The 72,089-nt window shown below is 33.9% G+C and overlaps 3 protein-coding genes across 3 annotated transcripts; 2 read left to right on the forward strand and 1 right to left on the reverse strand.

The window, feature by feature from the left end:
- Window positions 1-20,068: 20,068 nt before the first annotated feature.
- On the forward strand, window positions 20,069-24,351 carry LOC120085057 (peptidyl-prolyl cis-trans isomerase FKBP15-1-like). Its single transcript, XM_039040899.2, has 6 exons — window positions 20,069-20,248; window positions 20,364-20,413; window positions 21,501-21,563; window positions 21,959-22,049; window positions 23,212-23,316; window positions 24,090-24,351. Exons 1-6 carry the CDS (start codon window positions 20,203-20,205, stop codon window positions 24,179-24,181), a joined length of 447 nt encoding a protein of 148 aa, XP_038896827.1. The 5' UTR covers window positions 20,069-20,202; the 3' UTR covers window positions 24,182-24,351.
- Window positions 24,352-27,823: 3,472 nt separating this feature from the next.
- Window positions 27,824-32,197, forward strand: LOC120086919 (peptidyl-prolyl cis-trans isomerase FKBP62-like). Its single transcript, XM_039043728.2, has 12 exons — window positions 27,824-28,319; window positions 28,421-28,507; window positions 29,411-29,671; window positions 29,765-29,839; window positions 29,956-30,036; window positions 30,113-30,307; window positions 30,392-30,484; window positions 30,611-30,786; window positions 30,873-30,995; window positions 31,287-31,433; window positions 31,535-31,662; window positions 31,752-32,197. The coding sequence occupies exons 1-12, from the start codon at window positions 28,139-28,141 to the stop codon at window positions 31,864-31,866; spliced, it is 1,662 nt and encodes a 553-aa protein (XP_038899656.2). The 5' UTR covers window positions 27,824-28,138; the 3' UTR covers window positions 31,867-32,197.
- Window positions 32,198-47,169: 14,972 nt separating this feature from the next.
- Window positions 47,170-55,373, reverse strand: CSLC6 (Cellulose-synthase-like C6). Its single transcript, XM_039042264.2, has 5 exons — window positions 54,154-55,373; window positions 52,009-52,317; window positions 50,548-50,838; window positions 50,355-50,468; window positions 47,170-48,341 (listed from the first exon to the last, which is right to left on the reverse strand). Exons 1-5 carry the CDS (start codon window positions 54,886-54,888, stop codon window positions 47,706-47,708), a joined length of 2,085 nt encoding a protein of 694 aa, XP_038898192.1. The 5' UTR covers window positions 54,889-55,373; the 3' UTR covers window positions 47,170-47,705.
- Window positions 55,374-72,089: the final 16,716 nt, after the last annotated feature.

The following is a 72,089-nucleotide window of genomic DNA, read 5'->3' on the forward strand; positions in this document are numbered from 1 at the left end:
TAAGTACCACTAATTCCTCTAATGAACAATTAATTATTTTGAATGTAATGAAGTATTTTTTTATTCAAGAGGTGTTCATATTTGTCCTGCAAGACTTGAAAATAACTTGTACATATTGAAACCATCTGAAGCGAGAGCCATTTTAAATATAAAGATGTTTAAAACGGATGAGACTCATAATAAGAAGCGAAATATTTCTCCTAACGCCTATCTTTGGCACCTCAGACTTGGTCACATTAATCTCAATAGGATTAAGAGATTGATAAAAAAAACGGTCATCTAAATCAGTTAGAAGATAGTTCCTTACCTTCATGTGAATCATATCTTGAGGAAAAAATGAGTAAAAAAACTTTTTTCTGACAAAGGTCTTCGTGCCAAAGAGCCTCTCAAACTTATACATTCAGACCTATATTGTTTGATGAATGTTAAAGCCCGAGGAGGTTATCAGTACTTCATCAGTTTTATTGATGATTACTCTAGATATGGCTACATTTACTTAATCAGTCATAAGTTTGAAACTCTTGAAAAGTTCAAAGAATTTAAGGCTGAGACTGAAAATCTGTTAAGTATAAGAATCAAAACACTTCAATCTGATCGAGGTGGTGAGTATATGGATTTGCAATTCCATAACTATCTAGTAGGGAAGGAAATTGGATTCGAGATTTCCATGAGCAGCGGAAATAAGATAATTCCAAATCACAATCATGAATGAATAATACATTTACAGTCATCTACAGAAACATGTGGTTATACAAATCTTACAGAAAATTACAGCATGAAAAACTACAAATACACAAAGGGAAAACTCTACGAACATTTGAAGATGCGTCTCCACACTCCTTTACGCACGACCGCTCGAATAACAGCAAAATCAAACGCTCGATCTACACGACCGCAACATAGCACAAACACTTCGCGCTTGTCCTCAACGATCGCCTCCGCCACGAACTCCTCAGCAACAGCACGAATGGCCTCCATAACACATTGACGGTGTCGAGTTGAGTATGACACCACCAACAAGGCTACCTTGGTATTCTCGTGTGAGAATCCAGAGGGTGGGCTCTGTTAGGACTTGGAATGAGGCAGACGAAGGAGGAAACACCAATCGTGTACATGACTGGGCAAGTGGGAGATGGCAGAGACCTATTATATAGGTCGATGCCCAATCGTTTAGCTAAAGCTAAGTGATCGTCTAGCAAAAGTTATGCGATCGTTTAACTCATCGTTTAGCTCGATCTGTCGCCTTAGACATTACACGATCGTTTACTTTGGGCAAGCGATCGTCTAGCAAAAGCTATGCAATCGTTTGGTAAATATTGTACGATCGTTTAGCTCGCCACTGCACAATTGTTTAGCTCGCCCTAGCCGTGGTTTAGTAAATCTATATTTACTTGATGACTACCGTGAGATCCTTTTTTTTCCGAGAAAAATCTCAAAAACTTTTTAAGAAAACTTTTCAACAATTTGTAAAACTTACTAAAATTAGGAAAACCATTTCCTTTTATCTCATGGTTACCATGAAAATCCAATAACCACCCACTTAATTGGTTATTAAAGAAAAAGAATTAATATCCAATAATTAATATCATTATAAATATAAATGATAATCAACTTATCATACTATATTTATAACCTATAGTTTTAATATTTCATCTCATGAAACATATAAACCACAGTTCTTTTTCTATTTCACGGTACTTAATGTAAATCTCTTTTGCATCAATCCTCCACTAGATATATCTCAAACATCATACCGATTATATCATATATAATCAAAATACCTCTTGTCAATTTGAAAATTTCAAATCAACACCAAGAACAGATGCTCAACTGAATCCATTAGCTACCAAGGGGACCTCATGGACCTGTAGCTCGAAGCTCCAACAATACATGAATAACTGACTAAACTCTTTAGTCACGGGATCCACCATCCATTAACTGTCAGGCACTCAACTAAATACCGTCAGCTGAACTCTCCTTACCACAGATATATTATGTGTCCATCTTAACCAATCAGTAGTACGATAACCCTTCACAAATCGCTCGTAAGTACAGCTGGGCCAATAACTATTATGCCCCTATAGTTACATCTGTCTCCTTAAGTACCACTGATCCCTCTAATGAACATAAGTCATAGTCCTACTATGACTGAGTCTTCTCTTCCAAAGAAAAGTTGTGGCCACTATGTCCAAGCGCCGGAATCAGCCCTTAAATGAGAAATCTCTCTACTTATCCTTGCTTTGGGAAAAGAGTGAATTCCATCTTGTGAATTGAGTTCCCAGCTGCCAGATTAGACAAGTCCCCAAAAAGATAGACATGTTGAGTTGGCAATTTGGCCACTCTCACCCATACTAATCAAAGGACCGCCCTCAAAGGTAGGAGTTCCCAAAACACTTAGGATTGAGGTCGTGCCACCTATGGTCGTTTATGTGAGATGCAAGTCTCTAGTATCAACGACATTATATACAGAGTCTAGTCATCTCGTGGTCCAGGTCTTATACAAACTCTTTGTATAGGACACCCCTGCTCACACGTCTCTACATGAATGGTCAAGATCTACCATTTGTAGTAGTTTACAACTCTTACAAACCTCTACAAGGCGGGTCGTATCCATAGTGTCACAAGGATCAGGTATCCCACCTTAATCCTTATACTATAGACCTATTTGGGTTATCATTTAAGGCATGATCCACTTGTATATCACATATACATGCTTAAGTTCACATAAGATAACTAAGGAGCTTTGTTTATTGGATATAATTAAATGCCAGAATTAAATAACACTTATTTTATTCATTAAACAATATGCATCTTTACAAAACAACGAAACTCAGGGAGAATTAGGACACTAATCCCAACAATCTCCCACTTGTCCTAATGACTCGGGAGACTAATGTACAATACTATATAAAAATGTACAATATACAATAAACTAGGGCATACCGCAGTACCATCTCCCACTTGCCCTAGACAAGATGTCGTATGTCTCGCAGACTTAGACTCTTCAGGTGACTCTGGAACACTTTAGCCGTGAGGGCCTTTGTAAAGGGATCAACAACATTGTGCTCCAATGCGATCTTCGTGACTATCACATCACTGTGATGCATAATCTCCCTAGTCAGGTGATATTTCCATTTTATGTGCATACCCCGACGATGAGAGGTTCCTTCGAATTTGCCACAGCCCCGTTGTTATCACAATAAAGAGTGATAGGCAAATCCGTATTTGGAACAACTTCCAAATATGAAAGGATCTTCCTCAGCTAAACAGCCTTCTTAACTTCTTCACAAGCCGCTACGTATTCGGCTTCCATAGTGGAGTCTGCGATGCATCCTTGCTTGATGCTTCGCCATACTACAACCCTTCCGTTCAGAGTAAACACTGACCCCGATGTCGATTTGCGAGGATCTCGATCGGTCTGAAATTCATTGTCCGTGTATCCTGTAAGGATCATATCCTTATCTCCATACATAAGCATGTAGTCCCTCGGTCTCCAAAGATATTTGAGGATCGTCTTGACCACCATCTAGTGATCAAATCCTGGATTGGACTAATACCGACTGACAATCCCTACTGCATAGCAAATGTCAGATCTAGTACACAACATTGCATACATCAAGCTTCCTACAGCAGAAACATAAAGAATCTGTCTCATCTTCTCAACTTCTTGAGGTGTCTTAGGACATTGATCCTTAGACAGAATGATTCCATGCCTGAAGGGTAACAAACCTCTCTTGGAATCCTACATCATGTACATATCAACATTTGATCAATGTATGATGCTTGAGACAGGGCTAACCATTTGTTCTTGCGATCCCGAATAATCTGGATCCCAAGAACATACTGTGCCTCACCCAAATCTTTCATTTGAAACTAGGCATCTAGACAACCTTTAATGTCAGTCAAATACCCTACATCATTCCCAATGAGTAGGATATCATCCACATACAGTACCAGGAAAGCTACTAAGCTGTTGATGATCTTTTTGTAAATACAAGGCTCATCAACATTCTGGTCAAAGCTAAACGATTTGATAGTAGTGTCAAATCTGATGTTCCAAGATCTAGATGCTTGTTTCAGCCCATAAATGGACCTATTAAGCTTGCAAACTCTTTGCTCTTGATCTGAAACTATGAACCTTGTTGGTTTAGTCATATAGATGGTCTCCTCAAGATTACCATTAAGAAAGGTAGTCTTGACGTCCATTTGCCATATTTCATAATCATAAAATGTGATTATGAACAGGAGAATCCTGATAAACTTCAGTATGATAACAAGTGAGAAAGTTTCCTCATAGTCAACTCCCTCAACCTGGGTATAACCCTTTGTCACGAGCCTAGCCTTAAAGGTTTGTACCTTTCCATCTACACCTCTCTTTCGCTTAAAGATCAACTTACATCCAATAGGTCTTACCCCATCAAGTGGATCAACAAGCTCCCAAACGTTATCGAAGTACATAGACTCCATTTCCTGGTTCATGGCCTTAACCCATTCATCTTTGTCAACATCCTCCATTGCTTTCTTAAAAGACAATGGATCCTCGACCCCATCATTTGTAATGATGTTTTGGGCTTCAGTCAAACCCACGTAGCGATCTGGTGGGTTCATAACCCTCCCACTACGTCGAGGCAGTCTCAATTCTTGAGCTGGTTGACTAAACGTTCCGACCTCAATAACTCTTGTTGATCTGTCGGTTTGTTCAACAACTCTTGTTAAACCCTCAGCAGTCTCAGTCTCACTAGAGATCTCATGTAAAACGAGCTTACTTCGTGGCTTATGATCCCTTATGTGATCTTCTTCTAAGAAGATAGCATTTGTGGAAATAAATAATTTGTTCTCACTTGGATCATAGAAGTATCCACCTCTCGTTTCCTTGGGTCAGCCTACAAAGAGGCAAACCTTCGAACACGGTTTCAACTTCTTTGGGTTAGTCGCTAGCACATGTGTCAGACAGCCCCAAATCCTGAAGTGGCGTAAACTACCTTTACAGCCTCTCCATAACTCAAAAGGTGTTTTAGAAACGCTTTTCGAGGGAATTTTATCCAAGATATAACATGCAGTCTGCACTGCATAACCCCAAAACGAGTCTGAAAGATAAGCATAACTCATCATAAACCGAACCATGTCAACAAGGTCCTGTTTCTCCTTTCTGATACACCATTCTGCTGAGGTGTACCAGGGGCCGAGAGTTGGGATGCAATCCCATGTTTTATCATATAGTTCTAGAACTGGAGGTCCATATACTCTACACCACGATCAGATCGTAGTGTTTTTATCTTCTTACCTAACAAGTTTTCAACTTCAGCCTTATACTCCTTGAACTTGTCAAGGGCTTTAGACTTACGTTGCACTAGGAAGAGAAACCCAAACCTTGAATAATCATCTATGAAAGAGATGAAATATTCATAGCCACCTCGAGCTCTAACATTTATTGGACCACATAGGTCTGAATGTACAAGCTCCAAGGCTTCCTTGGCTTTGTAATCTTTTCCAGTAAAAGGTCATTTGGTCATCTTGCCTTCGAGGCATGATTCACATACCAGCAAGGAGTTTTCTTCTAAACTCTTTAGAAGTCCACTTTGCACCAACTTCTCAATCCTATTGAGGTTGATGTGTCCTAACATTAGATGCCAAAGAAGGCCGTTTTCCTTTGGAGAAACCTTTGGTCTTTTAGCTGTTGTTTCTGTACTGAACATTTCATTGTTAAATAAGGCCTTTATAACTAACGGCCTTAGTACATATAAGTTATTTTTCATTGAACCATAACCAATCTCCATTCCATTCTTGAAAATAAAAACTTGTGTTCCTCTTAATATGAGGAACTACAAAAACATTATCCAGTAACAGATAATATTTCTTGTCAATAAATAACTTCAGCCTGCCTACAACAACAGCTGAAACAACCTCACCAGTACCGTATCGAAGAGCCATCTCTCCATGTGGCAATGTTTGCCAGGAACTGAATCCTTGGTAAGAGGAACTGACATGATTGGTAGCACCTGAATCAAAGATCCAGGCAGAATCATCATTCTCTACCAAACACGTCTTCAAAACCAATAAATCATATTTACTATCTTGTCTCCTCTTTTGGAGAGTAGTGGGATTGAGGTCGTTTGCCACGAAATTTGTTTCACACGATTCTTTCCACTATAAGTAATCGGTCATTTTAAAAACTTTAGACGGAAATACTAACTAGTTGATGAAAAGAAAAACACATTGACCTACATTAGGTTTTAAGCAAATACCCGTTGTAAAACAAAACAACATCCAATAAGGTTTTAGCAAAACTAACATGAACCCTGTGTGACATCTAGTTTCGCAATTATGCTTCAAAGGTTTAGGACAAAAGCCGCCGAAGGGAGGTCAGTTATCCCTCCTCTGAATTAAGAAGTTCTCAACCAGTCATTAATACCAAAATAACTCTTGCTCCTATAACGACTAGCCATCATTGATTTGGCCAAGAGATCATTAACTTACCTAACAATCTCTTGTAAGTGTGACCCGCCATTTTAAGCCCTAAAGGTCTGTCCCAAAAGGTCAATCTGAAGGGAAAAATTCCGATTGGGGCAAAACTTAAAGCAACCCTATCCATTTCTGGAGTTCACCTTGATATTGACCAACTGCACAAAATCCATCCGAAGGGGGATGCACCAAAGGTGACACGAGGGAGTACAAAATGATCTCACGGTGTGAACCAATGATAGAGACCATAGGACGTGTTAACACACACCCTTCACCCACTTACTATAAACACTCTCTCCATTCACCTTGATATAGACTCATGCAAACACCATCTGAAGGGGGATGCATCCTGGGCACCACGAGGCCAAGTATGAATCTCACGGTGTGAACATACAGGGAGAAACATGAGTAAAATCATAGACATATCCGATACGCCTCTTCCTCCCACTAAGTATTTTATAACCTAGGGTTTAGCTTACTTAGAAAAAACACGGCTAACAATTTTAACTAAGTGGCTTTTAGGTTTTCTCGAGAGTAACTTTTACCATGGATAGTAAAACAACTTTTAATCATCATCCATTAAACTCTTTAATGGAATCTTTGATCAAATCGTCGCATGCTTGTTGAAAATCTATCTAATTCACCTTTCTAGGTAGGTTCTCAGGTAAGGGTGTTACGTTTTCGTCAACTTAAGAACCCTAGCCTAGCCAGACCCCGCCTTAGATAAAAGGTCCCTTATAGATAGGTTTACAACAAATTTAATCTTTTATTTAATCAATTTAATCCTATTAAACCGATTTGAAAAGATTAATCTAGATTACTAAACTCTTTAGAACCACTTGAACTTGGGTCTATCTCAATCCAATTTTAAAACCCTTTTAGAAAAAAACTTGAGTTCACCCTAAGTCTGCATGCAACTCTGATTTATTGATTTTAGGTCTAATTTCCTTTATAACACTTATAAACGGAAACCACCACAATGCTAAGCTAACACATGCAAGGTATTCATAACGCTTATAAACAGCCTAAGTATCATGCTCTATGCATTGTCCATTCATTGCTACTTCTTTTATATAACACTTATACAAAATAGCAATGAAACAAGTAAAACATGCTTCCATTCACCCTTAGACTACAACATTTATAATAAAAGGATGATGCATGAGAATGCTCACTGCATGCAAAATATAACTCTTATATTTCATGATGCATGTGCATGCTTTCAAGTAATTTCTTCATGCTTGATTATAACATTTATAATACATGATGTATGAATAATTACACAACCTAGGGTGGGTTTTGACTATATGACAAACAATTTGGCATATACACCATACATTGCATGTATAAGAAAACCAATGTTGATGAATCGGGTGAAATTGCCTTAAAAACACAAAAGGAAAGCTAACTATTACAAAGACAAGGAGTCTCCGGTTCAAACAGGCGAATCGAGTCTTGAACCGCTCGGAAAAAGCATCGCTTCTCCAACCATCATGTACTAAGCACCCCTCGATCGTTCGCACGATAAAATAAACGCTTTGCTCTATCGCTTACCAGCGCTCCCAGAGCTAAACGATTGTTTAGCATTTACTATACAATCGTCTAGAAAAATCTAAATGATCGTTTAGCTGTTACTACATGATCGTGTACCTTTACTAAGCGATGAAGCTTGAACTACATGATCGCTTAGCGCGCTCCACACAATGCCGCCTTCCGCGATAGTCTAAACGACTACAATGCCGCGAAGCACCATCGCCTAAACAATCGCTTAGCTAGTGCCTCCATATTGCATGCTCTCTCTACGATCGTCTACCTCCAGCACTTACGCGATCGGGCAATCAACGCTACGTGATATGGTAAATGATTTACCCCATCGCTTAGCATTAGCCAAACGATCATTTAGAAAATACTACACGATCGTCTAAAAAATCTAAGCGCTCGCTTAGTTAAATCCCAATGATCATTTACCTGAGGCTACATGATCCGACCAACGCTTGGTCTTCTTCTTCGTTGAGAACTGCATCACCATGCATCGAAGCTTCATCATGAACGACTCGACGAACTCAAACCTTTTGAATTACAGACTCGATTGCGATGTGAATTTCGCCCAAAAACACAGGGGCCCTTACAATTAACACTTGTTAATACCAAAATCTTTAACAAAACAGGCAATTAAATCCAAAACATTCATCAACGTAACCACAGAAGCAGAAAACGGTTAACTATAAATGTAGAAACCCACCGCGACTGTAAAATGAGTTCAATTCAGAGTTGTAATTTGGAATATCAGAGAACCTATCTCTGATACCAATTGAAAGAAATCGGATTCGAGATTTCCATGAGCAGGGGAAATAAGATAATTCCAAATTACAATCATGAATGAATAATACATTTACAGTCGTCTACAGGAACATGCAGTTATACAAATCTTACAGAAAATTACAGCATGAAAAACTAGAAATGCACAAAGGGAAAACTCTACGAACATTTGAAGATGCGTCTCCACGCTCCTTTGCGCACGACCACTCGAACAACAGCAACCTCGAATGCTCGATCTAAATGACCACAACACAGCACAAACACTTCGTGCTCGTTCGCAACAATCGCCTCGGCCACGAAATCCTCAACAATAGCACGAACGGCTTCAACAGCACCTCGATAGTGTCGAATTGAGTATGACACCACCAACAAGGCTACCTTTGTATTCTCGGTGTGAGAATCCAGAGGGTGGGCTCTGTTCGAATTTGGAATGAGGCAGACGAAGGAGGAAACATCGATCGTGTACACGACTGGGAAAATGGGAGATGGCGGAGACCTATCGTATAGGTCGATGCCCAATCGTTTAGCTAAAGCTATGCGATCGTTTAGCTCGGTCTGTCACCTACAGACACTACACGATCATTTACTTTAGGCAAGCGATCGCATAGCAAAAGCTATGCGATCGTTTGGTAAATACTGTATGATCGTTTAGCTCGCCCTAGCCGTCGTTAGTAAATCTATATTTACTTGACGACTACCATAAGATCCTTTTTTTGCCGAGAGAAATCTCAAAAACTTTTTAAGAAAACTTTTCAACAGTTTGTAAAACTTACTAAAATTAGGAAAACCATTTTCCTTTTATCTCATGGTTACCATGAAAATCCAATAACCACCCACTCAATTGGTTATTAAAGAAAAAGAATTAATATCCAATAATTAATTTTATTATAAATATAAATGATAACCAACTTATCATACTATATTTATAACCTATAGTTTTAATATTTCATCTCATGAAACATATAAACCATAGTTCTTTTTCTATTCCATGGTACTTAATGTGTACTTAATGTAAATCTCTTTTAATTCAATCCTCCACTAGATGTATCTCATATATCATACCGATTATATCATATATAATCAAAATACCTTTGTCAATTTGAACATTTCAAATCAACACCAAGAACGGATCCTCAACTGAATCCATTGAGCTACTAAGGGGACCTCATGGACTTGTAGCTCGAAGCTCCAACGACACGTGAATAACTGACTAAACTCTTTAGTCACGATATCCACCATCCGTTAACTGCAAGACACTCCACTAAAGACCGACAACTGAACTCTCCTTATCACAGTTATATTATGTGTCCATCTTAACCAATCAGCAGTGCGACAACCTTTCACAAATCGCTCGTAAGTATAGCTGGGCCAATAATCGTTATGTCGCTGTAGTTACATCTGTCTCCTTAAGTACCACTGATTCCTCTAATGAACATAAGTCATAGTTCAACTATGACTGAGTCTTCTCTTCCAAAGAAAAGTTGTGGCCACTATGTTCAAGCCCCGGAATCAGCCCTTAAGGGAGCAATCTCTCTATTTATCCCTGCTTCGGGAAATAAGTGAATTCCATCTTGTGGATTGAATTCACAGCTGCCAGATCAGACAAGTCCCCAAAAAGGTAGGCATGTTGAGTTGACAATCTAGCCACTCTCACCCATACTAATCAAAGGACAACCCTCAAAGGCAGGAGTTCCCAAAACACTCAGGATTTAGGTCGTGTCACCTATGGTCGTTTAGGTAAGATGCAAGTCTCTAGTATCAACGACGTTATATACAGAGTCTAGTCATCTCGTGGTCTAGATTTTATACAAACTCTTTGTATAGAACACCCCCGCTCACACGTCTTCACATGATTGGTTAGGATCTACCATCTGTAGTAGTTTACAACGCTTGCAAACCTCTACAAAGCGGGCCGTATCCGTAGTGTCACTAGGATCAGGTATCCCACCTTAATCCTTATACTATAGACCTATTTAGGTTATCACTTAAGGCATGATCCACTTGTATATCACATATACATGCTTAAGTTCACATAAGATTACCAAGGAGCTTTGTTTATTGGATATGAGTAAATGCCAGAATTAAATAACACTTATTTTATTCATTAAACAATGTGCATCTTTATAAAACAACGAGACTCCGGGAGAATTAAGAGACCAATCCTAACAAGTAGATCATGGAATTCAATCCCAACTCACAGCACCTGGAACACCACAACAAAACGGTGTTGTAGAAAGGAGAAATCGAACCTTGTTAGACATGGTTTGGTCTATGATGAGTTATGCTTAGTTACCTCAATCCTTTTGGGGGTATGCAGTACAGACTGCAGTACACATTCTGAAGGCTATTCCTTCAAAAATTGTTTCAGAAACACTGTATGAATTATGGAAAGGACGCAAAACCAGTTTACGTCATTTCCGTATCTGGGGTTGCCCAACTACGTGTTGGTACAAAATCCTAAACAATTGGAAACACGTTTGAAATTATGCTTATTTATAGGATATCCCAACGAAAAAAAGGAGAATTGTTTTATGATCCCAAAAAGATAAAGTATTTGTATCGACAAATGCTATGTTCTTGGAAGAGGATCAAAAAATCATCTACCTCGTAGTAAACTAATATTGCAAGAACTGACTAAAAATACTACAGAAAGATCAACAAGAGTTTTTGATCAAGCTGGTCCATCAACAACGGTTGTTGTTCCGTCACATCCATCCCAAGAGTTGAGGATGCCTCGACGTAGAGAACGAGTTGATTATGGCAAGGTGCAGACCTATAAAGCCAGACTCATGGCAAAAGGTTTTACCCAAAGAGAACGAGTTGATTATGAAGAAACTTTTTCGCCTGTTGCCATGATAAAGTCAATAAGAATACTTCTTTCCATTGCCACATATTATGACTATGAGATATGAAAAATCGATATCAAGACAACTTTTTTTGAATGACTATCTTGATGAAAGTATTTTTATGTCTCAACCAGACGGGTTTATCGAAAAAGGATATGAACAGAAAGTCTGTAAGCTTAATTGATCCATTTATGGATTAAAACAAGCGTCTAGGTCTTGGAATATAAGATTTGACACTGCAATCAAATCTTATGGCTTTGGACAGAATGTTGATGAACCTTGTGTGTACAAGAAGATAGTCAACAAGACTGTAGCATTCTTAGTTTTTTGTGTTGATGATATATTGCTCATTAGGAATGAGACAAGTTTTCTTGCTGACGTAAAGAGATGGTTAGCAACACAATTCCAAATGAAAGATTTGGGTGATGCTCAGTATGTTCTAGGAATACAGATCTTTCGGAATCGAAAGAATAGAACATTAGCACTATCTCAGACATCTTATATTGACAAGATGTTGTCAAGATATAATATGAAAAATTCCAAGAAAGGTATGATACCTTTTAGGCATGGAATTCATTTGTCGAAGGAACAGTGTCCTAAGATACCTTAAGATGTTGAGGAGATGACAAGAATTCCATACGCATCTGCAGTTGGGATTTAATGTATGTCATGTTGTGTACATGCCCTGACATATGCTTTGCAATTGGAATCATTAGCAAGTTCCAATCCAATCCAAGACACAATCATTTGACTGCTGTCAAAAACATCTTTAAGTATCTAAGGAGAACGAGGGACTATATGCTTGTGTATGGACTTAAGGATTTGATCCTTACAGGATACACTGATTCTAATTTTCAAACTGATGTAGATTCTAGGAAATCTATTTCAGGATCAGTTTTCACTCTTAACGGAGGAGCTATAGTTTGGAGAAACATTAAGCAAAGTTGTATAGCTGGCTCCACAATGGAAGCGGAATACGTGGCTACATGTGAAGCTGCTAAATAAGCAGTATGGCTATGTAAATTCTTGGCTGATTTGGAAGTAGTTCCAAATATGCACCTGCCTATCACATTGTATTGTGACAATAGTGGTGTTGTTGCCAACTTGAAAGAACCCATAAGTGACAAACGTGAAAAACACATTGAAAGAAAGTATCATCTCATCCGGAAGATAGTACACAGAGGAGATGTGATAGTCATAAAGATTGCCTCTGAAGATAAACTTGTTGATCCATTCACAAAGGCCCTCTCGACTAAAGTGTTCAAGGACCATCTAGTTGGACTAGGACTCCGAGTAGTGTAATCTAGGGTAAGTGAGAGAATATATATGGTATTAGAGAAGCCCTAGTTTATTTTATTTTCCCTTTTATGATTCTCAACATTATATTGTATATATTTATTCTCACTGGAGTTTTAGTCCAAGTGGAAGATTGTTGGGAATTTCCTAAAACTCGCAGTTCGTGTTAAGCATTCTATTTATCAATAATAATAAATTGTTGATTTTGCATTCTATTATGAAAATCCAATAAAAATATCCATGACTATAGTCTGAATATTGTAACTTTATGTAGTGACATAAACAAGATCAAGTTAACAGTATATAGTCTAAATAGTCTAATAAGTATATGGATGAAATTGAGTATCTCATCCTGGTAACACTATTGGGTGCGACCCACTTTGTAGGTTTTATAAGAAGTTGTAAAGTGCTACAAACGATGTGATCCACAGATCGTTCATGTTGAGACATGTGAGTGGGGGCATCCTATGCAATGAGTTTGCATATAGACTAGACCACGAAAATAGTCACTTTTCTTTATAAGACCATTTACTGTTAAAACTGACTATTTCATTTATTAAGTAACCTAGGTTAACTTAATCCTGAGCTAGCTATAAACTCCTGTTTGTTTGGGATTATCCTTTGATCTATAAACGGTGAGAGTAGTCCAATAGCACTGCTCAATAAGCCTCCCATTTTGAGGATAAGACCGGATAAATAGCTGGGGATATAGTCCTGCAAGATGGAATTCACTCCTACCCGATTTAGGGTTAGCAGATAGGTTGTTCTCTTAAGTACTGATTCCAGGTTTTGAACAATTGGGGCCCCGCCTTCTCATGTAGACAAAGGATTTGATTCATAGGTGTTATGAATCAGAATTGTTCATTAGAGGGTTAGCGGGAACTTAAGGAACAAGATGTATTCACAAGGGTAAAACGGTTATCTTGAACCAGCTGTGATTATGAACAACCTGTGAAGGATCGACTTACTGATTATGGTTATATAAAGTGGACATAATATATCTACAGTGAGGAGAGTTCAACTATGGGCTATAGTGGAATGACCCATTAGTTAACGAATGGGAGTTAGATAGGTCTAGTGAGTTTAGAATATCGGATCGTTGGAGCCCATGATCTGTAGGTCTGCGAGGTCCCCCTACTAGCTCGTAAGATAAGCTTTAGAGTAGCTTGAGAAGTTGAAATGTTCAAATTAAAATTAAACAAAATAGGAGAATATATATTTAAATATATGAAGATGGATTTGTGCAAAAATTAATTTCATATTTGATATTAAATTAATTAGTATTATTATTTAAAAATTAATTTTATAGAATTAAATTTTCAGTTTTAAAATCAAAATAGATTTTGAAATTAGTTTTGATTTTGAGAAAAATTGGAAATTTGAAAAATATGCACAAATGGAAAAATGAGATTTTCTATTACCCATCTTCTACATGCTCACACAAACCCAATTTCCTCATCTTCATTTACTCCAAGCATAAGCTGCAACTCATGCAACATTCTTCTTTGCATGTTCATCTGCAACAAATAAAGAAGATTGGAGTGAATTTGAGGCATGCATTCAATAAGAAATTTTAGAGAAAATTTCAGGCTGAAGAAGAGTTCTTCGAGCGTGCTGGTGCAGTGAGCTTCTCTCTGGTTTTCTGTTGCTTCAAGTTGTTCTTGAGTCCCACAACTCATTCTAAAGCTCCATGAAGATAGTGGGGAAGATCTTGAGGTGGTTCACGGTGTTCTTTGGAGAGGACTGCTGCTATTGATTGAGATCTTGAAGAGTTCTTCAAAGGTATGACTACAAACCCTCTTATTTTAGATGAACATACTTTAGTTTCTGCCAAAATTAGTAAATTTGAATGCTTATTGATCCTTGTTACTTCCGCTGCATGTTAATTTATCTTACAGTTGGATCTTAGTTTATTGGTTTTGGATTAATGCAAACTAAATGTCAAATAAAATAACACTTTATTTTATTAAATAAATAATTTGTTTACAAATAATTTACAAACTATGAAACCCATGAGATTTAGGGTATCAACTGACATACAAAGTGGATCGTATCCATAGTGTCACAAGGATAAGACACTTAACCTTATCCATCTATTATAAACCGTTTAAGTTGCTACTTGAACATAATCCACTGTATGTTAACTACATATTGTTCAAGTCTCATGCAAATAACCTTGGATTTTGCTTTATTGGATATAGTTATACAAATTTAAGATATTAAATAACATAAAAAAAATATTTTATTAATAATAATCAGTAATTTTTTTTTTTAATTTACAAAATATGAGTTTAGGGTATAAAACCCAACAGTAGCTGTATTAGAATGGACAAAAATTTATTTTAAAGTACCAAGGATGGATTTTGAAGGAGGGTTAAGACTTTTATGGAATGATAAAGATATCCAAGAGATGTTAAGGGCTTTTAAACATGTGAATTTGATTCATGTCTACGTAGAGCACTTGGAAACAACATTAAATAAGGTAACACCCATTTTGGAGGTTTTAATGCATGAGAATATACAAGGTAAAGAGGTTGAAGAGAGTGATATTAGTGATAGAAATGTAATCTTAGTGAATTTTGTGGACAATGACTATGGTGGGTTGTAGGATGATGCCTTGTTTAAAGCAAGAATTGTTTATGTTGAAGGTGAGGAAGAGTGTGATAACAATAATGAGGATACTAACATTAATGAGGAGGATTGTAAGTCTCAAAATGTGGAGGAGTTCATTAATGAGTTAAACCTTATTAGTGGAGCCTTGGGTGAGTATGGTAATAGGTCTTTTAGTCACTTAAGCTCATCAGTTCAATCTGATGAAGATGGTATACAATAAAAAATAATATCTTGAATTTAATACTTCGGTGTAAAGTAAGAGATCAATTTATCTTTAGGGATGACGTTCAATGCACTGGGTGAGTTGAGAGATGTTTTTATAGAATACTCGATAAAGAATGACCATAATTTGATATATGTTAAAAATGAGTCAGTAAAAGTGACGGTATGATGCCAAAAGGGTTGTGTTTGGCGATTACATGCCTCTAAAAGGCATATGAGAATGCTTACCAAATAAAGACACTACAAAATACTCACTCATGCTTTTGAAAAACTAGTAACAAGCATGTAACTACTAAATGGATTGCTAATCATTATATCAATATGTTTAAATTACATTCGAAAGTGGGACTCGAATTTCGTTGTTGACATTGTGAGGAAAGAATTCAATATTAACATTTCAAGGCATCAAGCTTATAGAGCAAGGAAGATGACTTTACAAATTATTGAACGAAGTAGCAAGATGCAATATGTCATGCTTTGGGACTATTGTGAGAAGTTAGAAAGATCTAATTAAGGATCCATTTGCTTGATAAATGTTCTTAGACCTCAGTTATACATGCAGCCTGATGGAGTTAACAATTAAAAATGGAAGCAATTAAGGATCCTAAGTACTCTAATTAGGTTAATTAATTAAAGAATAAGCGTGCATGTTCATGAAATCAAGTAAGGGTTAAAGATACAACCTTTGTACTCTAAATTCCTCCTTGAATATGACCAAATCTTTCTCACGATTAGTTCGTAGACCACCACGAGAGTCTTTCCAACTAATCTTCATCCTTAGAATGGAATTGTGGGATCCGATAAGTGATATAAATGGAGAGAAAATGTAAAAGAGATTGAGAGAGAATTAGGGTTAGAGTTCTACTAAAATTCTCAAGAAATCCACTTTTGCCAAGAAGATTAAACTTGATAAAACTATTCTATTTATAGGCAAAATCATGCAAATTTGAGTTAACGAAAAATTGACTCAAAATTTCATTAATTTTTAAGTGGGATTAATGTCTTCAAGTGAGGTTAATACCCAACAATAATTTTTAAATTTGAAAAACAAATATTGGATTTTCCCATTAATATGAAACTTGGATCTTTCCACAAACTTGGTCAAAGGTCAAATTTTGACTCTCAAAGTCCATAGTAAACAATTTGACTTGACTCTCAAAGTCTAAAGTCAACATTTTGATTTTATCTCAATTTTGACCTATTCAACAATTTTGACATTTATTGCAATTTTGACCTAGTCAACAATTTTGACTTTCAATCCAATTTTGACCTCTTTAATTTAGAATCAATTTAAACTTAAATAATTAATTAAACAATTTAATTAATTAAAATCGCACTAATCCCGATCAATCCTAATTTACCGTTATTGAAACCATATTTAGAAAATTCTGATATTCAAATCTTATTTAAATATCTTTTTTTCTCTATATATGTTTAATTCATAATTAAACATTAGGTTAAACATATTAGATATATTCAACACTTTACTCCAAAAAATCGAATTCGTCACACTATTTTAAGGTTTAGTCTGATATGAGCTAGTAGGGGGACCTAATGGACTTACAGATCATGGGCTCCAACGATCCGAGATTAATTGGCTAAATACTTTAACCTAATTAACCAACATTCGTTAACTACTAGGTCACTCCACTAAAGTCCAGTAGTTACACTCCTCTCACTGTAGATATATTCATGTCCACTTGATATAACCATAATCAGTAAGTGAAACCTTCACAGGTTTGTTCGTAATAATTGTTGTATTAAAAGTTGTTTTACCCCCGAGATTTCATCTTGCTCCTTAAGTCCCAGTGATCCTCTAATGAACAACTAGTTTGTGATCCAATTACCATACCAAGTCCCTTTCGAGCTAATGAGAGGTGGGGCCCCTTGTTCATGACCCAGAGTCAGCATTTGGGAACAACCTTTCTACTATCCCTAAAAGTAGGTAGGAGTGAATTCCACCTTACACTCTGACAATTTGTAGAAATACAAGTTATTTTACCTCTTTTATCTAAAAAAAAATTAGGAAAAAAAGCTCTAAAAATGTAACAACTTGATAAGGAATTCATAAAAATAATTATATCATGCGATCACACATGCACAAAGTCTCTCTATCTACGAAAGTTATAAAAATCGTGTTTTTTGGGTGTGGGAAATGTACTTATGTGATCACAAGGAATTGCGCCAATATTGGAATCAAATAGTTGAACAAGTTGGTAGCCTTATGCGATAAAGGACGACATGATGCATGGGTGGTGGAAGTCCAATCAAAGACCAAGTTGGTAGCTGACAAGAAAGCTTCACGGCAGAGCCAATGAACTTCTGATGTGAAGCAGGCAGCGCATCAGGATATGGAATTTAATACACCTTATCAGCATAATCATTAGTAAGAGAAGAAAAAGTTGCTCCTTGATGCCTATAAATATCCAATGAGATTTCCATGCATCAGAACAACGAAGACTGATAGCTTGTACAAGCTATTGTAGCATTTTACTTAGAATTATGCGGGTTGATGAGCGAATATGCATTCATGTGAAAAAATGAGCTTGCATTGATCAGTAGTGAAAATCCCTGCTAACCCTATATCATGCGTTATTCTGCGTCAAAATGTCTATTTTTGTAGCTATCGCAAGAATCGATTGCATGTGTTGATCTTTATGAAGACCAGTTCGTCGCATGGAATGCTGCAACTATAGAGTGATAACCGTGATAGAAGGTCGATCGCAAAGTGGGTAGAATGCGCTGATACTTTAGAAGAAACAATCATGAACGCATACCTTAGGATTATCAAAGAGATAAGATGATGCTGACATTTCACCTACCGCATCAGAAGTGGCAGTGATTTAGAGCGGGACTACTAATGTTGTCAGCGTTTAAGCTCTATAAATTCAAGGATCCAAGTCTCTACCTTGGGCAGATTTTGTGATCATAGATGAGAGCGTGAACAAGACATTCTTTGAGAGTTCTTCACTTCCACAACCCTTTTCGAGTGACGACTGGAGCTTCGCCGGAAATAGAGCTCGAGAGAGACTACTCCACCACCCATCCATGGTATCACCGACAGCCTTGACGTATATCTGATGGAAGCAAGAGATTGCCCACTTCTAGCCCTCCACTTCTCTTCTTATCTCTGTATTATATTACATCTTGGCTTAAGACATTAATACATTTTGTAATAAATGCATCTCTTTAGTTCCTTCAACACTATCTTCATCATTATCTTATTCTTTATCATCTTTTACTTTCATTGCAATGAGTTAAATGTAGATTGCAAGAGTTATCGCATACTCAATTATGCTGCCTAGAGATATGATATATGTAGCAAACCACCGAGAGGTGTGCGTTGCACGAGTATAGTGAGTCAATCCCCTTTGCTTGGAGCTAGGCTATCACAAAACTTGTCTATGAGTTGAGTAGCTATAACCAACTATCTGAGAGGTTAAGTAGTGGAACTCACTAAGCAAAGTAAGCAGTATAGTGGAACTCACTAAGCAAAGTAAGCAGTGTTCCTAGAGATAGGAATAATCTTATGCTTAACGCAACCATGCGTTATAGAGATATAAGCATGTGGCTGACCACCGAGAGGTGTACAATGCGTTAGTGTGGCCAACTGGGATTATGATTGCGACCAAGCTTAATGATGCAGTGAATTTATTCCCTCCACGATTCTACTTCTCCATGCATCTTATTACGCGTTAATAGTTGCCGCATCTTTACCGATTTGTTACATTTTATTATTATCGTTATCATTGTCATTACTGATTGACCCTAACAGTATTTGTAACAATAATGGTAAAGGTAAATATAACAATGAATGTGTCATATTCATAATTTTCATACTGTTATGGTAACAATATTTGTAAGGATAACAATAATGGTAAAAATAAAGATAGTAGATCTCATGTAATTTTCAACCACAATTAAATTTGATTATAGATTTAAAGGCAGACCCCACAATTCATTACGATTATGAAACACGAATAAATTACCATAAATGTAATTTATTGCACAATAACTAGTATAATGTCATATAAATTTGTCAGCAACAAATTTTAACATTCACCAAAGTTAAATTGAAAATGCTTAACTTGAAAAAAAAATAATGGCTCACTTGAAATGCTTATTTGAATAAATTATCCTCATTTTTTGTTTTTTTAATCACAATTTTAAAAATTCCCTCCAAATAATACAATTTGCCATCTATTAAAAGATCTTCAAATATGATTGGTTGATATAACGAAAATGTCTGACTTATCGCCCAATCACGCCTTCTTTTGACGCGTCTCTCTAGATTTATGACAAATCAGCCAATCTCTTGGATCAGAAAAAACCAAAAAAAAAAAAAAATAAAATAATTTTAATTTTAATTTGCAAAAGATTATTACATGGGTTTTACCAATCGATCAACACAATCCCATTCTTAGAACAATTTCAAGACGAACAAATGAAGGCTTCTCTAGTTTTTCTCTTCTTGCTTGCGTCCAATTTAGGTATGTTCTTCTGTTGAATTTCCCATTTCTTTTCTGGGTATTTAGATCTCATCGTAATTCATCATAAATGGGGTTTCGTTCATTCAATTTTTTTGGGGTTTCAATTGATTTTCAGTTTACGCGAAGACGGCCAAGGATGTAACTGAGTTACAGATTGGTGTTACGGTAATGTACTTATTTGTGCTACGGTTTCAGAAATGGGTTTTCGTTTTTTCGTACATTTTAGCCTCCATTCTGTCTGGAACTCCTTTTGCTGTGAATTTGGATGTCTCCCCCATTTTCATATCTGATAGGAAGTTAAAGATCTTTGATACTATGAAAGGATTTTATGTTTTACAAGTTGTTCTAGTCTCGTAAAAGCTTTGTGGTCATTGACATGGTATAATGAGACTTTGATTTTGAAAAATCATTGTGGTTAAAATGAGATCTATATATGTAATGAAAAGTGTACATTGGGTTAGATCTGGATGGTGTTTTGATCAATTTATGAGATGGGGTTTTCCCCATGTCTTCATATGAATTTAATTTGATATGAATGTGATATCTTCTCCACAAAAAATTCACTCTTAGACTGTCATTGCGACTGTGGGGTAGAAAATGAAATATAAAACTTTTCTTTGAAATGATCTATAGTCTGGCTCTAAAAATCAATTGCCACTAGTGATCTCATAAATTCACTAGCTTGACATTATTTGAGGAAGTAGGTTAACTTAAATTGATTATTAGCCTTGAAGCATATGGTAGTATAACACAATTGATTTCTACATGTAAACATTTTGGTCATAATCCCTGGTGGGAGTTTTGGCCCTGAGAAGCAGTAGCTACTGTAATGGCCTTATAAATTTGTAATTTCTGAAAACTTGACGAGGAAGTGTTGAATGAATAGATCTTTTAGTTACACCTTTATTGGTAGTGGTGCATTGCAAAATTTATGTTAGCTGGTAATGATGTAAATGTAATGACGTTGCTTGATGAAGAGACAGTTGCTCATTTCCTTTATTTCTCAGACAAACTAGTTTCTATTTTTATCTTAATGGGGCTTAGAGGGAAAACAACAATGTTTTTTATAAGAGCATTCGTCTCAAAAATGGAAACACTTGGGAGGCAATATTTTGGAGAATGAATTAAGCTTGAGAGTGATCTCAAGATTGGGAGGGTCCAAATACCTCTAACACTTGGATCACTGTCCCAAGTTGTTTCTTGCTAGTTCTTTGTTTTGAAGTTCCTTTTTTTTTTTTTTTTTTTTTTGCAGGGTAGGCCAACCTCCTGTGACATTCAAGCTCATAAAGGTGATAGAATCAAAGTTCACTACCGTGTAAGTTGCATCAATAACTTAGTTTGGCTCTAGCTTTTATGTTTGTTTGTGTTTGTATATACTAATACATAGCATTCAATTTGTTAATGCCTGTCAATGGCATAAAGGAAGAGTTTGGGAGATGTCAGAGCAAGGAAGATAAGGCATTGCCCCAGTAAGATAATGGGGGCTCTTAATTTGAACTTTATTTGAAGGAATGATATATTACTTAATTGAAATGAATAAGAAACCAGTTGCAGCCTAAACAAACATGATTAATTTATGATTTCACTAATATAATTATGTGCATTTTTCCATTCGAAGACTTAACACAGTTGATTCATTTTATAATGAGGCATCCTCTTTCAGGTTCCACCATCTTCTTGACTGATCTTTGTTGTCATATGATTTAATAGGGGAAGCTCACAGATGGGACTGTTTTTGACTCTAGTTTTGAAAGGGGTGACCCCATTGAGTTTGAGCTAGGCGCTGGTCAAGTAATTAAAGGTATTTTTGCACAAAATACATACATCTAGTCACTGGTAGCAACTTTCGCTGCCAAGATAATTTCTTTGTTGTTTTTACTGTTTTTACTTTCTATTTTGAATGTTTCTGTTTTTGCTCATCATTATCTTGGACTCCTCGTTGATCCAAATGGGTTTGAGTTCAGCTGCGGTCAAGAAATAATTCGTCTATTATTATAGATCTCAAGTAGTTTATGCATTACTCAAAAGTTATCAGTACGACAGAAGAACTCGAGAGCTCATCATCATAATTCACCTGAAACAGCCTGCCTGTTCACTCCTTACCCCCATGCTTAAAGCCTTACACCAAGTAGTTACCAGGAATTCCACTTAATACATCTTTCTTACCAAATATTTTTCCACCTAAACTATCTCAAATTTCCCTTCCTAGCTATTCTTGCTTAAGCTTACCTAATTGGTGGCCTATCAGTACTCCAACGTTACATCCTCTGACATTTGTCATGAGATTTAACCATTTAGAAACTCAACAAATGTCATTTTTAAGTTCAGCCATTGGCATCTTGGCTTCTTAAAATTCTCAGTCGTATATCACAGACAATTTATTTATATTTTTTGAGAAACAACTTACGGAAATTATAATAAAAAGAGGGAAGATCACACAACTTTTTGTTGTTTGAGGCTCAGTAAAGATGTTGAATTTTTGTCCCTCTTAAACATCCTCAAAATCCCATTCACGTTATAAAAAAAATGACCCTATTTCTTAACATTTCCGGACTTCCCAAAAGAAAAAGAAAGGGCATGAATATCATTGCATCATATTAATTAGTTTCTTGACGATTCTCGTGATCTAAAATGAGAACATATCTTGGAACTGATGTTGGTCTAAACTCAGCTTATCTACCCCTGTTCACATTGCTTGAACATAGGGTACAGATTGCTGTATGCTCCCTCGTTTTACCGGAATTTGTTCCTTAACTTGTTCAACTTGTCCTGATCCGTGATCTGTGAACTCAAATCTACAAATGTTATGATTAAGCTCAGAAGATTCAATATAGTGAATATGAATACAGTCATTACCTAAAGATCTGTGCGGAAAAAATTTGCTAGTTTCTCAGTAAATACCTATTCTGATATTGTGCTTGGAAGTTATTGACTATTGAGAGCCGAAATTCTTTCATTTTCAGGATGGGACCAAGGGTTATTGGGAATGTGCGTTGGTGAGAAACGTAAACTGAAAATTCCTGCAAAGTTGGGGTATGGACCCCAAGGCTCTCCACCAACCATTCCAGGTATTTCAATATAAGCCTATTTAAGAAGATAGTAGTTATGAGCATCTTCTATTTTTACAGAAATATTGCTTAAGTTTTCAAATCTGATTTATTTGATGTCATTTTCACTCTTCGGCTCTAGAAATAATAATGTGAACCCCAACATGGCACCAGTTAGGGTGATGATATGATGTTTTAAAAGATGCTAGTTAACTTAATAACTGTAAGAATTAAAAAGAACTACAATGATTCACCTTAGTATAGCTCAATTGGCTATGGTATATCTACTAAAAGGTCAAAGTTTCAAATCTCACATTGTTGCAGCTCACGTATTTTTTAACTAAAAAGATAGTAATGAATGAAAAAGTTGCATAGTCAGAGACTACATTAGATTTTCGTTATGAATTTGAGTTTAAATTTGAATCCATAATGTTGATTAACTTTTTTGATAATGGGCTTCGGGCGAATACTTGCAATTAAGTTCATGACTTACCTCTAATATTTTTGGGAGGCTTCAACTACCTCAAAGCTCGAGCCATCATTTGAATTTATTCAAATCATAGAACTGAAAGATGAAGCTGAGATATGTGGGTGTTCATGTTGGACCTCTGTTTGGATTTTGGATCTCTGGCATTTGCCACCACAGGACACTGATTACCAACTAATCATATTTGTCTGAAGTCAAACATGAACATAGTTCAATTGCTTATGTTCAATTGGTTTAAGCAGATAAGTTCGACTCTAAGGTTGAGGTTCTTGAACTCATTTTTTTTCTTGTTTGTGTAAATTTACAGGTGGTGCAACACTCATATTTGACACTGAGCTTGTTGCTGTTAATGGGAAACCATCAAGTGGTGGAAACTCAAATGATGACAGTGAGCTATAGTCTTGTTGCTATTCTACCACTTTCCCTTTTGGTTTCTTAGGATGTACTGATTACGTTATCTATGAAGCCACTTAGCTTTTAGTTCTGGACATTTATTGTCAAAGGGTCTGATTATGACATAAGTTTCATCTATATTGAATTATAGAGATACTTAAAAAATTTTCTCCCAAGTTTATATCTTCCATTTTAATTTTTGGAGGGATGATTTGCTCTCCAAACTTCTTACCGATGATAAATTGTGTTTCTATTTGTTTCCATGCTTTTATAATTATTAAACTGATATTTATGTTCTTTAATTAGGATAATCATTTTAAATTAAAAATGTTGTCGAAAATATTAACAAAACTCTTTGAATGAAAAAAAAAAGTTCTAAAATTCTATGTTATTTTTTTTTATTGGCGAAATTAAAAAATATAAATTTTAAAACCAAGCATAAGATGGTAATAAGATGTTAAATGAAAATTTATTTTGAAAATGTGGCAGGTGGAATGTTTGCAATTGTAAAAAGATTATAGAAAAATTGCTACTTAAATTTTAAAATTTGAACTTTAATAATTTATTGCCAACCTTAGCAACTCAACTAGATTGGGCATGCATGTCGAAAGAAAAATTAAATAGTAACATAATTTGCTAACATGTTTATATCTCAACATTCATTATATTAAATATAAAATATATATATTATTTAATCTTTTGTAGATAAAGGTTTGAATTTTCACGTCACATTATGTACTAAATAAAAAATAATAATTTGATATAATCATTGATTTAGATCTTTACTATTTTTCTTGTAGCTAAAGGTTTAAATCAATCTTCATCGAGTTACTTTTGAGAGTGAAGACTATCCTTACAAACAATGTGTAGATTTTCTTAACATATCATGTTCTTACTCGTATACTTCTAGAATGACATGCTTACTTCTACCTCTCCTCATTCTCTCATGTGCTAATCCTTTTTTTTAAAGGTATTGTAATTAAAGTGTGAGGTGGGGGAATCGAACTTCATATTGAGATTGATAGTATGAACATTATGCCGTTGAGTTACGCTCTTGTTGGCAAAGGATAATCAATATTCCTTTCTCATTGTTCCTCTAAATAAAAAGAATCTTCAAGGACTCTTTTAGTAAAATAGGGTTAGGGGCATAGAGATTCAAAATATAGACTTTTTAGTTGCTAAAATACATCATATGCCACTTAATCAACTATGCTCACTCTAGCAAAAAAAAAAAAAAAAAAAAAAAAAAAAAAAACTTCAAGGATACGAACTTAAATTTATAAATTTAGCCCTTGAATTTTTTGAAACTTTAAGAATTCATGATACACGACAAAAAAAAAAGTTATTTCAATAAACACAAAAAAATTAAGTAAATGAAAGTTCAAAGACCTTTAAGACCAAAATAGATATAAATCTTAAAATTTAAGGACTAAAATTATAATTTAATATTAATGAGACATTTAGGGCAATGAGTAGAGTCATTTAGTGACGATTCAAGGAGTTTCTTCTTTTTTTTTCTTTTTTTGAGATAATGATACAAGGAGTTTATTAGTCATAAAATTGATGTAAATATATTGGAGGGTTCACAATAGGTATAAGAATTCTTTAAACCAAACAAAAAGTAGAATCAACTATTCCAAATAACTCTTTTCCATACATCAATCAATGTGTTTTTCTTTATTCCTCTTATTTTAGACAATAGAAATGAAAAGATTTAAACCATAGACTTTTTGATAGTTAACTCTTAAGGGGTGTTTGAATTAAGGAAATTAGGATGAAAATATGGGTGAGAATGGACAAGAGATACACATCTCCTTATTTGCTACATGAAAATAAATTATTCTCATGCATTCCTTATACCTATGGATAATACTCATCCAAAAGTGTGGATTTTCTTGATGTCCACTCTCTCTCCCCTTTTAATACATGATTTTTTTTTTATTTTATATTATTCAAATTAATTAATATATGAGTATAAATTTATAATTTAGAAAATTATATTAAATTTTAAATTATAATATTTGAATTTAACTATTCTAATTAATTAATTATTTAATTATATAATAAACTGTAAAGAACCAATGCATTAATACTATTAATTTATTGATAAATTATATATATAGTTAATTAATTGTCATTATGATTAATATTTTATGAGATTATTTTAAATAATTATAATTAGTTTATTACTAATAATTATAAATTATTATCTTTTAATCACAAAATGTTATATTTATTTTTTAAACTGATTGATTGTTTTATTAATTAATACATCATATTTATATAAATTCATCAAATTATGTAATCAAGTAACTTTAATTATAAATTACTCATTTTATAAATATTTATAATTAATAATTTAATTAATGTTATTATTTGATAGTTAAATAATTAATTTTAAACTTTGAATTGAATTTATTTTTTATCAATTAATCTACCAAAGTTTTATAGAGGTGTCCATGATTAATTTTATAAATAAAATACCAAGCTAATTTGTTACCATAAAATTTTGATAACATTCCTATATACAATAAAACACAACCATTCTTGATTCTTAGCTATCTTATTCTCAGATTTTTTATTCTCTACACTTTATTCTCAAACATTTTTAAAACCTTAAACCAAACAACTATATAGTTGGTTATTATAGTCCTAAGTTATATAGTTAGGTTGTATTAGTTTGTGTTTGGGGTGTAGATTATTTTAGTTTAGGTTATAATGATATATTTTTTGAGGTGTAAACTATTTTAATTTGACAATGAAATAATAAATACTGTATCAAAGAATAAAAAAAAATGATGAATGAAAAATAGTAAAAATTGTAGAAAATAGAAGTTTTGAAATACTGTTGACTATAACTAACTGAGGACTACAAAATAGTATTTATTATAGTAAAATGTGTTATTATAGTTTTAAGATAGTTTTGGCTCAAAATGTCCCGCTAATGCTCGCTTTGCTCAACTGTCACCCATTAGGTGTAAGAGCAACTAGAAAAATTGTAATTCACTCAACAAAAAGCTTTTGTCAAGTATTGAAATGTACTCCCCAAAGCTCACAACTTTGATTTTTATTTTTAAAATTTTTTAAACTTAAATATTATTTTAATTTTTTATTTTTAACTTTGGTTTATTTTGGCTCTATAATTTAATATATTTATTTTGGTCTATATACTCTCAAAATGTTTATTTTGGTTTTAGAAAGTTAAGCTTATTTTCTCCCATTTTTTACCATGATTTACATTTTTCTTAACTATAATAGTTGAATTATTTGCCAAATTCCAAAAACAAAAACAAGTTTTTAAAATCTATTTTTTTAATTTTAAATTTTGGTTTGATTTTTATAAAAAGTAGATAATAAAGAAAGAAATTTGGAGATAGAAGTAGTGTCTATAGACTTAATTTAAAAAAAATCAAATAATTATCAAATGAGACCTTGATTCATTTTTATTTTTTATTGGATCAAAAAGATATTTTTTAGAGTAACTATTATGTGTCACAGGTAAATATAGATAATAGTTTAACGTGATCTATTGTATCCTATGAAATTTTAGGATATTTATAAATATTTTAATTTATTTTTTAAAAATCGCCAAAATTAAAATGATAAAAATGAAAATATAAGTAGGGAAATGACCCAAAATTAAAAATAATGGGATAAAGTAGCATTTAAACTTTTTTTTGTTTTCTTCTTTTTCACTCTCTCTCGAACCATCCTCACCATTCCCTAATTTAATCCCACGCTCTTTTCATTTTCTTTATTCTTTAAATATTCAATCTTAAATCTCCTGAAAACCCTCGGTTCCTCTCTTTATAGAACTCTCTAGAACAACCCCTCCCTTTTTCTTCTTCTCTATAATCCTTCCCATTTCTTCAACTCTCCCTCGTTCATTCCCTGCACTCTAACCTCATACCTGTTCCTTTCATCTCTTCCTTACAGTTAGTTCCCTGTTCTTGATTTTCTCCAATGGATGAAGATTTTGATATCCCTGCCGCCGCTGACATGGCCGACGACTTGGATCTTTCTGATGCAACTGTTGCTCTCAAGGTTGGGGAGGAGAAAGAGATTGGAAATCAAGGCTTGAAGAAGAAGCTTCTTAAGGAAGGTGAAGGATGGGAATTTCCTGACAATGGCGATGAGGTTGAAGGTAATTGTCACTCACTACAAGCCGCCACCTGGAATTTGGGTTAGACGTGGGGATTTCTTTGATTCTGAGTTTTTGGGTTGTTCTGTTTGTTTGTAATGTAGTTCACTATACTGGGACTTTGCTTGATGGGACTCAGTTTGATTCTAGCCGCGATCGTGGAACCCCGTTCAAGTTCACACTTGGTCAAGGTGAGGGAAATTTTATCATTTTTTCTGGAGTTGGATGTGTGATTGTGATGCTTCTTTTATTCGTTAGCATTTGGTAATCAAGCCAATTTAATGGGAATTGAACTACATTGCTGCTGGTTGATTATATGTTGGGTATTTTATTGTGTGATATAATATAATGAAGTCTATAACGGGAACATCCTTTAATTTATCGCTCACCCTCTTATGGACAATTTTTGGCGTTTATATGGACTGGATTGGATTTATTGGTTGAAAGCTACTATTTTATTGCAATCACTTGTGAGAGACGATGTAAACCCTCCGTAGTCTATTTAGAACAGTATTATTTTAATGCTTTTCTAATTCAGGATATGAAGTTCAACTGATAGTTGTTTGAATGCTTGTGTTATGTTTAATAAATTTTGCTCTGTAAAGGAACAGTGGTTACCTGGGTTTTTGTTTGGTTCATATGACCAATTATGAGCTTCACATACATCACATACAAAAGAAAAATAAAGAAAAAATCCTCATGTTTTTTTGTAAGTGGTACTTTGGCCTGGTTCAGTTAGTTCTGAATTCTGATTGGGAACAAGCACCTGAAAGATATTATTACTCTTACTATTTCCTTCTGTTTTCTCAAAATTTCTTTCTTCTGGGGATACTTATTGCTATATAGAGGAACTTCTGCCGCTCTTGTGGTGCTTTCCTGTAAATCTGAACTTTCAGATACAATGTATTCGGTGATGTTTCCCATTATGACGGGAATCTATTTTCTCTGTTTGATCATTCTTTGAGGCCATTTACTACTGACATGCCTGATTTAGGCAGCTCTCTTGGTTTCTGGCTAAGATGCTGTCCTTCTTGAATGTTCATTTTATGTCAGTCATTATACCCTTTTTTTTTTTAACTCCCTTTATGGTGCAGGACAAGTGATCAAAGGATGGGATCTGGGTATCAAAACAATGAAGAAAAATGAAAAAGCTCTTTTTACCATTCCTCCTGATCTAGCATATGGTGAATCTGGCTCCCCACCAACCATTCCTCCTAGTGCGACATTGCAGTTCGATGTCGAGTTACTATCTTGGACAAGCGTTAAGGACATATGTAAGGACGGAGGAATATTCAAGAAGATCTTAACTCAAGGGGACAAATGGGATAATCCAAAGGACCTTGATGAAGTGCTAGGCAAGTAGATATGCTAAATTGTTCTGTGGGTATTATTTATCATGCCAATTTTCTTGTTTTACATTGGTTTCTTTTCATGTCATGTTACTGCAGTTAATTTTGAAGCTAAGCTAGATGATGGAACACTTGTTGCAAAAGCTGATGGAGTGGAATTCACCATTGGGGATGGTAATTTTGTTCTTTTGACTTTCATCGAGAAAAGACGTTGATTTTGATTGGGAAAAAGATATTTTTGCTAGACCTTGATTTTATGTGAATCTCAATTAAAGCACACCTCGAAACAGGTTACTTTTGCCCTGCACTCGCAAAGGCTGTAAAAACCATGAAGATAGGTGAAAAGGCACTCCTCACGGTGAAGCCACAATGTAAGTCTTCAATAGATGCTCCTCAAGTCAAGGTTGATTCAAAATGTCTCTTACATTCTTCTCTCTGTTGTTATAGATGGGTTTGGGGAGAAAGGTAAACCAGCCTCTAGTAATGAAGGTGCAGTTCCACCAAATGCATCTCTCGATATTACTTTAGAGTTGGTATCTTGGAAGACTGTTTCAGAAGTTACCCCTGACAAAAAGGTTATCAAGAAAATTCTGAAAGAAGGAGAAGGTTATGAGAAGCCAAATGACGGATCCATTGTCAAAGGTTGGTTTCAAGAGAAAAAGATGAATTGTGTAAGCTACATTGCTTGCTTCATTTCAGAATTCTAACTCAACAACTGAATTGCAGTGAAATTGATTGGGAAGTTGGGAGATGGCAAGATATTTTTGAGGAAGGGACATGATGATGGTGAAGAGCCGCTTGAGTTTAAAACAGATGAAGGTATGTGTGGGCTATGATATTGTGTTCTTTTTAATTTGATGCTCTCTCAAGGGAATTGATGTTAATTGTATGTGATACAACTAATTTGATGCTCTCCCTGAACATTTTTACTTCTGTGAAATTTAGAACAAGTGATTGATGGCCTTGACAAAGCTGTGGCGACAATGAAGAAAGGTGAGATAGCCCTGCTGACAATAGCACCAGAATATGCTTTTGGTTCCTCTGAGTCACAACAGGATTTAGCTGTCGTTCCTCCAAACTCAACTGTGTATTACGAGGTTGAGCTGGTGGCTTTTGACAAGGTTTGTACTTTGTTGTGTACGAACTTTACTTTCACATTTATTTTTCATGTCTTATAATTATCTCATCCTTATTATCATTTCATCAGGAGAAAGAATCATGGGAGATGAATAACCAGGAAAAGGTTGAAGCTGCTGGTAAAAAAAAGGAAGAAGGAAATGTGTTGTTCAAGTCTGGAAAATTTGCTAGAGCTTCCAAGAGATATGAGAAGGTGATTATTCTACTTGCAATTTCAATTACTTTATCTATATTTGTCAAAAGTTTCTTTTATGCACCTTATATTTAGTAAATCATTCATTTTTGGTATTTCTAGAACTGTTTTTTTTCCCTTGCACAAGATAGAAACTAGAAAGCAATTGTCTTCATACATGAGTTGAGTAGACTCTTAGTCTTTCTTCATCTTTCCTTTTCTTGTTATACAAAATTTATGCAACTAGAATACGATCTGAGTTGTTTTTGGATGGAATAACTCATGTGTATACCTGGTCATGTTTTGGGGCAGGCTGTGAAGTTCATTGAATACGATTCTTCGTTTAGCGAAGAAGAGAAAAAGCAGGCGAAGGCATTGAAAGTTGCATGCAATTTGAATAATGCAGCTTGTAAATTGAAGCTCAAGCTGTACAACGAGGCAGAGAAATTGTGCACCAAGGTGGGTGAGGTTGAGACAGCCGACTGAGGCTGCCGCGTTTGACGTTTCTATTGAACGAACTGTTAATAACTGCAAATCTAACCTCACTCAAACTGCTGCAGGTGCTAGAACTTGAGAGTTCAAATGTTAAGGCTCTATATAGAAGGGCTCAAGCATATATCGAGCTAGCTGACTTGGATTTGGCTGAATTTGACATCAAGAAAGCTCTTGATATCGATCCAAATAACAGGCACGTATCCTTTCCTCCTTTTCTTCAATGCTCGATACGCAGTTGCTTGTAGATTCTTGTAAGTCAATTGATATTGTTGATACAATCAGGGATGTAAAATTGGAATACAAAACTCTGAAGGAGAAGGTGAAGGAATACAATAAAAAGGATGCCAAGTTTTACGGCAACATGTTTGCCAAAATGAAGAAAATAGAATCTGCCTAATCCAAGGAGTGACCAGAAGAAGCAGTGTCCGCATTTCATACACGAGGTGACGGCGACGGCGACGACGTTAGGCCTGCGAGAATAGTTTGGTTTGAGGGAACTGGAGTGGTTTTCCTTGTATCTCACAGTAGTTTATAACTTGAGGTTTTAGAGTTTTGAACTAAAAATCGGTGAATGGTTCCTTCTGGTTTTGAGATCATAACCACCGTTATTTATATAATTAAGTTGGCCAAATCGATCTCTTTTAAGACTTGACAAATGCATTTCCATTGGAGCATTTGCGAAATTGGTATTTGAGGAAGCCAGTATTAAGGGAAAAAGTATTCAAATACTTCTGGTATCACGTTCACTCACTGTCTTTTAATTTGACAATTTTTTTTTTGTTTTTTTACAGATTTGAACAAGTTCTGAAGTGACCGATATGATATTTTAATCTTCCAAAAAGAACTGATTTTTAAGGCGCCTCTTGAATATAAAAAATATCTAAAAATATTTAGACTTCGTAACAAAAAAATTTGTTACAAAAACTAATTAACTACTAATTAGTTTTTGAAACTTTTATATAAAATGTAAATATTTTTTTTAATATTTTCTATTTATAAGAATTTCTCTATTTTTTCAATCTGAAACAAAGTAAAAATATTGATGTTACTGTTACTATTGTTAATTATTTTTAATTATTTTTAATATGATGATCATAAATTGAGTTTCAGTCCAATTGAATTAGTGCCAATGAAAAATGGTCATCGATGTACAATGACTTTTTCATGATGTTCGTCCCATCATTCTCGATCACTTTGATGCATGATCACTTGATCAGTCGATGTACAATCCTCGCTCCTCGTTCATCTGCAGGTGCAATTAATCAATAAGTAATAATTTGATTTAACTAACTTTAGTTAATTAAACAAATATATTTTAAAGTTTATTGATATTAATTAATCAACAAATTTAGTAAAATTGAATTAAATGTAATATTTTAAGGAAATATTAATGAGTTATTTTAGTTAAATATATTTTTTGAAAAACTCAATTAGTTGTGTTGATTTGGTAAACTGATACCAATTAGTTTTAATTAAGTAATTATATTCATATTCCAAATGAAAAGTAAATTAATTATAGAGAAAAGAGAAAACCCAATATAGGGCATAAAAAGTTGTTAGCCCCTGGTTGTCCGATTTTTCTATACAATTACACCGCATTTGTCGATTTATCCCTGCAGTAGCAGTATCACTATCTCTAGATTCATGCCCATTTCTAACTCGTAGGATTTCAGTTGTGGGATTTTTCAAAATCGAACCTCTTTTTTGTTCTTTAGATTTTAAGCTTAGATTTTTTTTTTTTATACATTGACTTTATAATGTTTTAATTCGAGTTTTTTTTATCATATCTTTCTATGTTCACTATTTTCATCTTTTTGTTATATTCTTTAATTAATTTTGATTATTTTGATATTTACTTTTTCCGTTTTCAATACATCGTTTCATATTCTCCATAGTACAACACATTTCTGATTCCATTAAGAAGAAACTTTTAATTTTCAATACTCACATGATTATTAACTTGCACTGTGTACAAAAATGAGTCTAGTAAGTTTGATATAATTAGGATAAGTGAAGATATGGACTTGTTAGGATGGTTATTCATTATCTCGGGTGACACATCTAATGGTTTTAGTGTTTTTGTTTACCATTATGATATCGATGTCATGAATTCAACAAATACAATATATCTACAAGATGATAACCTTAAATTTATGAATTTCGTTTAGAGATTCCTTCATGAAGGTTTTTTTCCTCAAGTAAATTAGAGCTGAAAAACACTGTGTATGTACTTGCACTGGTAAACAATTTTCAAATTAAGGTGGTAAGATCAAATAGTAAGAATGCGTTTGAAGTACATTTTCTAGTATCTAATTTAAAAAATAAGTCATTTTGGAAGAAATTAGAGTATTTGACGACCACTCAAAATAGTTTTTCAAGTGTATTTTAATCAATTTTTATCAAAAGTGTTTAAATAAAAAATGAGTTTTTTGATGTACGTTTTTTTCTCAAGTCAATCCAAACGAGTCTTAAATGATTAGGGTGGGTGGTTCCCTCATGTGTATTCTCTAAATGTTTGTGTGTACAAAGTATTTGAGGTAATTTTGCATGTTTGATCTTCATTTTACTGGAATGATATTTGTGGGAAGGAAATTTGGTATTTTAATTTCAATATGATCGAAAATGATATAGTATTTTTCTAATAGTTTTTATCCACTAGCTAAATGCTATCTGTGTTGCACGTGTTTTATAGCGTTAGATTTGAGATAAACGTTTCTATATATATCTATATAAAGGTTAAATAAAATAAATGTTCTTAATAATTTAAGAAAAATATGTAATTGTTTACTACATCGAGAAGATCTATTGGATAATTTATTTTTTGTTTTGACAAAATCAAGTCTTTTAAAACTTGGTGATAATTGTCTCTTAATTGAACAGATTTTTTTTTATTTGAATAATTTGATTCTTTTAATTTAAATCTTAAAAAATATATATTTCAAAATTTCGTGATAACTCTCTCTTATTTTTTTTAATAAAAAATATGTTTTATATTGATTTGGATGATTTTTATCCTTTCAATTTTAAACTTTAATTTTATATCAAAATAGTTTGTTCTATTCTTTTTTAAAATTTCGTGATAATCTTCTCTTAGTTCGATTTTTTATTTTCTTTTTCTTTTTTACATGTAAAGCTCAAGAATAAGGAAAAATGTGATTTTTTTTAATGATGTGCAACTTAACGACTTTAAATATGAAATTAACTAAGATAATCCTATAACCATTCACTAAAATGGGCAAAAGGGGAAATCAAAAGTTTCTCCTCTATAGTCCCTTTTAGATAGTAGTTTTTAGCACGGTAGTTGTATATTACTAATTAATTTTTATAAAAAAGTAATATATTTGATTCATGAAGGATTTTTTTTGTTATTACTATGGTCTCTATTTTTTTTCTCTCAAAAGGAAACTTTACTCTAATTTTGAAATAATTTCATTATATATCACACTTGAATTTTTGTTTCATAGAAAATATAAAAAGATCATCAGCATTGATATATGATAGAAAATAATAATGTGAATATAATATTGATAGAAAAATAATATTACAAAAAAATTATACCCCTTTGTCACTTATATATATTAATGGTATTTGATGATGCATGGCTATTAGTTTGTTATTAATTATCAATTATTTTGTAATTAATATTGAATAAGTTAGGATTAATTCACTATTTTTAATCAATGATATATGGAGTAGGTTCGAACTGCCGGCATGCAGTACATTCATAGGTGTAAGGAGAGGTCAAGGTTCTTGAGGCTCAAACGATTTGTGATGATCTTGAAAAAGCATTCTCTATCAACTTCTATCATATTAAGATCAGATATGATAGTTTGAAGGTGGTGAAGCTGCTAAATGGGCAAGCTATTGACTTGACCGAAGTTTCTTTTTTCACCAAAATGAGGCGAAGACTCTGGCGTAGAGCTTGGAGACATGTTTCTTTTTTCTCACGTTCATTTGCTCTCATAATGAGCACACCCTCTGGTGAGGAAGGCTTGGGAAGAGAGGATCTCTTCAATTCTCCTTTCCCCTTATCCTATGTGGTTTTCTAGTTTTAGTCTCTCGTGATGTCATTAAGGGTAGAGTCACGTGGAGGTTGTCCCCCTCAAATTATCGATTTTTATATTTTGAATATAAAATTTTAAGTAATAGTTAATAATCTTATTAATAAATGCACTCTTATTATTAAATCTCCTCTGTGGTTTATTAGCAAGGGATTGATTGAAACTACGTGGGACTTGAGTTTGATTCCCGCTTGGTTCTTTTTTAACTTTGATTTTAAATTCATGCTAAAAAAACTGTTTTATCTCTTTTTGAAAAAAAAAAAAAAGAAAGAAAAAAAGGAAATTTTTTATTTAAAAGTGGGATTTTTTTTAAAAAAATATTATAAATATGAAATTAAAATATAAAATAGGTTTTAGCTTTTTAGGTTGCATTGCAAATCAGTCTCTAAAAAAATTAGAAAATCAGTGTAATTCCTTTATCTTCCGTGGAAATTTTTTTCTTTCAAAATTTAGGAAAATTTTTAATCTCATTTCTCAACAAGGTTCTCTTGAATAGATAATGTTTAATCTCATTTCTCAACAAGGTTCTCTTGAATAGATAACGTTTACTTTTTTTTTCCTATGTAATTTTCGTTATATATATCAATTTTAGAGTTGTACGAGATAATTTCTTTGTTACTCATTAGGCTATGCGTATCATATCATTGATATGTAAGTTTGATTTTTTTTTTGACTTTTTAGTTCTTATATTTTTAAATCTACATAATAGTTTTTAATATTTTTATTGTGAATGTTTTTGTAGAATTAGCTCTAATTTAATACGAATAGATATTTTTATTATGCCATTAATTTTTCGTACATAATTTTTATATTCGCATTACTCCCTATATATTTTTGTTTGTTTCCATGTTATTTTTACATTCACATAACTCGTATAGGTTCTTAAAATTAATTTCAGAGTTCAAGTTAGAAGATTATTTGTGGTCACTTGTTTGGATATACGAACTTGACAAGTAAGTTTTAAAATCTTCTTAGACTTTTAGTTTTTATGCTGTTAAATCTACATAAGAAAATATAATATTCTTATTATGAATACTTTTGTAGAGTTAATTCAAAATTAATATGAAGATATATTATAAAAGAAAAACAACAATAGAGATAATAGAGGCATCATCTTCAAAGAAGAAAAATATTTTTGGTTCTGATCGATCTTATACAGAATTCGATCTAGAAGAACTACCCACATATTCAGGTCTAAGAACCAAAATTTATTATTATAATTATAATATTCGAGATCAAGTTCGTAGAGCATATTTGCTAAAAGGTCTTTGTCAGCCTCAAAATCATATTTTTTTCACTTAAGAAATTTGGTACAAAGTCAAGACGATTTAACCCAACTTGGTTTAGTGAATATTCTAATTGGCTAGAATATAACACTTCAAAAGATGCCACATTTTGTTTATGTTACTATCTGTTCAAACCAGAAGTAAGTGAAGAGTTAGGAGGCGACTGTTTTGTTAAGGAAGGATTTTCTAATTGGAAGAAAAAAGAGAAATTACATATTCATGGTGGTCCTAATAGTACATACAGTACGACTTTGGGTAAATGTGAGGCTCTTTTGAAATAAAAACAATATATTGAGATTTTTTTAATTAGGATGTCTTACCAAGCACGAGTTGAGTATCCAACTCAATTAGGTGCATCGATTGATTGTATTTGATTTTTATTACAACAAGGACTTGCATTCCATGGACATGATACGGTAGATGATTCGAAGAATCAAGATAATTTTCTTGAACTCTTACAATAGTTGTGCAACAATAATAAGGATATTGAAGTTGTGACTTTGAAAAATGCCCCAGATAATTTGAAATTGACTTCACCCCATATTAAAAGATATAGTGCATTCCATTGTAGTAGAAGTTGTTAATATGGTTATAAAAGATATGAGTGACAAACAGTTTTCTATCTTGATAGACGAGTCAAAAGATGTATCTTCAAAAGAGGACTGTATTGCAATATGTGGATAAAGGTCATGTGATTGAACGATTTATTGGAATCATACATGACAATGATACAAGTTCTCTATCACTTAAGAAAGTCATAGATGATATTTTTCCTCAACATGAGTTAAGCATCACTAGTTTTACAAGGACAAGGATATGATGGAACAAGTAATATGCAAGATCAGTTCAATAGATCAAAAGCACTTATTTTAAAAGAAAATTTTCTCATCAGCTTCAATTAGCTCTTTTAGCTACTACTAAAAATCATGTGGAAATTGCTGATCTATTTTTTATTATTACAAATGTGGTGAATGTAATTGGGGCGTTAGCAAAACGTCGAGATATTTTATGAGAGAAACATAGAATGGAAATTTCTGAGGCTTTAAATAATGATGGATATTAAGTGGTCGAGGATTAAATCAGGAGACATGGTAGATTATCAGTTGTGATAAACAATGATACCATTAGACCTAAACTCAGAACATTATGCTTGATTCCTCTAGCATTCATAGTTATCTTAGTAAAAGAAAACTGATGTTCAAAGGTAGAGAGTACCAATACCGAAACATCTTTAGGTGTACTTAATGAAAAACCCGAAAGTACAAGATATGTATAAGATCATAAGGTTTCATGGTGAACATTGAGCAATCAATTGGTAGTTGATTCATTAAGCCCGATATAAAGCTATACCAGACAGCATAGGCAAGACCTAAAATTGACGCAATAAAGATACAAAAAAAAATATCCATTATAATGGTTTATTACATCAATAACTCGACTTTGATCAAGGTGATTAACAACATCAAACACAGAAGTTCCAAAGAACATAATTGATTGATAATCCATGACGGTAAGCAGTTTGTTACTTAAAGAATCTAACCTAGCCAAATCTAAAAGAGATAAATCAAAACTATGAGTCAAATAATGACCCAGATCTGGTAATCGATAATGAAATTCTAGGCCTTTTATATACTTATGGTATGAATGTTCAATCACCATGTGAAGAGTCTTGGGTTTCTCACAAATTGGTTGTTGAAACAAATATGCCGCTGTATTATGTACAATACTAGTAATTGGACTTGGACTTCTATAACTAGTAGACAACGATGCATTGTTTGATACACCTTCTCTTTTAAGAATTGATGTTGTTTCTCCTTCGTCGAAGCTTTTTTGCAGTAAAGTTTTCTCTTGGGACTAAAATATGAGATTTTAGGTAATTTACCTAGGAACATGATATGATATGCGATTATATACAGTGGAACTACTCCTTTATGTTTATGAGTGCAATTAGGTTTATACTAACTCCTGCCATGAGAGGTTTTTTTTCGAAGGGTGGAATGTATCAACAAAAGGATACATAAAGACATATTGCAAGAGAATGACATATGCTGGGGTTTTCATTAAGTAATGTTGTGAAGTTACTTATGAGTTCCATTGTGGAAGTGGGATCGTTCCCAATTATCAATGTTTCATAGAATTAAAATTTAAAGAACATAAATTGTGCATTTTAATAAAAGTTACAACATGCTTTAAAGAGGAATTAGGGAAGAGAAACAACTTACCCTTGAAGAACAAGATCTTCAAGAAATCCCTCGAACAGATCACGAACTCTCCTCGTACTGGAATCCCAAACAGAATTAAAAAAAAAAAAAAACAAATGACCACCACCACAATAGAACCTTCTGTATTCTTTGTAGCGGTTGAGAATTAGCAGAAAATGTGTGGGCTCTACTATTGGGAAGAGGGAGAGAGGATTTTTTAGAGGAAAAAATTCATATGAAAATACAACAAAGTTGGGTGAAGACTCTCTAATCTTCTGTGAAGAAGATGAATGAAGATAATAAAAAATTGAAGAAAAAAAAACCCACACGATTGATTGAGGAGTGAATTGAGGGGAGAGAGTTACAACTCCCTCCTTAATTAAAATTCAAAAAATATTTTAATAAATAATTTAACAAATTATATATATATATATATATATTAAATAACTACCTAATCAAATATAATATATAAACTATAGTTTTTATATTGTATCAAATACAATATAACCTATAGTTTGAATTCTCTCCATCATTTGTGATATTTAATATAAATCACATTTATACTAAATTTAATTATATGAATCCAATCCATATAATTATATTTGAATCATATTCAAATATTTAATGTATCTCAAAATAAACTTTATATTATAATGTATCAAATATATTATATGAATTATATTACATATATTTAATTTAAATTAATTATATCATATATAATTAATTCCCTAAATTAATTTGAATAATTCAAATTAATCCAAAATTAATTTTCAATAATCTTAGTTGAGCTACAGAGGGGATCTTATGGATCTGTAGATTAAAACTTCAACGGTACATGAATAATTAATTAAAATTTTTTAATTAAATTACTCAACATCCATTAACTGTCGGTCACTCCACTGAAGACTGACAATTACACTTTTTGCACTACATATATATTTCTATACCCATTGGATATGGTCAGTTAACAGGGCGATGACCCTTCACAAATTGCTCGTAAGTACATTTGGGCCAAAATTACCGTTTTGCTCCTATAGTTACATCTAATTCCTTTAAGTACCATTGATCCTTCTAATGATCAATAAGTCATAGTCCAACTATGACCAAACCCCTTTCGAGTGCCACATTGTTCAAGCCCCGGAATCAGTCCTTAAAAAAGTAATTTATCTACTTACCCCAACATTAGGGAAGGAGTGAATTTCGTCTTGTGTAGCTGTGTTTTCAGCTTCCCAATCAGACGAATCCCTAAAATGATAAGTTTATTAAGTTGGCGATTTGGACACTCTTACCCATACAAATCAAAAGACCGCCTTCATAGGCAGGAGTTCATAACTCACTTAGGATTCAGGTCACATATCTTTTATATAGAACACCTTTACTCACATGTCTCTACATGAATGATCAAGATCGGATCATCTATAGCACTTTACAACAATTGTAACATCTACAAAGCAGGCCGTATTCGTAGTGTCACCAGGATAAGGTATCCAACCTTATCAATCTACTATATATCATTTAGGTTATCACTTAAACATGATCCATTTGTATGTCTCCACATACATGTTTAAGCTACATAAGATAACCTTGGATGTTAGTTTATTGGTTTTATGGGTTAATGCTACAAAATGGAGAATAAAATATCCCATATTTTATTAAATAAATAAATTTTTTATACTTTACAATTACAAATTACAGGACCCACGAGATTTAGGGCATCAACCCCAATAACTTAATATGCCACTACCCCTAGTATAAATGATTAGCATCCAAATAAAAGACAGAATTGAAGTGAGAATATACCGCTACCAAACTTCATTCCAATGCTCAAACCAACTTGACAAATTGGTAAAAAGCATCTTTAACTTAGATTGTTTGAAAAAATAACTAAGCTGCATCAAGTAGGACGCCTAGTACAGCTAGAGATAGACTTACTGGTGTCTATTGCATTCTGTGTTAGACGCATGCATCCTAGAGATAAGTTTTGTATGTTATTCACATTAAGAATTATTGAATGAAGTCTAACGCATTGAACAAAAGATAAGCAAATCACTCCATCTCATCCATATCACATCCTAGTTTGTGTATATTCATCTTAGACCGACGCGTCCACTTACATTAAACTCCATTCTCACATGATCATCACTAACTACTCAACTCTTTTGCATCTCTTGCACAAGCACAACAATTTAGTGTAAATAACATATTTCTCACATTTATTTAGGAAAACCCCTACAGTAGATACAACGCGAGGTCTGCATTTGGTTAACTGAATCCCTGAGTTCGACCTTGAACTTACCAGGAACCTAAATTAGATTTATACTTGGGTCTGGTCTAGGAAAACTTGAACGTCATTAGAAGGAGTTGTGTGCGTTCTGTGCATATATCTAACGCCCAACGCGTTACAATTTTTAAACGCATCGAAGCATAAACGCATCATTTATACTTAGAACTTATTTCTCCAATTTATTTTACACAATACACTCTTAGAGAAAATCAAGATAGCAGTATGCACAGAACGCACACAACTCCTTCTAATGACGTTCAAGTTTTCCTAGACCAGACCCAAGTATAAATCTAATTTAGGTTCCTGGTATGTTCAGGGTCGAACTCAGGGATTCAGTTAACCAAACGCAGACCTCGCGTTGTATCTACTGTAGGGGTTTTCCTAAATAAATGTGAGAAATGTGTTATTTACACTAAATTGATGTGCCTGTGCAAGAGATGCAAAAGAGTTGAGTAGTTAGTGATGGATCATGTGAGAATGGAGTTTAATGTAAGTGGACGCATCGGTCTAAGATGAATGTATATAAACTAGGATGTGATATGGATGAGATGGAGTGATTTGCTTATATTTTATTCAATGCGTTAGACTTCATTCAACAATTCTCAATGCGATTAACATACAAAACCTATCTCTACGATGCATGCGTCTAACACAGAATGCAATAGACACCAATAAGTCTATCTCTAGCTATATTAGGCATCCTACTTGATGCAGCTTGGTTATTCTTTCGAACAATCTAAGTTAAATATGCCCTTTACCAATTTGTCAAGTTGGTTTGAGCATTGGAATGGAGTTTGGCAGAAAGTATTAATGCGTTCAACATAAACAAGAAATAAACAATGGAAAGTATGATGGATCAAATATATGAATTTTATAAAGAAACAGAGAGTCTTTACAAAAGCAATATTTAATCAAATGAAGTGAAAGCGATAAATGAGATGAAGGAAACTGAGTCAAGCCAAAGAATACAATCTCTTGTATTTCTTTGGCTCAATCTCGTTGTGTACAATCAATTGTATAGGAATTGGAAGAAGTGTCTTTCTCAAGAGTGGATTCCTCCGCTCCCTGATCGACGGTGGTGGTGGTTCTCAACCCTTCTGATCGTCTGGCACCACAGCACAGCTTCTAAGAACTAAAACTATGACTACAATATACAGAGAGTAAGGATCTTGATAATTTCTGAACTTTTTAACTCTGGAGGGACTTCATCTATTTATAAGTGTTGGTCACATCCACTTGGTGAATGGGCAGCATTAAAGTTTATGTCCTGGTCAGTATTAAAGTCCATGCCCTGATTAGCCGCCTGACTCTCGGAAGCTTTTCAGACACCGCCTGCTGCAGGTGCTCATACTTGCAAGTGGTGATGTGACACAATCAGTCTGGATCAATGTATCTTCTCTACGTTGAACTCCCTCCAACGCATGGCCCATGCGTTAGGGCTTTTCCTGCGGCACTTGTCTAATGCGTTAGCATTAATTCTCGCTTTGAAATCCTGCAATACAATGCGTTAGTTCCGCGATATTTAGTAATAAAACTTATTTTGTATGAGTTTGCTAATGTTTGAAAATCCATATATTTCTTCTAAAAATGAGGAGAATTTATCATTAAAAACCTTAGTTGTTCCAATTTAAGAGCAAAAATAACTTATATTTCTACAAGTTATCAACCGCAAAAGATAACACCTGGTTGGTTGTTGAAATTAATATATACACTAAAGATGGACCATTAAGTAGGTGTACTTGACCAGGAGATACTCGATGAAGATCACATTACTACACTTTAAAGAGTTTTATTAAATGTTCTCTTTAGTAGTTGATGTACCTGAGACAATTGTGCAAGGTGGATCAAATTTAGAACAAAAATATTAAGCAAAGACTCTAATAAGTTCAATTGTATCTTTTGACTTTGTTTTTCATATACATTTTATAAAAATTATCTTGGGAATCACAAATGACTTATGTCAAGCATTACAAAGAAAAGATCAAGATATTGTGAATGCAATGAATTTATTCAACATTTGTAAAGAAAGACTATAGAAAACAAGAGAGCCTGGTTGGGATTCGTTGTTGGGTATGATTTTTTATTTCTGTCGTAGTCATGATATTGAGTACTTAAAATGGATAACCTATTTCTAATTCGAGGACGACAAAGGCAAAAATTTCAACAAGTTACAAATATACATCATTATCATGTTGAAGTTTTCTATGTTGTCATTGAGCAACTTGCTCAATTTTATCCAAGAGACTTTTCAACTATTGAACTCTCTATACTTGAGGATCAACTTCAAAATTACATCATTGATATGCATTCAAATATTGAGTTTGTTGAGCTAAACAACATATGTAATCTTGCAGTAAAAATGGTCCTGACGAATAAAGACAAGATCTATCCATTAGTTTAAGATTACTCACCTTACCGTTGATTTTACCTATCGCCACAATTACTGTAGATAGAACATTTTCTGCTATGCATATTGTGAAGACTCGATTACATAATCAAATGGGAGATCAATGGATGAATGATTGTCTTATAGCCAATATTGAAAAGGATTTATTTGATAAGTTAGATATTGAAGTTATCATGGATCAATTTCAAAATAAGAAAACTTGTAGAGGGCAATTGTAATGTACTAAATTAGTTAATTTATGAAGTTATGAATACTTTTTTACATTCATTTATAGATATTTTGCATATAGTGTCCCCTTATACAAAATTTCTGGCTCCACACTAATGTCCTCTTTTAGTTTTTTCCTTATAAAAAACAGATATATATATATATATATATATACCCTTATTACATATAGAAAACGAAACTTAGATGTCGCCAACATTTCTTTTCTCCTATTGATGAGGAATGTAAGCAATATATCTAATAGTAAATAAGCATACAAAAATAATTGGTAGAAAACTGATATATTACTTATATAAATTTTTATTCATTGGTAGTTAATAATGATTTACTAACCGTAAAGGATCATGTAAATAATTTTTTATAAATATCAAATATAAATATTATTAATATACATCTATTGTATTTATCCGTATGATAGATCAACAATAATAAACCTAAACAATTACTATTAGAAAAATAAGTTAAATATCACTTTTAATTTATTGATTTGACAAATCAATTATCCTAAAGTGAGCTTAGCCCAAAGTGAGCTTAGCCCAGTAACATTGACATAGCCTCTATTCTTAAAAGTCAGAGGTTCAATTCTCCACCCTATAATTATTGTAGTTAAAAGATTTGACAAATCAATGATAGATCTCATAATACAAGAACATCAAACAATCATAAATAGAAAGCAATTTACAATATTATTATTATATCATTCTTAATTCTATTGTTAGATTTAATAACTAATAAATATGTAGATAATCAAAGATATAAAAAAACAAATGTTAAATATTTTTTTTTATAAAGAAAGGATTGAATTGCTTACTTCCCATGCTAAGGTTTCAATCCATTGTGAAGAGTTGCATCGTTTCAAAATTCAAAATGCACATTTTCATTCTAGAGACATTGAATTTGAAAATCTAGATTTATAAAGGTTTATGTATGAACTTAAAGGATTGGGGCTAAATTTAGACTACAAGTTAAAAAGGTTCTATCTTTTTCTGTAGTCTTTTCATTTAGTATAAATATAATCGTATTTTTCAAATTTGAACATGAATTGAATGAAAATTTCTCATATACTTTAAATCTCATTCGAACTTTATGTTGTTTTTGTTTTTGTTTGTTTGTTTGTTTTTTTTTTTTTGTATTTTTTTATTTTTATTTAAAATGCATGTTTTGAACCTTTGATCTAGTTTGAATAATTAAATTATGCAGGATTCAAAATCTTGAAGATTGATCATCTATCACATTTCCAAGCAAATCTATTTAAATTTCTTGAGGTTGTTGATGGATTACTTTTGGGAACTAAGTCAAAGATTGTTAAGGGAGGTTGTTCTTATTATCGTTGTGGGGATCACCTATACTAAGGGAAGTTTTCAAACATAATTGAGGTAGTTTCCTTTAACATTTGGTATCAAAGCTCTGATTCTAAACAAATTATATCCTTTCTTAATTTTGTTCTATCTTAATTTTCTTTCTTATACATTTCAATCTGTCCATTTTTCTTGTGGCTTTTCATATTCTTTTATTTCCATCATATTTCAGTGTACTTGCTGATAAATAAAAAATTGTCTTTTGCATTTTTCGACACTTCTTTTTGAACTTCGAGACTATGTGAATATTCATAGGCAATATTGGAATGTTTCTTCATGATTCTCATAAGAATACTATAAGATTTGCAGAAGTTCGAGATACATTATGTTTCACCAAGAAAGAAATCATCATGAGTCCTTAGTGATGTTAACTTTTGGAAGAGGCTTTTCGAGATAATTTAGTTATTATTTGGTAATTATTTTATTTTTATTTTTGTTTTTGAAAATTAAGCCTATTTCATCCACATTTCTTATAATGATTTGCATTTTTTCTTAAGTACAATGGTTGAATTCTTAGCCAAATTCTAAAAACAAAAACAACTTTTTGAAAACTACTTTTTTTAGGAGATGATGTTGAAGGAGGGAAGAAAAAAGTGAAATAGAGTAACAAAAGTATTTAGGTTAGGAAAATCACAAGAGTGGGGTTTGTTCCCCATCTAATATTCTTTCCTATTATTTTTCTTGTGTTTTTTATGGTTCATTACAAACACATAGGAAAAGGAGGCGATCGGTCTACACATGAAGTTCATATTTAATACAAGAGAAGATGTTACCATCCAAGTGTTTGAACAAACTCGAGATAATGACTACAAAGTTTCTTTATTAAACAATCACTTAGATTTGAGGATGAATCTTCTTGAAGGGAGTGAGAATAAGGAAATAATTGGTAAGGACAAGAACTAGAACTAAAAGATTACGAGAAGCATTGAATGTTTGGTTCCAATCCATTGTGAAGAATTGTATCCCTTCAAGTTTCAAGACACCTTTCCATCCAAGAAGACACATTGAAAATCCAGATTCCTTCCCATTTAATTTACCATTTACCTATTTGTTTAATGAATTTGCATTTATAAAAATTCATGTATAAAGTTGGCTGAATTTAGACTACATGGATGAAAGATAATGTATCATTGTGTATTTTCATTTAGTATAAATATGACGGTATTTTTCACATTTGAACACGTTGATTGAAAATTTCTTGTAGAATTTAATATCTCTCAAGCTTTGTGTCTCATTTGTATTCTTGTGTTTAGATTGCACGTTTAGAACTTTCAATCTAATTTGATCAATTAGAATATAGAGTTTCAAATCTTGAAGATAGGAAACACATTTTCAAGCAAATTTGTTTAGCTCTCTCAAGGTTTTTTTAATTTTATTAATAAGGATTACTATTATTGTCATTGTGAGAATTTACCTAAACTAAGAGTTCTCAAACAAAATTGAGGTAGTTTCCTTTATCAATCTATAATAAATCTAAAATAAAATGAACATACAAGAAATCATTTAATAGTGGATGAAGTAAAATAATATGATTTCTATTCACATGCGCGAAAATGCCCACAAATAAAATGACTATCAAACGGAAGCGCCTTTTTTTGCTTTTGGTTTTATCATTGAATTTCTATATTGTGTTGTTTACTTTCTACCAATGCTTTTATAAATTAAACCAAAATTTAAAAAATTATTTTTGTTTTTAGATTTTGACTAAGAATTCAAATGTTTCTTAACCAGTAAAACCATGGTAAAGAAAATAGAAGAAAATAAGCATAGATTTCAAAATCAGCAACTAAAAACGATAAGCCTAAATGATAGGATAATCCACTCAAATATCCTTGGAGAAGTCCATAAGAAGCAAATAGATGCATAACCAATAAGAAGTTGGGAGAAATGACAACCTTGCTATTTGTCTTTAAATAATTCAAGTTTCAGAACATCAATGAATTTCAACACATACAATGAAATATATGTTCATGGTACAGAAATTATCAGTTTGACAAAAATAAAGAATCAAGGTTCCAATAATCTCAGAATTTCCTGCTCTTGGCACCTGCAAGTATACAATGCTCTAATTTATCACAATCTTTCCCCAACAATTTCATGGTCTTTTTTTTTTATCTTTCTATAATTTTAACATCTCACATCCTTTGCTCTACTTGAATTGATCAAAACTACAACATAACAGTTCCACAATCAGAAGTAATTCATCTCAAATACACGAGCAAGAAGTGATCTGCAGCTTCAATTGAGAGCGAACGAGATTATGAACACTAACTGAACTATTATGGTTCAGCTCTAATATCATCACATTGCAAAAGATTTTGATTTGTAGGTAGGTCACAGATGACCAGTAAGTAACCCATCTGCTTCTCGGGTTATTTCGTTTAGAACTAACTCCAAAATCGTAACAACATAATTTAACTGACCTGCTCTCCGATTAAATCGAGACCGACTACTAGAAAAGTGATACCCTGAAATAATAGGAAGTAGAAGTGAATTCCTTGAGCAGATAACAGACTTCTAGCCGAGGCGGTTAACAAAATGAATGCAAGAGCCAATTCCTTCCTATACAGACGATTTCTTTTGTGTTTCCCTGCTTTTTTCGATATCTCGAGCTTGGTCAGTTCCTGAAGACCTGATTCTGAGGAAGATCGATGAAGACTTGTACCCTCAACTAGAGGTTCTAGTTCTTTCTCAAAAGCAACAAGATTGTTTTCAGATGATCTTCCTAGTTTTTTCGTTACTATCCATTCATATGAACTACCAAAGCGGAATAACCCTGATATCATGGCATTGAATTTGGTAACAGACATCGTGTTTTCAAATAGAAGATAGGGGACTAAAAACGGAAATGATCGCGGTGCGGGAAGAATATTTAAGATGGACATGATCCCGGGAACATAGCAAACGACCCAAGCTGGTAGATGAGCTTCAGGAAGGAACATGGTAAGGGGGAGAATTATGCAGAACAAGGTAAAGGAATAGAAGGGAAGGACGAGCTTTCGCAAGAGGAAGAAAAGAAAAATCAAATTAGCTTTCTTCTTCCAACTCACCTGGAAAATGAAATCAAGTTTTAGCAAGTAGCAAGCATCAAACTAAGTATTTGAAACTTACAAACAAAATGTTAATGAACAAATGTACTAGCAAATGCATTGAATTTGATAGGACCTTTTAATACATAAAATTCAAAATGAGAGAGAGAACTGTTGAATGAAAGTAAATAAAGAAGAATGATGACTAATAGGACAATGTTACATAAAATCTTAGAAACCTTTTTTTGGGTAAAATAATCTCAGAAACTTAGGTTGAGAGAAGAAAGAACTCATTAGATGCTCCTAGATGTGGGCATCAAGAATGACCAGCTATCCAAAGATGCCTAACGACATACCTTCCTATAATATAAATAGGCAGAATGGAGAAATAATACGAGGAGAATAAAAAAAAGAAAAAAAGAAAAAAACACACTTAGAATTGAGCAATTAACCTAAGGAGCTTTCAGTTAAGCAAAATAAGACCTATCCGATGGAGACCTAAAGAGGGGGTTGACGTCTGACAAGGGACCACACCTCATTCAAAGATCTGTCAAACCCCCCTCCAAATGAAGACAAAAAGGCAAGATTTTGGCATTATTTAATTGGTCTTATTTTGACACTGGACAAGAAAGTTTAGTCCTAAAAAACATTGCGAAATGAAAGTGGCAAGAAGATGACCACTTTCATTTTTCCTCAGGATCATTGATATTTTAATGAAAGGAGCAATCCCCATAGAGGTATCATCTAATGCAGCAGAAAAGAGGCATGTGAAAAAATGTTATATATTTATGGTCATCACTGTGAAAGCAAAAAATTAAATGACCTCCCTATAACATCATTGAAAGAAAAGAAACACTGCTCACCATTCCCCTTGCCCCACCCCCACCACCATAGAAGGAAAAGAAGAAAAAAGGAGAAAGTTGTCCAATATATTTGGCATACTTCCAACAGTCCACAGATATTGAACTCCTGCAAAACAGGAAACTAATCTTCTAGGACGAAGTAGTAACATCTGTTTAAATGCTTTTTAATAATATTTTAGAAGGGCAAAAGCACCGTGGGTTGGCTCATTTGCCTAAAGATAAACTATAAATCCAGCTATACATCCAGATACGAGGTTATGAGTTCAAGATACTCAGTACTCAATATAGAAGTATCCAGTGTGTTTTAAATGTCACGCCAGAAAGAAAACCCGTGAGATTGGTCGATGTGTGACTGGGCCCATAACGTTGTTAATGAAGAATATTGTTTTTTTAACGGAATATATTGTAGGATAAAGAAAGCCCTTGCCCTTAGGCTGTTCTTTTGTGTTCTGATGGAATATATATTTGTTTGTTTCTTATAAAAAAAAAAAAAAAAAAGAAAAAAAATATTGTTTTAGAACACAAGATTTGAAACTTCATCCTTGTCTTTCTCTTCTTATTGTTCAACATATAACACTGGAGAGAGGAAATTTTTTTGAGCATGACTGCTCAAATATATCCTTAAGCTCTATTTGGTACTGCTGTCATAGTCTCACAAAATATCATGGACGGATATTTTGCATGGTTTGGGTGCCAGAAAAGCTCATCATGTTGTCCACCTCTCATTAGCAATACAACAAATTTGAATTGATATAGATTTTACATTCAAGCATAACTAGGCATTTGTATGCTTTTTAAAAACCTGCTCTTCTTAAATGTTTGAAATAGATCTACAAAGATTAGTTTCCTGAAGGAGTCTCAACTCTTAAGGATGAAAGGATTGAATCAGTCATTTATTTAGATGCATTTTTTCTTTTTCACTCCCTTTAGAAGATTGTATCCCTGAACTTTTTTTTTTCCTTTTCATTATATGAGTTGTTTCTTATTCCAAATATAATAATAATAAATAACCAAATAATAAACAAAAGTTTTCCTTTAAAACTGATTTAACGTTTAAAAATTTCAAGATCAATATTCCAATTTCAAGTTCTATTTAGTATGTCGGCTCACATAAAACCTTTAAGGGAAAAAGATACTTTGCACGCAAAATTAGCAAGAAGGAAGTTCATACCTTTGATTTGAGTATGTCAGAGAAGCACAAACGAAATAACTGCATAGGGCCTGAATGCCAGCGGTGCTGTTGTTTCTTGTATGCTTCATATGATTCTGGAAGTTCACATAGGCACTGAAAATTTTAACAGTTAGAAAATATCGTCACAGACAACTTTGCAGCAAAATTCCAATGCATAAGAGCGATGACAAACCTTCACATCATTTAGATATATGAACTTCCAGCCACAAAGATGGGCACGAACTGCAACATCCATGTCCTCAACAGTTGTTCTTTCTAACCAGCCCCCACATTCTTCCAAAGCTTTAATTCTCCAAACTCCAGCAGTACCATTGAAACCAAAAAAGTTGATAAACATGCCATTTACTTGCTGCTCAACTTCAAAATGGAAGGACAAATTTATGTTCTGCAATCTTGTGAGCAAGTTTTCGTCCTTGTTCACAAATGACCACCTTGTTTGGACCAATGCAAGTTCATCATTCCCCTAATGGAGAAAAATGTACACATTTTATTACTGTATCTGAGGCTTCTCCCAGACTTGTGAAAAATATCGAATAAAATCAAAATTAAAAAAAAAAAAGTTTAATGCCATAGATTCCTTGATGGAAATCACGTGGTTAGAAAAGGAAAAAACAAATTAAGTGTATAAGATCTGAAGTCACCATTTGGCAGAATAAAATTAAACAAAGGGAATGTAAATAATAGGGACGGAGGGAAGGGTAGAGGAATAACAGGGACTTCCCCCCAAAATTGAATAACTTGGTATCCAGACCTAATTTGTCTAGGACTAATGCCTAGCCCCCAGTAGGTTTCAGAATCCTGATTAAGTAGGAACTAAATCAACTTTATCTAGAAGACCTAAAAACAATCTCTAGCTTGAACTTCTATGAAAGGCTCGAGGAGGTGCAATAAAACTGAAAAACAGGATAAACTCAGGGACAAATAATTTCAGGACACGATGTACTAGCTGCCTGGAGTACACATACTTGAATGCTCAAAGGACAATACATTACATGCAAGGTTTTGGATCACTAGGACATGGATTCTATATACATACCCTGTTATTTTGATGGTGTGGTTGTGGTAAGACAGACAGGAAACTGCCTGTGAGGGCATTTTATTTAACAAACAGAAGTTTGACATTCACCTGTTGTACTGTGGTAGTCAGAAGTAAAGAAAACCAAAGAATTACGGATTTTTATCATTTTTATTTATTTATTTTATTAGAGAAAGCCCAGAGTTGAGTTATCGGCAAGAGATTTCTTCTCTAGTTGAGTGATTGAGTGATTTTACAGAGATCATTACAGAAGTTGAATTGCAATGATTTTGACTTGAGTGATTGGAAAACAAAAAATGCCACATCTTCCTTGAGCATGAAAAAAAGTAGGATTTCTTCTTCAGAATCAAATGACAGTGTTCATTAAGCAGAGTGGAAAAAATATGAGCCAGTCAGTCTTCAGCCACAAAAAAAAAAAAAAAAAAAAAAATGCTGAGACATGCAATGATTCCAAGGGACTATATCAAACACAATAGCTTAACACATATGAGCTGTAAAGATTTATAAATGATTCCGAGACTTCTCTCTACATCAAAGAGAGTAAATGCGACAAAGATATCCATCTTGCAGCTTATACATGATATTCAATTCAATTACCTTAAAATGTGGAATTGTTTTCTTCAAAAAGTCTGGTCCTGGCTGAAAATCTGCATCAAAGATTGCCACAAACTCATAATCTTTTACATAATCGCACCCCATTGCAGATTTGAGATTCCCTGCCTTGTAGCCTGTACGTATGAGGCGGTGTCTATACAATATGCGGACACCTCTCTGTTGCCATTTTTGTACTTCAGCCTTGATAAGTTGTTGAACATCTAGCTCATCAGAATCATCTAAAACCTGTACAAGCATTTTATCCTTTGGCCAATCCTGGATACAAACAGCTGCAATAGATTGTTGATAAACCTGTCCACCCACCAGTGAGCGTAAGTATTAAACTTGTAAAGAGGTCACATGAAAGAACATAAGAAACTTAAAGGAAAGTAAACCTAAAAACGTCATAATGGAATATACAGTAAGTAAAATGTACAAGCGATAAGTCTACTAGCAGACAAACCAAAGTGGCATTTAGTTATATCTTATATATTTATCATAGTGACAGATATTTCATAGAAAAAAAATGAAATAAGCAATAATAAGACTTTCAGACTAGATGTAGAACGGCAATGAAAATAGCAAAAACAATAGAATCTGATATCTCATTGGCCTTTTTATAAACATTCTAGAAACCCCTTCTATTCAATCCAGCAAAAGAATCTAAAGATGAGCTTTCTTACTGGATTTTATTTATGACAAGTTCAGAAATTATTTTTTTGATGATAGTCGTTAAAATGGATTAAGTTGAAGTCGTTTTGAATCTGATCGATTGTGGAGTTGTGAGTAAAATGTCGGGAGACTAAACAATTCAACGAGTTACTCAGCCAACCAAACCAACTTCAAAACCACATTTTATCCCAGGTAGAACACTTGGCTTATCCTTTTAGAGACCTGACACCTCTCCAAATGACAAAAGGAACCTATTCAAATTACTAGAAAGACTCTTCACTACCTGAGAAAAAGATAAGTGGCACCCCCAAACTATAAACAAGTAAGATGGACCCTTTTCCTATATTACCAAAAGCCTTATTGCCCCTATGTGGTAGACACTGCTAAGATATCCACCACCAAAAAAATAAAGAAAATGGGGGAAAGAAATGTTAAATTTTTCGGTAAAATAGTCTACAGCTTCTCATAAGAACACTCAGAATTCAGCAAACTTTAAGACAGTTAGTTACTCACCCAACTGTCCATCTACTCCAAAAACCTTTCTTCCAGATACCCTGTTAAGTAATGCCCTATCTACATTATTCTAGGTTTTATATATAAAAAAAATGAAAATCAATACTCTCCTTTTTTGATACCCCATGATTTTCACATTGGGCAAAAAAATACCATTGAAGATCTACCCAACCCATCCAAACAAAAGTTCCTTGAAAAAGAGAACATATACTCGAAAAGACTTGATCCTAGAGTTAATAATCCCTCTGCCATGAAACTTTTGAAGCACCTTCGTCGTCCTTGACAAATTAGTATCTTAGAAAGAAAATTGGAGGGAAACTAGGAAAGACCAGGGGGTCGAACCCAGCAAACAAAAATTACCCCTATAACTACCTGCAATTCGAAATATCCCTCAACCACTACGGTGCTACCTATCCTGGAGGAAAGTGGAGGACAATGAGTAATGAATACCACTTTTTTACATCCTCATCATTAAGAATTTTTCCTCCAAAAAAATTATAAAACCAAAATTATCCTCCTCCAAGTATTCTTTTCTTGGATAGAAATTGAATCATTCCATTGATAGAATGAAATTACAAGAAAAAAAAGAATCCTATCCAATAGGTGTTTTCCATTCCACAGAAATTAGAAGTACAATCCCCAATCACAGATCCATTTGATTCTTGCCTTTTTCTCCAGCATTACTCTTCACTGGAAAGCAACATAGCAGTAACGATCATTATGAAATAGTACATTCAAGAAATAACCTCGTGGACAGACGGAACTATTCATTCGAGTGGAAGTAATGCATGAATCATTTAAACACTGCTTGGCACTAAATAATGGATTCATATAACTATAACCGTGAATTATCACAAAACACAATCAACATTGTCAAATATTAACAACACATGCAATGCAACAAAAAAAAAAAAATAGAAAAAGGAGTTAAAGAGGGGTCAAGGAACACCTACATCTTCTTACCTCCCTTTCATTGCACATGGGAATCTGCACCAATACCATTGGATAATCCTCAGGAGTAGCAGCATTTTCGTCTGTGGAAGAGTACTCAAATGCCGCAACAGGCTTCAATCGCCTGAACTTGATCCAAAAACACCCAAACATTAAAAGCAAACGATCCACTGACTGGATCAGGAACAACACAATGCAGAGGTTGGTCAAGTACTGCAGCGGTGGAGCCAGGTAATTTGCCCGAATCTGAAGCCAATTAGCATATAGAAACCCTATCATTCCAAGCACTTCCGCAGAAGCGGAACTCACAGAAGGAGGGCTGAAATGCCAGCCATTGAAGTACGCCACAAGCTCAAAAACGAGTAATAGAAGCACTACAATCAAGAACACTTTGATAATCCTGTACAGCCGAGACGAGGCCGAATCAGCTGGAGAATCCGGCGATGAGATCCGACGATTAGCAGTACGAATTAGATAAACGACGCCATTGGTGATTGAAGCCAATGAACCAGCAATCTGCTGGAATTTCAACAGCCAAACCCAAGAAATCTGGCGAGCACTCCTGGTCCTCGCTCGGTCCTTATCGACCATCCGATCTTCAGGACTCCCAGAACTCCGGATCTCAACAGAGAGAAATGCAGGTGAGGTCGATAAGTTGTCGGACTTTTCCAGTAAGTGTTCATCATGGTTCCTCTCTCTCTGCTTGTTCCACCATTCTTGGAACTCATAATTCGGTGTTCGAGACATACAGAAACCCAGAAATCAAGAAAAAAAAATAAACAAAATCACACAACCCAGATCTCTAATTCTCTTTTTCGATCAATGGGAATCAGTATTTCATCAAGCTAAGCAAAACCCAGATAAGAAAATGGAAGAAATTGCAGCAGAAATGGAAGCTGCGCTAGAAATAGCAAGGAAGAGAGTGGGAAATTATAAACACACTCGGTATTTTCCCTTTTTTCCTTTTACAGTTGGTTGTTTCTTCGTAATGGGAAAGTGAAATGTGAAAATTTTCTTGGTTTTGATGGATGAATGTAGGAGAAAAGAGGGCAGAGCATGTGCGATTGCGAGATTCGAAAATAGACCTTACGATTCTTCACGCGCTCCTTTGCGCCATTGTAAGCGTTGGATTGGATAATCTGATGCTTTGTCTTCCCTCCAATCCTCCACGCTTCCATTTTTCTTCCCAATTTCCCCTTACAAGAGAGTATCGCATCTGTCTTTTCTCACTCACCTCATTACTATTATGTTGTACTTCCATTGTATGCTCATTTTTGTAAAGTTTAAATTTTTACTCGAGTCTTGCAATGTGTATCTATTTTCAAACTTAGAATTTCCAATGTCAATCAAGTTTTGTTTCCCCATAAAATCAAAGCTTAATTGATGCACAAAACTAACCATTAATAATCATCATGTTGTCAAACCGAATATGGTTCAATTCGTATTTAAGTATGAGTAGTCACGAGGTATGTATTTGAATCTCCCTATTATCAAAGCTTTCAATTATTTTCTGCTTTCTACTTCTCTAAAATTATGTATTTGGTAGTATATTCAAAAATTTGATTTTAATTTAAATAATTATTTTAAATGTGTTTGTTATTATATTTATAAATCATCAAATTAGTTATAGCAATCAACTCAAATATTAGGTTGACTATAATATGTTGGTGGATTAATTTATGAATGTGTTTTATGTTAAAATAAATTTTTATAATTATTATTTTGTAATATTATATAATTTATAATACATTACATAATACATATTTTAATTTTAAAAAATGAATTGGGTTTATAACCTAATATAATGTATTTTTAAACGTTTGTATTTATTTAATATAATTCTACATTTTAAAATTTAAAACTCGATTACATTTAAAATATAATATTGTTTTTTTTTTCAGAATTTTACTGTTTGAATAATAAAATTCGATAACATTTTTCAAAAATAAAAACTAGATTGTTTGTCAAATACATATTTGTTCAGGTTAGTAAATTTGAAAACATAAAACAAAATTGAATTATCAACAAACAAATCTTTACATGTTTGATGTCACAAATTTGGTTTAGGTTGCGTTTGATGTTGAGATTTCCTACACAACGATTTTACTCCTAAGGTCTGTATCTAATAACATTCTTCGTCCATGGTCAATATATATATATATATATTTATTTGTTAATGACTAATGTTAAAATCAACAACCTACTTTTTATTACAAAAATATGTTATTATTAAACTTAAAAAAGCATTAAAAAAAATTATATCCCCTTTCTTTCTCTCATCCCTTCATCTTCTTCCTTCTTTCATACGGAGGAACCACCACCATCTAATGCAACCTTTGACAATATAACTTTCTTCTTCTCTCTTGTTTTGCATTTTTTCTTTAAAGAACTAAATGAAGGATCCCTCAAAGTAATTATAGGAAATAAAGGTTTTAATATTTAAATTAGAATTTAAACCTATGGAGTTAGAATGAACTTATGCTTGTGTCAGCATATCGTAAAATTACTACTTCGACCCTGTGAGAGACCCACACGCCTGGTGATTGATGCTCACTCTCAATGCTTGATGCTTGACTCTCAATTCACGCTCTTAATATTTGATGCTTGCTATCATCTTGACTTTTTATATTATACTTCATTTGTGCTACAAATTCTCGCTACTCGACACTCTCAATCCTTGTTTGCACCACGTTTCCTTCTTCTTGGTAATTAATGCTCGTTGTACCACCTGTATGCCTACACGATCGATGCTTACTCTTCATGCTCGATGTTCGTCTCTCGATACTTGGTGCTCTTTATCAACCTTACTTTTTGAATTATTAATTATAGACTTAAATATATTTCCATTACTTCACTCTTTAGTTGATTTGGCACATCGCTCTCGTCTTCCCCTTCTTTTTTAGACAAATTCAAGCCAAGGTGCACGTATTCGCTCTTGATCATTTCTCTCAACTGAAGATACTTACTGTCGTTTGGATTCCTAATTCTTGTGGAATGAGTATTTGTCACACCCCCTCCTAAGCTTACCTCTTTCACACAAAAGAAGATGTGAAGATAGCAGATGTCAACTAAACCTAATTAACCTTAGAACTTGGACCTATTTAGCTTTAAATTTTAATATCTGGAATCTATGTAATACATAACCAACACAGTCTCCTATCATAATTTAATACACAACCATAACCTTTATTATAATAATACAACGTTGTAAATAATCTATTTACAACCCAAGCCCTAACTCCAGACTGAACCTTTAGTAGACTAGCAACCAACAACCTAGAACTCTAGAACTCTCCTACTGGGGTGTAAGGGGGCACAAAACATTGAAAAGCATGAGCTGGGAAGTCTAGTGAGTGACATATTTTATATGAACATAGCTTTACTTTAGAAATTTCTTTTTGAAATTATTTAAGTAAATTAAGATCATTTGGAACAAGAACTTTAACATAAGTCTGTCATCATACTTAGTAATTCATTCTTAAGAAACCTTGAAGTCTTACATTCGTCATAAAACTGTATAATCATAACTCATTTCATTGAAGCCGCATATTAGTTTTACATAGAAATTCCAGTTGAACCAGGAATTAATCTATTAAATCTTGAAACATAAATACATTTACATGCTTATAAACTTTCTCAGTTAAACCATATAATATTTTTAAACAATGGATTTCAATACTACCAAGAAATACATCATTGTAAAAAATCTCATATAATATCAGAGATTTCATTCATAAACCTTTCGCATTTAAAACTTGGCATACTTTTCATAGTTTCCAATAAATCCAGGAACACATGTTTAATTTGTATGAAAAACTGTCAATCATCAGCTTCCTCTTCTTGACTAATGAAGACTAACTCATAAAACATTCAAATTGGATCATGAAAATAACATAATGTAATATTTCAGTAAAACCAGAGATTAAACTTATTTAGATCCTTTGAAACCAACAAACTTACTTTGATCTTGCAATAATCTGTCTATCATCAAATTCCTTTCCTTGACTGATGAAAACTAAACTTATTATACTTTCGTATAAAAACTAGAAAACATACTTGACCTGTACCCATCTTATCTCATCCCCATGTGTATAGGTTGACAATTCCCAGCTAGACATACTAGAGTTCGTTGACATTTCTCATCAGTGTACATTGACAATTCTCATCAAACGTCTCTGTCGTATGCTAGCAATCTAGGGTACCTTAATCAATGGTTGGAAATCCTTTTACTCCAAAACCACAGTTTATTTATAAACATCATACATTACTCATTGAAATCATAGGTAAGTCACTGTTTGCTCGAGGTTTTCGGAGAAACTTATTTCGTGGAGTTGAACTTGTGTTTGTGTTGATGTCGATGTTGATTTGATGCGATATGGTTTGATCTCTAATACTTGATCCTTTGATTCTCTCTTAGTGGAATGTGGACACTTGAATTATGGAAACGGAGCGTGATGTTCTTGAATTCGAAGTTTTGGAAGAAACTTTGAATCTTCAGGCGAGACTTGTGTCTTCAAAGGATGTGCAGCTTCAGGAGTCAAGGAATCTTCTGATTGTAGAGAATTCTCTCTAGCTTGCTAACCCTTTAAATAAAAAGAGTTCCTCTGGTGGACCTTGTAGGCTTGGGCTTGGTTGGTCCATGGGCTTGACCCTTGGGCCCAATTAACTAGACTTGTGCATTTGAGCCAAATTAAGTCCATTTTTGGGCTTAACTGGAAATTTGTCTTCAACCTCGTTTTGGATACATGTCAACTCCTAATTGGTCGATTTGGAAATTCGTCATTAATTAATTAAATGATGTGACAATCTGTTATTAATCCAAAATTTCTTCTTCAACAAAGCCCCTTCTCGAGATTTATGCACAAATATGGGTGGATAAATCTCAGAGAAAAATGAAGTTAGAATCGAGATATAAGTAATTTATTCTTGACTTCAATATGTTGAATTAATCAAACCATGAATATAGTACTTAAAATTTGTGATAAAGTTTGAAACATGGCCAAACTTTAATTTAAGAAAAGCTTTCCCCAATTTAATTTGATTTGGAGATAACAAGCATAAAAATTTGAATTTAGTATGAAATTTGGAATATGACCAAAATTTTTAATTTAAATAAAGATTTCATATTTTACCCCAATTTTATTTGATTTGGAAATAAAAACTTAGAAATTTGGAATTTAGTATGAAATTTGAAATATGACCAAAATTTTAATTGAAGGAAAATTTTCAAGATTTTATCTCCAATTTAATTTGATTTGGAGATAAAAACTTAAAACTTTGAATTTAAAATGAAATTTAAATATAATAATAATAATTAAAAAAAAATTAAATGTAATCATATTTCCTAATTTGAAACAATTGCATTTGACAAATATAAATCAATTTCCCAAATCGAAAAGATTTTCGTTGAAGATCTAAACCAATTAGGATTCAAAAATTCGAAGATTCTATAAATTGGCTCAACCTGATTAATTTGGTACCTCAATTTGAGGTAAACAACAAATGTCCCACAATTTTTCTTTTTTCGTTTCAATTGATTTTTTATTTTTAAATTTGAAGAACCAGTCTGAAGAAAACTCCAAATGAATTTGTGACTAATCACGGTTGAAACAAGTCATCATAAAGAAAGTTTTTGTTTTTTATACTGCTGTCACCCCCCTTTGCCTTGCCACCGAAATCTCCCCCCTCTGCCCTGCCACCGAAATCTCCGCTTGAGCGCTCGAATAGATCTAGTCGCACGAAGACAGCCACCACGCACATGCCTAGAGAAACGAATACGTTTGCGCCGGTAGCCATCACGCACGGTGGCAGCCACCCTACCCATGTCTGGGGATACGGATTTGGTCGCATCGTGCAGATCTAGTCACCGTCAGAGGTACCAACCCAGCATTCGTAGTCGTCGTCGCCGCTGAGGAATTTCGCCGGATGGGAGAGAGAATGAGGGGTGGCGGCTCCAAGAAGGAGGAAATGAAAAAAATAGGTGGTTTTTGCCATGTAAACTGGTTTTGGGATGTTTCGGCAGCATAGGTTTTAGAAGTCAGTTTAAAAAAACTTAGGAGTGTATGCCAATGCCAATGCACATTTATAAATATTTAGTCTGTGAAATACTTTATTGTATTTAATCATCAATTATATTTTAGATTAGTTTAAATTTATTTCTTAATTATTTTAGTTAAGTTTAAAATAAACTAAAAAATTTATAATTATTTTTTTTTGAAAAACTTGAAATAGAGATTTTTACTAAAATTATAATTTTATTTAATCTATTATTTTAATAATTTGATATTTTAATCTTACTAGATTTTGAAATAAAATTTCATAGACTTTTATCACTTTTAACTAATTTGAAAATGTTCAATTTTTTTACCATAACATGTTGACTTAAAATTGAAATAAACTAATATTTTAATATTAAATTCAATGATGGAGGAACTAAACTTTTTTTCTTATCAAATTACATTCGTGAAATAAAAAATCATAAACTTTAAATTTTAGTTTTTCTTTGGTTTGTTTTAAACATTTTGAATCTATGTTTAGAATATGATTCTAAGTGTTTGAGCTAGTTAAATTGACCAACAAACAAAATTAAAATGTTATTAAATTAAATTAGAGCTTTCAAACATACATATCTACACATATAACCTAAATAAATATAACTATACAATTGTTGTTTGGAATGACTTAGAAAAAAATATCTTTCAAAAATTCATTTTTAATTAAACACTTTTCATAAAAACTCATTAAAATAAAATAAAAAAAATATACATGTATTGTAATTCTTTTTTAAAAATATTTTTATATACAAATTTGTCTAGTTGTTATATTCTAAGAGTATTTTTTTTTAATGTTTTTCAAGGTTGGTTGGTGGCGGTCGCCGGAGGTAGCCAACGGAGTTGGTGGTCGAAATTTTACCAGTGTGGGGAAGGGTTTACTAGTAGGGATGTTCATTTACCCGTGGGCCCTACCTCAAACGGGGAAGGGTTTGCCAGTAGGGATGTCCATTTACCTCGCGGGGCCCCCGCCTCGTCGAGGAATGGGGGAGGGAGTGGGGATAATTTTTTTCCATTGGCTAAACGGGGAGGGGACAAGTTTTTTCCCATTGGCTAAACGGGGACGGAGATGGGGACAGGGATTAATCCCTGTCCCTTACCCTGTCCCTATTCTGTTTACACAAACAGAATATGAGTTTATAATAATAATTATAATAGTTATAATAATTATTATTATTTTATCTATATATTTTTTAAAAAAATTGTGATAGGCAAAGTTAGTTATTTTTTAATTTTCATTTCAACTTTTTCGTACTTTAATATATTTTTAAATTGTTTTAACATTTAAGACTTTCTACCATAAATATTGTAGTATTTAAATGGAAAATTTGACTATGATATTGTAATATTTAAATTTTAACTTTTCGAAATTACATGATTAAATTATATTTTTACATATATAATAATATTATTTTTAATGAATTTTTATACTATTTTCTTTAAATGAAAAATTTATTGGAAATTATTCATTTAATATATATAATTTTATTTGGTTGGAAATAAACAAAATTTCTAGAAATGAATATATTAAAAAAATGAGAAAATTTTTCTACGAGGAACTCGATCCCCACGAATTTCTTGCGAGAATTTTGTAGGGACGGGGAATGAAATAGGGGGCAGGGATGAGGACAGGGAAGCCTTCCCCATCCCCGCCCCGCCCCGTGGATATCTCTAGTTGCCAGAGGTTGATCAACGGTGGTTGGAGTTGGCCAGTGGCGATTGGAAGTTGGCTAACGACAATCACCAAGGTGGCACTTAGAGTTGGTCGGTGGCAGTTGCCGAGGTGGTTGGCCAATGACGGTTGCAGGAGGTGGCGATTGAAGTCCGGTAGCGATCGCTGGAGGTGGCGGCCGTAGTTGGTCAGCAACAGTCGTCGGAGTTGGTGCCGAAGTTGGCCGGCGGTGTTCATCGGAGTTGGCCCGCGAAGATCACCTGAGGGAGGTAGTCGGAGTTGGCCAGCGACGATCGTCGGAGGGAGGTGGCCGTGGTGGTCACCGAAGGTGGTGTCCGAAGGTTGGCCGACTTACTTCATAGATTAAATTAAAAAAAATAATAAAAAAGAGGGGTAATCCATACTATTCAAATTCATGGGAAAAGTACTTAGGAAGTCAAAACTTTAAGTCTACCCTCTGAATAAGGGTTGGGCTTATGATGCCTAACCCATTCAATCCCAATCCTTGAAATAAACACCCTAGAGGATTTTTTTTAGATTTTTTAATTTCTTTTTTTCTTTCTTTCCTTCTTTTTCTTTTCTTTTCTCTCCACCACTTTCTTCTTCTTCTTTTTTTTCCTCTTCTCTCTCCTTTTTTTTTTTTAACTTAATTTCCAATTTTTTTTTTCTTTTTTCCTTCATTTATTTTCTTTAATTTAAGTTAGTTTAAACTTTTTTCCCCCTTTTCTCTCTTTTTTTTAACTAATTTAATTTGATTTTTTTCTTTTATGTTTTTTTTTTCTTTTCTTCACATGTTTTTTTCTTTTTCTTTTTAAACTTTAATTTTCCAAATTTTTTTCTTTTCTGTTTCTTTTCTTCTTTTCTTCATTTTTTCCGTATTTGTTTTTTTTTTCTTTTTTTTTTTTAACTAATTCAATTTCATCCATTCTTTTTCTTCTTTGGTTTTTTTCCCTCTTTTTTCTTTTCTTTTTTCTTTTCTTTGTTTTTTTTCTCTTCCTCTTTTTTTCACATGTTTTTTTTTCTTTTTTAAAACACTAATTTAGTTTTCCAATATATTTTTTAAAACTAATTTAATTTTCCAAAGAAATTTCTTTTCTATATCTCTTTGATTTTTTCCCGTATTTGTTTTTTTCTTTTTCTTTTCTTTTAACTAATTCAATTTCATCCATTCTTCTTCTTCTTCTACTTTTTTCCGTTTTTCTTTTTTTCTTTTCTGTTTTTTTCCTCTTTTTTCACATGCTTTTTTTCCCTTTTTAAAAACTAATTTGATTTTCCAAATATATTTTTTAAACCAATTTAATTTTCCAAAAATTTTTCTTTTCTGTTTCTTTCCTTTCCTTTCTTTCTTTGTTTTTTTTTTCCTAAAACTAATTTGATTTCAAATTCTCTCTCTCTCTCTCTCTTTTTTTTTTAATTTAACTAAATTAATTCCAATCTTTTTTTCCTTCTATTTTAAAACTACTTTGATTTCAAATTTTCTTCTTTTCTTTTTTTTTAGAACTAATTTCTTAAAAACTAATTTATTTTTTTTTTCAATTTGATTTCTTTTTTATTTTTTTACCCGCCTCCACTCTTATCTATAGAATTTAAGCTATTGTGACTTGTACTCAGAGGTATTCTTCTTTTTTTGCTTTGCCAACTTTCGTATATCTCTGCAAAGGGTGGGTTTTTTTTTTTTTTTTTTTTTTTTTTTTTTTTTTTTTGCAGCGTCTTTAATATGTAACCACTACCTTTTATTGATCTTAGGGAAGACTGGTTCATATGGGCCAGACCATCTTAACCTTAGAGGGGTCCGAGAAGTCTTCTTCTAGAGAGGGTCAGATCATTTTGCCCTTAGTGGAGGTTGGATCATCTGACCCTGCTGAATTGTCTCAACCTTAGAGAGGACCAGATCATCTTGCCCTAAGTGAGGGCTATGTCATCCTCTCCTGAAGAAGGTCGGGTCATCTTCTTCTAGAAAGGGTCGGATCATCTTGTCCTTAGTGAGGGTCGGATCATCCGACCCTTAGAGAGAGCCAGGCCATCTTACCCTTAGTAGGGGCCGAGTCGTCTTCTTTTGAAGAGGGTCAAATCATCTTGCCTTTAGTGAGGGTTGAATTATCTGACCTTGCTGAGTCGTCTCACCCTTAGAGAGGGTTGGGTCATCTTCTCCTGAAGAGGACCAGGTCATCCTCTCTTGAAGAGGGTCGAGTCATCTTCTTCTTGAGAGGGTTGGATCATCTTGTGATCTGACCCTACCGAGTCTTCTCATTCTTGGAGAGGGTCGAATCATCTTGCCCTTAGTGAGGGCTAGTGACGTGAAATTAGCCGCCAAAAACTTGATGACTAAAATCATGTGGGACGCAATATGCGATGCATGTCTTAAGGTATGCGTTGATACTCATGCGTCGGTGGTCATGTGTTGGAATGAAATGCGTTACTCTTATATGCGATGACCATGTGTTCCTGTCACAAATTTCATTCTTGGAGAGGGTCGAATCATCTTGCCCTTAGTGAGGGCTAGTGACGTGAAATTAGTCGCCAAAAACTTGATGGCTAAAATCATGTGGGACGCAATATGCGATGCATGTCTTAAGGTATGCGTTGATACTTATGCGTCGGTGGTCATGCGTTGGAATGAAATGCGTTACTCTTATATGTGATGACCATGTGTTCCTGTCACAAGTTTTCTTACGCTCACGCCAAGTATAACGTGAATGCAAGTTTCTCGGGTGATCCGAGGTCGAACTCAGGGACTTGTAACTAAATGTATGCAGTGATGTGTTTGTGATAGATGAATAAAAGAATGATGGAAGGGTTTTAAGCTACAAATTACTCCTACTCCTAACTAACAAACAAAGCATTGGAAGTATGAATGAGAGGTAGAGACACGACAACTGTTGACACGTAGTAAAATGCATGAAAAATAGATAAAATGTGAGGATGTCTTCATCGCAACCCTAGGCTTGACCGCAAGGGCAACCTCAGCCAACGCAAGCTATGCGATCATGCTACACACACTTGAGCCTAATTCTAGGATGCATGCGATGTATATGTGATGTGTCGAGAGGCCTTATTTCTAAGTCTCTATTCCTACTCATGTGCTTCCACACATAAACAAGATGACCGCATACCACCGATCCTACTTCTTGAACGCATGCAATATTCTCTTCGTAGGGTGCATACACTGTGTAATAGCAAACGGAGCTTATCTCTAAGTTCCCCATTCTTGCTTATGCGTTCCAATCTGCTCTCTCGAGTTTTAGATTTGGTTTTTAGACTACTCTCCCAAGTATGCCTAAATGATGAATGATGCGCTCATAAGACAAGATAACCGCACAAACTTGGCCGACTTAAGATTATTCCTATCTCTAGTAAATACTTGCTTACATTGCTTAATGCGACCAACCACTTACCCTCCCGGGCAGTTAGTTGTTGCTGACTTTACTCATAGACAATCATTGTGTCCACCTATAGACAGGCGTTGCTACAGCTTCACACTAATCAAATAAGGTTTTCTCACAACACTCACACAACGCACACCTCCCGATGGTTTGCTACATGCTTCATATTCCTATGCTGCATGATTAAGTATGTGATACTCTAGCAATCTCACTAAGTGATGTAATGAAGGTTAAAGATGCTAAGTAATGAAGATGGAGATGGAGTCGAAGGAAATTATAAAAATGCATTGATCACAAAATGTATTAATTTCTTAAGGCATAATGTAATACAATACAATATAAGGAAAGAAGAGAAAATGAAAGGACTAGCTGGAAGTAATGTCTTGCTTCTAGCAGATGTGTGTCAAGGCTGCCGATGGTGCCATGGAAGGGCGATGGAGCTGACTCTCCCGAGATCTAACTCCAACGAAGGCTCCAGTCGTCACTCAGAATGGATGAAGGAGATGAAGAACTCTCAAGCTTTCTTCTAACGCTTTGGTCTGGATCACAAGGATCCACCCGAAGGTAGAAACTTGGATTATCTAAAATTCTGCTCAGCGGCTTCAATTTATAGAGCTTAATCGCCGATAACATTAATAGACCTGCTCTGAATCTGACACTCGCGGCGCGATGGTCCTTTTCTGAATCTCTGCTGCTAACGGCGTGGTAGGTGAAATGTCAACATCATCTTTTGATACTCCCGAGATATGCGTTCATGTTCCATTTCACCAACCTTGTGATCATCCCTCTATTATGGTTATTATTCTGTAGACGCAAGCTCCTATGACTGCAACTTCTATGTGATGACCATATTCGCTTGATAACCGCAACTCCCATGCGATGGACGCATTCGTTTGACAGCCGCAACACCCATACGACTGTCGTATGTGATCACCACATGCGATTAATGGACAAAATATTCATTCATCGAGCGTATGTGATCGCGCATGCGATCGTCGCGCGCGCATAGCCAGGCTATCGCGACGACGATCGCATTCTACGGTTGCTATAAAAATAAACATTTGAACGCGTAATAACACATAATAGTGGGTTAGTCAAGATTTTTAATGCCGAGGGACGCAAACTCATTTTCTCATGAATTCCTAACATAATCGCTGCATATTCTGTTTAACAACCCTCATAATTCTAAATAAAAGGCCTAAGATGACGTGCATTTCTGCATATCATCTGGGTCATCCTTCCCTAAAGAGGGTGGGGTCATCTTCTTCTGGAGAGGGTCAGATCATTTAACATGCTTGCCTCATTTACGGATAGTGACATTAGAAGGCTCCTTCGATCCTCTTTGTCCATGTGGTTTCAGCATATGTCCAAGCTTCATAGACCTTGCCATATTTCGCTTCCTAGTTTTTTTAAAACTGCACAACTGAAACTTATTTCTCCTCGGTGACACATTTTTTTTGTAGAGCAATGGTTCACTTCACAGAACATGTCTCGTCTAGGAAGAAATGCCTTATAATCCTTGAAGGCAAGAATCAACCTATAGCCAATGGACTTGGCCTACCTGTGGAGGAGCCATTAGTTGGTCCCTTTGCAAATGTATGGCCTGATTTAGACAACGACACGACCCCACTTGAATTATCAGTGTAAGTGTCCTTAACTCAGGAAGATAAAATGTGGGTATTACAATCCTCAATTCATAACAAAGCTCCTACTTCTGATCGAGTGTTAACTCTTGGGTGTCGCATAATTGACGGTGAAACTTGTTGAAATGCTACTATAAAAGTGTTGGGGTTGATGTCCTAAATCTCGTAGTGTCCTATAGTTTGTAAATGTTTTGTATAAACTTATTATTTATTTAATAAAATATACGATATTTGTTCCATTTTTTTAGTTGCATTAACCACAAACAAATAAACTAACATCTAAGGTTAACTTGTAGCTTAAACATGTATGTAGAGATATACGGGTGGATTATATTTAAGTGATAACCTAAATAGTCTATAATAGATGGATAAGGCTGGGTACTTTATCCCAGTGACACTACGAGTATGACCTGCTTTGTAGGTGTTACAATTGTTGTAAAGTGTTACAAATGATCTGATCTTGATCATTCATGTATAGACATGTGAACGGGGATATTCTATACAAAGGAGTTTGTATAAGACCGGACCACGAAATGTTTAGTCTAACAGAGACTTACATTTCACCAGGATGACCATAGGTAACATAACCTGAATCCTGAGTGAGTTGTGAACTTCTGCCTATGAGGGCGGCCCTTCGATTTGTATGGGTGAGAGTGGCCAGATTGCCGACTCAATAATCTTATCATTTTAGGGATTCGTCTGATTGGGGAGTTGGGAACATAACTATACAAGAAGGAATTCACTCCTTCCCCGAGGTCGGGGTAAATAGATAAATTGCTCCCTTAAGGGCTGATTCCGGGGCGTGAATAATGTGGCACCATACCTTCTCCTGGCTTGAGAGGGGTTTAGTCATAGTTGGACTATGATCTATTGTTCATTAGAGGGATCAGTGGTACTTAAGGAGTTAGATATAACTACAGGGGCAAAACGATAATTTTGACCCAACTGTACTTATGAGCAATTTGTGAAGGGTCATCGTATTGTTGATTGATTATATCCAATGGACACAGAAATACATCTGTAGTGTGAAGAGTGCAACTGTCGGTCTTTAGTGGAGTGCCCGATAGTTAATGGATAGTGAATAATTTAATTAAAGAGTTTGATTAATTATTCATGTATCGTTGGAGCTTCAAGCTACGAGTCCATGTGGTCCTCTTGGTAGCTCAATAGGATTAAATGAGAATTAGTTTTTGGATTAATTTGAATTGTTCAAATTAATTAAGGGATATATATGATATAATTAGATTATTTTAATTATATATGATATAACTATTATAATGTATTTGATACATTATAGCATTTGTGAAAGGAAATAAATATTTGAATAAGATTCAAATATTTATTATATGAATTGGATTCATCAATTTAATATAAATATGATTTGTATTAAATGCCATATGAGAGAGAAAAGAAACTATAGGTTATATTGTATATGATACAATATTAAAACTATAGGTTATACATTATATTTGATATAACATGTGGTTTAATATATATATTCTATGATAAGTTAGTTATCATATTTATATATATAGTAAATGGTTTTTAAATAAATTAATTTTATTATTTTATTTATTAAAATTAATTTAATTGAATTAGAGAGGGAGTTACAACTCCCTCTCCTATTTTTTCTCTCCACCAATGTAAGTGGGTGGTTGATATATTTGGCTTTTGATAGGAGAGAGTCTCCTTCTTCATCTAAATAGACAGAAACGTTCTATGTGTGAGATTTTCTCAGAGAACAATCACAATTCCTCATCCTTCTCTCTTCTCCCAATCCCTTTCCTCATTCCAAAGATCAACAGAGCCCACCACTCCTGGGTTCTCTACCTGAGATTACCAAGGCCGCCATCATGGTAGTGCCCGTTTCTAGTTCGAGGGACTCTTGAAGATTTATCTTCAAAGGTAAGAGTTTCTAAAACCCTAACTTTTTAATTAAGAATGCTGTAATTTAAGTAAATGCATACTTTATTTTTCTTTTATGTAAAAATTTCATTATGTAAAAAATGGGAATTGAGACGATCCCGCTTCCGCTCAAGGTTCCCTTAATGGGGATCATTCAATTGGTATCAGAGCTAGGTTGTGGTTATGATTCCAAATTCCATTTTTTAATTAATTTTTATAGTGCTGGTGGGTTTTTTTTTCCTTTCTGTATTCTGTTCATGATTCATGTGATGAATGACTTTGTGATGAATGTGGTTTCGTTGATCGGACTTTCGGGATAGGATACTTAGTTTTAAGGCTTCATTTTTTTTTTACAAATTTATATGTAAAGGCCCCTATTTTGGGCATACTTATGCAATAGAGTCTGTATTTAAAGTTTTGAGTTGCTTGTGCTGTTTACGGTGAGTTTCAAAGAGGAAATTCAAAGCGATGCTACGATGAGGAAGAAAGTGCTTACTACAAGATCGTGCAGCAAGTTGGTGCAACTTTTACTACAATGTTTGCTACACGATCGCTGCAGAGAGTTCGATGATGGGCGGTTTGATTCAAGCGGTTCAAGGCCTAGTTCACTTGTTTCGAACCAGATGGCTCTTATTCTTGTAATAATTTGCTTTTAAATTCCTTTTAGGTATTCTATCCCAGTCCATTAACTGTTATTTTTAATTATCATACGATGTATGTTCTCTTTTCTTATATGTCATATTGGATGTAAAACCCACCATAGGTTATGCACTTATATTCATGCATCATTTTATATTATAAGTGTTATAATATATGTATATGCATGATTTAAATTATATAGCATGCACATGCATCATATAGTATAAATGTTATAGTATATGTATACATGCATTTATAGCATATCCATGCATCGTTTATATTATAATTGTTATAATATATGGTTGAATGAATGTATAGATGTATGCTATAGTTTGATTCATTACTTTATTATATAATTGTTATATATGTTAGTAATGAATTGAGATTACATGAAGCATGACACTACCTTCGGTTAATTTATAAATGTTATGATTAACTGAAGTATGTCAAGCATGCAATGAATGTTTTAATTGTTCAATTTATTTATAATCGTTATAACTAAATGAAATTAGAATTAAAATCAATAATTAATAGTTGCATGCAAACCTTAGGTTATAATCATTTTTTAAAAATTGTTTTAAAACATGATTGAGATAGACCTAAGATCATATTTCTAATAAGTTTAGAAATCTTAGTTTAATCTTTTAATTGGTTTAATAGGATTAAATTAATTCTTAATAAAAGATTAAATATGTAACAAATGTATCTATAAGGGACTTTTGTCTAAGGTGGGTTCTGTCTAGGCTAGGGTACTTAAGTTGATGGAAATGTTGTCATCCTTACCTGGGAACCTATTTGGAAAAGTAAATTAGATAGATTTGTTACATGCATGCAAGTTTGATTAAAGTCTATTAAAGAGCTTAATGAGACTAATCACAATTGTTTAATCATCAAAGACAAATGTTGTTTTTGAGCAAATTAAACGTTCACTTAGTTAAAATTAGTAGCCAAGTTTTTCCTAAGTCAATTAACCCTACGTAAAAAACTCAGTGGGAGGAAAATGAAGTATATAATACTTCATTTTATCCTCTACACGTTTCTCCTTGTAAATTCACACTGTGAGATCTACAGTCGGCCTTGAGGCACTATGGGTATCCCCCTATGGGTGGCATTTGTATAAATCAATATCAAGGTGAATGGAGAGAGTGTTTATAGTAAGTGGGAGTGGGACGTGTGAGAACACATCCCTCAGTCTCTCTCATTAGGTTAAATAAAGTTTCATGCATTGCTTCATGGCATCGTGGGTGTCCCCTTAAAGGATGGCAGTATTGCATGATACTTTATTCAATCTCTAGAAATGGATAGGGTTGCTTTAGTTTCATGTCCCAATTGATTTTTTCCTACGGTTGGCTCATTGGGGCGGAACTTTAGAACCTAAAATGAAGGGTTACACTTACAAGAATTGTTAGGCAAGTTAACAGATTCTGGACTGAACAATGGTGACTGTTAGTCACAGTGACAAGGTGTTATTTCTGTCCAATGGTTGAGAATCCCTCATTTCAGTGAAGGGACACTTGATCACTCTACGGTGACTTTTGTCCTGCCTCACTGAAACATTATTGCGAAATTAGATGTCACTTAGGGTACATAAGTCTTTGCTAAAACTGATTGGTTGTATGAGTGGTTTAATGCAAAGTAAATTAATTGTAAATAGTTTGTTCTTTTTCAACAATTATATTTTTGTGGCTACCGCTACATTAAACTTGCTCACTGTGGATAAATTAACAAGCAAAAATTACACTAGTTGGAAAAAAACAATCAACATATTACTGATCATCAATGATCTTTTATTTTCCTCATGGAGGATTGTCCTCCCATTCCAACTTCTAATGCTCCTCGAAATGTTTGGAAAGCTCACGAGCGTTGGACATGGGAAAACAATAAGGCTCGAGCGTATATCTTGGAAAATCTTAACGAAGTCTTGGCCAAGAAGAATGAGCCCATGCTTATAGCCTGTAAAATCATGGAGTCCCTGAGGGGAATGTTCAGACAACCATTGGAACAGTTCGGGCATAACACTCTGAAACACATCTTCAATGCTCGTATACAAGAAGAGGCATCTGTTCGAGAACATGTTCTCAACATGATGGTCCACTTCAACAACACGATGGTCCACTTCAACATGGGGAGATGAATGGGTCAAGCATCGATAAAGCTAGTCAGGTTAGATTTACTTTGGAATCTTTACCTAAAAGTTCCCTCTAAAGGAACTCTTATCAAAGAGTACCTCTGAGCGGAAGCAAGATCGTTCCAAATTCATTGTGACAGAATTACCGCATTCACAATCAAACATACAAGTTATGAATTCACAAAAATTATAGGCATGCTTTGAAACTTTAATTAACAAAAGAGAATAAGATACATACCAGTTGAAGAACTTTTCTTCACAAAAATCTCGCTCTCGCTGAGATCATCCACCAAATCGCAGTCATCCACCTACGAACGGACTCCTCACGAACTCGACAGTAAGGAAGACACCACCACTTGGAACCCTCGGTATTCTTGGAGTGAGAATCTAGGAGGTGTGGGCTTTGTTGGATTTGGTAGAGGGAAGGAGGAAGAGACGATCATTTACCACGACCAAGCAAGTAGAAGATATAGGGTGTCTATCGTATAGACGGATACTTGATCGTGTAGTAAAAGGGGCGAGATCGTA

The sequence above is a fragment of the Benincasa hispida genome, chromosome 9 (assembly GCF_027475165.1).
Source record: "Benincasa hispida cultivar pf3 chromosome 9, pf3_genome.v1.1, whole genome shotgun sequence".
NCBI lineage: Eukaryota > Viridiplantae > Streptophyta > Magnoliopsida > Cucurbitales > Cucurbitaceae > Benincasa > Benincasa hispida.

Bases quoted from the DNA above. Each gene is read 5' to 3' on its own strand.
- LOC120086919 (XM_039043728.2), top strand. From the start codon at position 28,139: ATGGATGAAGATTTTGATATCCCTGCCGCCGCTGACATGGCCGACGAC. The intron at 28,320-28,420 runs GTAATTGTCACT...TTTGTAATGTAG, and splicing joins CAATGGCGATGAGGTTGAAG to TTCACTATACTGGGACTTTG. The intron at 28,508-29,410 runs GTGAGGGAAATT...TTTATGGTGCAG, and splicing joins CAAGTTCACACTTGGTCAAG to GACAAGTGATCAAAGGATGG.
- LOC120085057 (XM_039040899.2), top strand. From the start codon at position 20,203: ATGAAGGCTTCTCTAGTTTTTCTCTTCTTGCTTGCGTCCAATTTAG. The intron at 21,564-21,958 runs GTAAGTTGCATC...ATGATTTAATAG, and splicing joins GAATCAAAGTTCACTACCGT to GGGAAGCTCACAGATGGGAC. The intron at 22,050-23,211 runs GTATTTTTGCAC...TTTCATTTTCAG, and splicing joins CGCTGGTCAAGTAATTAAAG to GATGGGACCAAGGGTTATTG.
- CSLC6 (XM_039042264.2), bottom strand. From the start codon at position 54,888: ATGTCTCGAACACCGAATTATGAGTTCCAAGAATGGTGGAACAAGCAG. The intron at 50,469-50,547 runs GTTTGTCATCGC...TAAAATTTTCAG, and splicing joins TATATCTAAATGATGTGAAG to TGCCTATGTGAACTTCCAGA. The intron at 48,342-50,354 runs GTATGAACTTCC...TTCATTTTCCAG, and splicing joins CTGACATACTCAAATCAAAG to GTGAGTTGGAAGAAGAAAGC.